The 72,089-nt window shown below is 37.6% G+C and overlaps 5 protein-coding genes across 7 annotated transcripts in view; 4 read left to right on the top strand and 1 right to left on the bottom strand.

Annotated features, from left to right (window-relative positions):
- Nucleotides 1-1,607, top strand: part of LOC111878732 (CBL-interacting serine/threonine-protein kinase 11) — a 1,755-nt gene extending 148 nt beyond the window's left edge. Inside the window, exon 1 of the mRNA XM_023875236.3 lies at nt 1-1,607. This exon is cut by the window's left edge and continues 148 nt beyond it. Coding sequence (XP_023731004.1) covers nt 46-1,344 — 1,299 coding nt within the window. The 5' untranslated portion in view covers nt 1-45 and the 3' untranslated portion in view covers nt 1,345-1,607.
- Nucleotides 1,608-32,049: 30,442 nt separating this feature from the next.
- LOC111878752 (uncharacterized) lies at nt 32,050-35,112 on the top strand. Of its 2 annotated transcripts, none has more exons than XM_052763737.1 (11): nt 32,050-32,263; nt 32,387-33,267; nt 33,352-33,476; nt 33,565-33,684; nt 33,752-33,839; nt 33,916-34,007; nt 34,090-34,194; nt 34,303-34,412; nt 34,504-34,591; nt 34,687-34,722; nt 34,861-35,112. In XM_052763737.1, the coding sequence occupies exons 2-11, from the start codon at nt 32,388-32,390 to the stop codon at nt 34,942-34,944; spliced, it is 1,728 nt and encodes a 575-aa protein (XP_052619697.1). In that variant the 5' UTR covers nt 32,050-32,263; nt 32,387; the 3' UTR covers nt 34,945-35,112. The 2 variants fall into 2 exon arrangements, with proteins under 2 accessions (XP_052619697.1, XP_052619696.1); XM_052763736.1 differs by having other exon boundaries at nt 32,051-32,263; nt 32,382-33,267.
- A 1,414-nt stretch (nt 35,113-36,526) lies between these two features.
- On the top strand, nt 36,527-37,751 carry LOC111878729 (uncharacterized). Its single transcript, XM_023875230.3, has 3 exons — nt 36,527-36,794; nt 36,895-37,008; nt 37,611-37,751. Exons 1-2 carry the CDS (start codon nt 36,609-36,611, stop codon nt 36,994-36,996), a joined length of 288 nt encoding a protein of 95 aa, XP_023730998.1. The 5' UTR covers nt 36,527-36,608; the 3' UTR covers nt 36,997-37,008; nt 37,611-37,751.
- Nucleotides 37,752-40,081: 2,330 nt separating this feature from the next.
- LOC111878750 (structure-specific endonuclease subunit SLX1) lies at nt 40,082-42,110 on the top strand. The gene is made up of 4 exons (XM_023875254.3): nt 40,082-40,422; nt 40,808-40,946; nt 41,032-41,165; nt 41,258-42,110. The coding sequence occupies exons 1-4, from the start codon at nt 40,238-40,240 to the stop codon at nt 41,916-41,918; spliced, it is 1,119 nt and encodes a 372-aa protein (XP_023731022.1). The 5' UTR covers nt 40,082-40,237; the 3' UTR covers nt 41,919-42,110.
- A 1,313-nt stretch (nt 42,111-43,423) lies between these two features.
- Nucleotides 43,424-46,035, bottom strand: LOC111878765 (CBL-interacting protein kinase 18). 2 transcript variants are annotated; one of them, XM_023875269.3, is made up of 3 exons: nt 45,815-46,035; nt 44,040-45,449; nt 43,424-43,730 (listed from the first exon to the last, which is right to left on the bottom strand). In XM_023875269.3, the coding sequence occupies exons 2-3, from the start codon at nt 45,327-45,329 to the stop codon at nt 43,725-43,727; spliced, it is 1,296 nt and encodes a 431-aa protein (XP_023731037.1). In that variant the 5' UTR covers nt 45,330-45,449; nt 45,815-46,035; the 3' UTR covers nt 43,424-43,724. The 2 variants fall into 2 exon arrangements, with proteins under 2 accessions (XP_023731037.1, XP_023731036.1); XM_023875268.3 differs by lacking the exon at nt 43,424-43,730 and having other exon boundaries at nt 43,856-45,449; nt 45,815-46,031.
- Nucleotides 46,036-72,089: the final 26,054 nt, after the last annotated feature.

The raw sequence follows: 72,089 nt of genomic DNA, 5'->3' as shown, positions 1-72,089 counted from the left end.
CGCTGGGTTGATACACCAGAGGTCGACGCAAATATTGTGCCCGGCATGGCCTCTTCGGCGGCCAATTCCTTATTCGGGAAGTATGATGTCGGAAAACTCCTCGGCTGCGGCGCTTTCGCTAAGGTGTACCATGCTAGGGACATCAAAAATGGTCACAGCGTTGCTATTAAGGTAATCAATAAGCATAAGATCGCTCATAACGCTCATCTTGTGTCGAACGTGAAGCGCGAGATCGATATTATGCGGCGGCTCCGGCATCCGAACATTGTTGAATTGTATGAAGTTATGGCGACGAAGACGAAGATCTATTTCGTGATGGAGTTTGTGAAAGGCGGTGAGTTGTTCGCCAAGGTTGCGAAAGGTCGTTTATCTGAATCGCATAGCCGGAAGTACTTTCAACAATTGATCTCTGCCATCGGATATTGTCATTCTCGTGGAGTTTTTCATAGAGATCTGAAACCTGAAAATCTCCTCATCGACGAGAACGGAGATCTGAAGGTTACGGATTTTGGGTTGAGTGCTGTTACAGGTCAGATCCGAGCCGATGGATTGTTACATACACTGTGTGGCACGCCATCGTACGTCGCACCGGAAATTCTCACGAAGAGAGGGTATGACGGAGCGAAGGCGGATATCTGGTCATGCGGTGTCATCCTGTTCGTGTTGAACGCTGCTTTCCTGCCGTTCAATGACGCAAACCTCATGATGATGTATAAGAAGATCTACAAAGGCGAATACAAGTGCCCTAAATGGATGTCACATGATCTCAAGCGGTTTTTATCTCGTCTTCTTGACACAAAACCAGAGACGAGGATCACCGTCGATGAGATCAAAACAGATCCGTGGTTCAGGAAAGGATACAAAGAATTAAAGCTAGAAGACGACGTACAAATCGTCGGCAGACCAGAAGAAGACGATAAATCAACGTCGTTGAACGCCTTCGATATAATATCATTTTCCTCCGGTTTAAACCTCTCTCCTTTGTTTGACGGCACAAGTAGCTCGCCGGGAAAAGGTGAAAGACTGGTGGTGGCCGAGTCGCCGGAGAAAATCATCGAGAAAGTTGAGGAGATTGTAAAGGAGGCAAACGTGAGGATCCAGAAACGAAAGGAATGGGGTGTCGATTTGGTAAACCGGAGTGGTAAGTACGCAATCGGATTGGAGGTTTTCCGGTTGACGGAAAATTTAGTGGTGGTGGAGGTTCAAAGTAGCGGTGGAGGTACAGATTTCTACGATGAGTTGTGGAATAACAAAATTAGATCGGAGTTGCTTGATCGGCGGCATGTACAGGTACCGACAACTAGTGGCTCGCCGGCGGGGTACGTGTCGGAAGTATGTACCTGATCCTTCATATACATATATATTTACTCACATCTTTGTTTTTTTTCAAATAATTTTTTTGTACCCTTGTAGGAAAAAAAAACATAGCTTTTGTTAGTTTGTTGATGGAGAAAACTGTAATTTATGATTTTGTACATTACGTGACACTTGCCACATAAATATTTGGGGGCAATTGTAAGTTTGGTTTTGTGTTGTAAAACAGATGTTGTATGGGCTTGTGATGCTACAACAAGAAATAAAGAAGCTGATTTTTTGTTTCCATTAAAGATTTTTACTAATTTACCGATTAGAGAAGAGTGGATGAGTGAAGTAGTTATATATGGATGAATCCCAATTGTCCAAACTATAAACAATTAAACAAGTCCATGATTAAGGACCTAACCAATTGTTTTCGTGACCACATTTTCAACCACAAGATATTCGGTGTGACCACATTCGGCCTCGACGCCAAGTTGTCGATGAGATGACCAAGAGACAAGATTATATCCAAAGAAGACGCAATAACCAACTGTAGATTAGCATGTGTTCAGGTATCTGCCCTCGGTCAACACTATGAGTTTGATGGTGAATAATGAATACGTAGTTAATGGTGCCTTTGAGAGATTGTATGATTTGCTTAAGAAACACGCATGAAAAGGTAGACTTGTTGAACAACATAAATAACATCCGAGTTTATAAAAGTAAAGTACTTAAATGCTTTGATGAGGCTATGGTAGAATGTAACATTGACAACGCATAAATAACATCCGAGTTTATAAAAGTAAAGTACTTAAATGCTTTTACGACGCTATGGTAGAATGTAACATTGGCAACAAGAGTATCTATCATGGCACAAAATGTTATGAACATGTCAACCAAGTTTGTGGTGGGATTGCATAATGCATTAATGTCTAATGAATCATAATGTATGGTTTTATTTGGCTTAGTGTATTTTACAAAGGAAAATGTCATTTTCACGAGTGGTCGGGATATCAAGAAATGATGTAGAGGACCAAGATTAATTATATAGCAAACTCTTATGATAATGCTACAATAATGTGATGTAAGATGTGGTTGTTGCAACGATAAGCACAAAATCATCATATAAGAAAGGGCAAGGTCGTATCTGTGCCATGATGATAAATGAAGAGCAAATTATCACAAATGTTGCTTTTAAAACCCCTTGTGATGTGATATTAACAACACATTTATTGTGCTTGTTTAACATTGTATAAAGATTTGCAAATTTATACATATGTTTGGTTTATTGTGTCAACAAATCGTGGAAGTTGGTGAATATAAAGTGTCCCGTAAAGGTTGTAATGTAGAAAATACATTTTTGACATCCAATTGATAAATATGCAGCGAATAAGAGATGAATTGAATAACACAAAAAGTTCTTCAAATTGTTCTTTCAAAAATGTATTTTCTACATTACAACCTTTACACTTCAACTACATTACAACCTTTACAGAACAAAAGTAAGCTAATATATGAAAAACAAAGAACATAAAGTAAATAACACAAAGAGTTCTTCAAATTGATTTTTCACCAACAAAGGGTTTTGTCTTCACTGAGAAAACGGGTTGTTACCAAGACGATTATGACACCAAGTCGTGTTAACATTAGGGTTTCACCATAATGTTCAATATATACTAATCTATACAAGTATATCCCTTGATTAAAGGGATTGTATCTTATCTATACTAAGAAGTGATCTTCATAACAAAGATATCGGATCTGCTATCTATTCTATATTTATCTATATCATTACCTAATATACAAAAGTTCACATATAATAACTATACTAAGCGTTGACGCTGATAGTCTTGATACGCTGACACTGTTGGTATAGACCCTGACGCTGATAGACAACATGTAGGAGAGTTTGACTCATCAGATCATAAGGTGTGACCTTACAATACCCCCTATCTGATGATGTCAAAACTAATCTTCATCTTCATAGTCATCAGAACAACCATTGTAAAACTTGTCAGCTTCTTTCAAGATTTCAGGCTTCACCCATTTAAGATTTTTAATTAATGGAGACAGTATATATTGAGTCGAAGCAAAGTATAGATATGTGATGAGCTAAGAATGTTGATGTTAGCCTGATTCCTTCTTAGATTTTTGACCCCCTAGATTGTTGACTCCCCCTTGGATTAATAACTTAGTAGTTTCTTCAGCTAGATTCCCCTCTTTTGACATCAGCAGTAAAGTGGAACAGTTGCAGCTTGTAGCTTAGTAAGATTGTGATGTCTCTTGATTGTGTGGGCTAAAACTATTATTCATCGACATAGTATTATGAGATCTCATCAGTGTGTGGTTTCATATGTTGACTCATAAATCACTTTTATTAGAAGAAAAAGGGAAAGAGTGGATAGGTGCGTGTATGTGACATCCCCAATTTCACGGCCAGAAAAGACCGATTTGTTTATGCTTTGTTTTTAAAATTAGAGTAATCTTTTAAAGAAAACGGTTGCGGAATTTTTTCCCAAAACAAGATATGATAATAACTTATCAAAACATTTCTCAAAGAGAATGTATTTTCATTTAATAATAAAACCCCGGGATGTCATGTTCCAATACATACATATAAGCATAAACAGAACTTACATTCAATTACACTAATGATTTATATCTCCTTTAAATCTCTCTATGAAATATGTCTTCGTATCGATACCTATGATACAAAGAAAACTGAGTGGGTCAGGCTTGGGAGTCTGGTGAGCATATAGGGTTTTCATCCCACAATGTTATATCATATATTTATAAATATAGAACATTCAAACTTGTACAATTTCACTATATAAAGGCAACTCTTATCCCACCCCATCGATCCTCATAACGACACGATCTAAACTCTCATATCTAAAATTTTCCTCTTTACCTGATCCCTACTCACGGATCTAAAACTAACCTTTTCACCCGATCCTTACTCACGGATCTAAAACTACCCAATCCATACTCACGGATCTAAAACTAACCTCCTGATCTGATCCATACTCCCAGATCAATAATTGTACCCAATCCTTACTCCCAAAATAGGGACAATTAACTATAACTTTATCCTGATATGATCCATACTCCCGGATCAATAATTGTGCCCAATCCATACTCCCGCACTAGGGACAATTAACTTAATCTTAATCCATACTCCTGGACTGATAACAAGTTTTATCTCTTTACCTGATCCATACTCCCGGATCTAAAACTAACCTCTTGGTCTAATCCATACTCACGGATCTAAAACTAGCATCTTGATCTGATCCCTACTCACGGATCTAAACTAACCTCTTGATCTGATCCATACTCATGGATCTCATCTACCCATGTACTACCCAACATATTTGTAGTTATAAAATACATATACAATTTAACTCATTAAAACCTATATAGTTCATCCATTCCACCAACATCTCAAATGTTTTAAAATGAATAAAAATACTTTTCTTCGGAAATGCTTTGATAATGTATTTATCATGTTTTACTGGGAACAATTTCCGCAACATTTTTATTAAAAGAGGTACTCTGATTTTTATAAAACATAAACAAAATCGGTCTTTTTTGGCCGTGAAAATGGGGATATCACAACAGGCTCAGTGTCAATTGGCAAGAAAGCAGTAACATGGTCTCAAGGACTGTAAGTAAGTTCATTAAGGATTGATGAGGGGTGATCAACTCGATCATGAATAAACGAGTCTTCATCGAAGGTGACATGGGTTTTTTCCTTAACAGTTTTCCTTGAAAGATTGAATACCCTAAAGGCCTTGGATACGCTAGAGTAACCTATAAATATTGTCACATCCCCAAACCAGAACGGCGGAAACATTCGGGGGCGGAGGACGTCATGTTCAGTATCATAACAGTTCATAGTAAGGAAAGTACACACCACCATACATATAAAGGTTTCAAAATGTTTACATAAATGTATTTGTTACATGTTCAAAAGATAATTACATAAACATCTTTCAAAAGAAGTAATTAACGTCGGAGCGTTAATCCCTAAAAGTTGGTTTCCAAACCTGCTTAGTGGTTCCCTGAGAATACAAGTTATTTCAAAAAAAAAGTGTCAACATTTAAGTTGGTGAGTCATAAGCGGTTTTGAGAAAAATGTAAGCCATTTCAAAGTTCGTACGTTTTCCAAGAAAATCCTTTATTTTCTTATAAAAGTATGAAATGCATATGGATGTTCGTGTTGTGAATTGTAAATAGTTGCACCAGGAAAATCCCTTATTTTCCTATTAATTGATTATTTTAGATACAGGAAAATCCCTTATTTTCCTTAAGTAGCAGGCAATCTCTAATGTCCAAGACCGAAAATCACAAGCAACTGACATACTTAAAAGGTTGAGGCATACTTTTATATAATAAAGCTATAAGAAGATCGCACTTGTTAGATGAAGAATAGTTTTAATAACTACTCAATCATAAAATCAGAATACCATAATATTTGTCCATCCGGTGAGTTTTATAACCATACTAAACATAATATGCCTGCGGCGACGGTCTTTAGGCGTCGAAACGTTTATGACAACCTGTCACTCAAAGGACTGTAGCTAACAGTCAGGGCGCGGGATCATGACTTCCCGTATAAATCTATACACATTTGACACGCTCTCCAAATGGGAGACTCTGGTTATAATAGATAGGACTTTAAGCTGTACCTTTTCGCAAAAAGGTACACATTTGACACGCTCTCCAAATGGGAGACTCTGGTTATAATAGACAGGACTTTAAGTTGTACCTTTTCGCAAAAAGGTAGCATTGAAGATGTAAATGTATCACGGATTCTCAACTAAGATTGTATTAAGGTGATAGTTTTGTATACAATGTTTATTCTCTTTAACAATGTTTGACTAAGCATAACTCTTAAGTTCTTTGAATGCATAAAATGGTTTAACAAGGATGACTACCCTGAATACTATGCATTTTGTATAAACCTAGTGCATGCAAGATATAACAAGAGTTTTCACGTTTTCACTCGGGATTAACCGGGTGTTTACTTGTATTCTCCCCCGAAATGTATTAAAAGTACATTATAAAGTATTTGAAGGTGTATAAAAGGGGTATGAACTCACTTTATTGAAGTGGTTTTTTTGAAGTAGTCGAGAGAAGAATCGAGCAGAACTTCGACTAGGGAGAGTTGAAATCTCGGGATCCTCGGAGATCTCGGGAGTGTAGAACTTCCTTCGGGACTCGAGTATGAAAACCGGGGCTTCGGGAAGGCTTATCGAGGTAAACACGTAGAGTAACAACACTTAGAAGTAAAGAAATGAGCACCAAACCCGACACCCTTAAGCTTCTATTTATAGGGGCTAATTTGGGGTCTCACGTCGTGAGTTTTGGATCCTCACGTCGTGAGGCTTAGTCAGCATGATCCTCTTCGACGATTTGACATGGCTGACACTCTGGAACCCATCAATCATGAGCTCACGTCGTGAGCATGGTCCCCTCACGTCGTGAGGCTGAGTCAGCCTCGGATTTTGTGTCCCGAACTTGTAAAATCCGCAACTTTTGCGTACGAGCTCTGATTTCAACGTTCTTTATATACACGCGTAGGTGTGAAGAGGCTCTATGACTCTCGTTTAGACTTCGTCGGTTAATTTTGACTTTATTTTTATTATATTATTTTTAACAGGCCAGACCTGGAAAAGTCTGTTTAAATCCCATAACTCCTTCATTTGATGTCCATTTTCGTCAGACTTTTGACTGTTGTACTCCTATTGTCGGGGTCTTCAACTTTCGTTTAGGTTGTGTCAGCTAAAGACCGCTCGATCTCTATTTCGAGTTTTTAGCTGTCTACTGCTAGGTCAGAAACTTCGAAAAATCATAACTTCCTCATATGAAGTCAGATTGGCGCGTTCTTTTTATGTATGCTCGTAGTTTAAAGATATTTACAACTTTCATTTAGATGCCTAAGGCTAAAAAGTATTTTATTGAGATTTCTCGATTTATGCTTAACATCGCTTTACCGGTAGTGTTACGAATCTTTGATTGGTCATAACTCCTTCGTTATAACTCGGATTTTAGCGTTCTTTATATTTTTGGAAACCTTATAACGATATCCACTACATAGTGTACCCAAACAGAGCTGTTTGAACCTTTCATTTTCGATGAAATTCTTATTACTTTACAAAGAGGTTACAAGACTCAACTTTTAGTCATTACATTGACCTGAAATAACGGGTTGTTACAAATATTCCTTCACCAACTTTAACTTCAAACTTTGAACGTTGATCTCTTTGATTCAAGATGTAGCAAACGCATCCAAATACATGAAAATAAGAGATATTTGGTTTCCTTCCTTTAAGTATTTCATAGGGAAGTTTTCCCATGACACTTAACAATAATAGACCAGTTTTGGGTATAACACACTGTGTTTACAGCTTCAACCCAAAATGACAAAGGAACACTAGCTTCAACAACCATAGTTCTTCCAACTTCGATGAGAGTTCTTTTTCTTCTCTCCGCAATACCATTTTGTTAGGGAGTTCTGACAACAGAGAAGTTTTGAGAAATTCCTGAAATTGTGCAAAAGTGTAACATCCCAAAAATACAAGCCAAAAATTTCATTTTTAAATACGTCATTATAAAACCAACAGTGTAATAAAGCATTTGTAATATCATGTCATGTCAAAACCAAAGTAGAAATAATCAAACATGTTATCATAAAACAATATCAGAGTGTAATCCCAAAGATCTCATGTGCGGAAAACCATAGTGGGATGCGCTGCGATCAAGCCGGCTCCTTTCCTTTAAACACGAAGTACCTGAAACCAAAACTGAAAACCGTAAGCACGAAGCTTAGTGAGTTCCCCCATCATACCACATAACATACATATATTGTCAGGCATATCTGGGTGCCCGACCTACCCCTTCGATCCCCTCGACCGGATACATACTAGTATATCTGGGAGCTGGCCTCCCCTTCGGTCCTCTCGATCGGATACTGACTAGCATATATGGGAGTTGGCCTCCCCTTCGGTCCTCTCGACCGGATACTGGGGACTATTTCACCCCTACTACTACCACATAACACATATATCACATAATCTATCTAGCATGGTTGGGCATGACCGCCCCTTCGGCCCTATCGACCGGTATTCTGGGGGACTATCTCCCCCTACTGTCACTAGCACATAGCATCATATCATACTAGCACAATAACATATCACATGTAGTAGCAACCCTAGATGAATATCACAGAGACAAACACCTATCATACAATTCCTACTGGTGGGCCGGCATTGTGGCCGTAGACCCACCGCTACTGGAAGGTAACTTACCTCACATTGCTGAAGTCCCGAAGACACAATCCCACACTTGCTGAAGTCCCGCAGACTCGACCCCAGCTGCAGGCTGACAGATTCCCGAACTGTCGACACCAAAATAACACCCAATTAATAATTGGGTCCCAATACATAACCATAAGTATATTCTTTGGGTAATTACTACATTACCCCTAACTTGGCTTATTCAAGCCCAAGGCCCAATCCATAGGCCCAAATTCAATTAGAAATCAAAGCCCAACACATGGCCCAATTTTCCAAATTGGGCCTAGGCCTAAACATGGTCTCATTCTAAGGCCCAACACCATATAATCATTAAGGCCCAAACTATGGCCCATCTATGGCCCAATTTTCCAAATTGGGCCCAAGCCCCTTACATGGGCCTTACCCCAGGCCCATTATATTATTCTAGTTCATTGGCTTGACTTTGGATGGCCCATTAATTACCCAACCCTCAAGGCCCAAAAGAAAGGCCCAACAATAAACCCAAGTGAAATTAGGGTTTCACAAAAAATGATGATTAGGGTTAAGTTTCCTACTTAACCCATTAAGGACTTAATCCATTAAGTCCATTATCGCTTAGATTAATCTTTGCCAAGGTTTATTATTTAATATCTCAAGTTATTAAATAATTCTTGTGTGTGTGCGACCCGATTAATTCTTAAAGTTAGGGTTTCATTGGCGTTAGGGTTTTCCAATCCAAATATTAGCCCATTTATCAATTTGTTGGTCTTTTATGTCAATTAGGGTTTTATTGGGCCTATTAAGCCCACTAAAATATTATTAAGCCCATTAGGGTTTTATTGGGTCCATTAGAGTCCATTAAGCTTCATTGGGCCCATTAGAGCTCCTTTGAGCCCATTAGGGTTTTAGTCCCTTATCCAAACATTCAAACCAAAACACAACATCAACGAGGCACACCGCCACCCGACACGGCGGCCTGTGGTGGCAGGAGGCGGCAGCCACCACCCTACGGTGGTGGTTTGAGATTTCTATTATTCCATTTTTACATTTTACAATGAACTCTCAAACTAAACACACACACTATACTAAATACATACACACCCACAACCACCCTTGTGGTGGCCGGCGGTGGCACGTGGCGGCAGCCACCACCTCACGGTGGTGGCGGTGGCTATCCTCGATTTTCCAGCTATGCATAACACACACGCACACATGCTTCATGCTATATTTCATTGTAAAATACACACCCACACACTGATGTATGCCCACTGCCACCCACACACGGTGGCCAAAGGTGGCAGAAAACAAATGGCAGCACCCACCATGGTTAGCTGCCATGGTGGCTCACTCTTAAATCTCCGACCAACAATCAAAACTCACACACAAACACGATGGAACGGTGATTCACACGCCATGATAGCATCCGAACCACACACACCCATATCTCTTGCTCGAAAAAGAATCCAACCACCCACCTGGTGGCTAAATGCGACGACATCGGTTTGAGAAGGCGGCACCAGCAATGGCTAACGGCGGCGAACGAAGGCGGCGAAGTCACGCCAGGAGCAAGGGCAGTTGAGGTGCCGGCGACCACCATGAACGAATACGAACGGGGACAAAACAGAAAGAGAAGAAGAAGGGTAGAGGTGTGGCGCCAACGGTCATCGACCTCTCTCCCTCGCCGGTAGCGGAACGGAGATAGCAGCGCTTCGACCGGTGGTTCCCGACTCCGACGACAATGGCAGCTGGACACGAGGTTGGCGGCTGGAAGATCACCCGATGGCTGCTCCTTAGGTTTAGGGTTTCAGCGTATAGCGGGTTTATATATCCCGCATCATCCAAACTCCCCTCCCATGTTTACACAAACAGTCCCTCTATCCCCATTTTCTTACAAAACAGACCCAAGATTTACCTTTTTAACCCCTGATTCCATAAATCTTCACAATATAAATCCAGAATTTACCTTTTATCCCTTGCTTCCATAATTCATTTCATATTGAGTCCTAAATGTTACCAAGCAGCCCCTGTCTTCAATATTACTTACAATTTAAGTCCAAAATTTACACTTTAATCCCCGCCTTCTAAAATTATGACAGTTAACTCCTCGAGACCATCACCTTGCTATATAATTATTTATTTTAGGGCTTCAATTCGTTCATTAATTTATTTATTTATTAATAAATAAATGGGGCTTTACAAAAAGTCTTCCAGATAAGAGTTTCTAAATTTAGTTCCATGATCACTACGTAATTGCCTTACTTTATGATCATTGAGAACTTCTCACTGCTTGATGAGAGCAATGATTTCATCAGCGAAATGACTCTTCTTTCTTTAAAAGACTACCCACATAAACCTTGAAAATTTATCCACAATGACGAGAGTGTATTTCTTCCTAGCTATTGACTTAACCAGAACTGGTCCAAAAAGATCAATGTGAAGAAGATGAAGAGGTTTGATAATGGAAGAGCAGGACTTTGGTTTGAAGGAAGACTTAGTTTTCTTTCCCTTTTCACATGCTGAGCACAAATAATCCTTGACAAAATGCATATTAGGAATTCCTCTTACAAGCTGATCTCCTAAGATCTTAGATATATTCTTGAAGTTCAAATGCGATATCCTCTTGTACCATAACCAATTTAGATGAGACCGAACACGAGAGAAAAAGCAACGATAAAGAGAGTTGTCAGCATAAAACATAAATGTCATTTTGTTGGTTTGCAGTCAGAGCTGTGACATTCTTTTGATCAACAACCTTTCCTTCTCTCTTGCTGAAGAGGACTTCATAACTAGCATCACACAGTTGGCTGATTGAGATGAAATTATGCTGAAGAGCATTTACATAAGAGACATTATTTAACAAAACATAATTGCACCTGATAGATCCATATCCCTTTGTAGATCCCTTGCTATTATCTCCATATGTAACAGTAGGACCATCCTTCTTTATGAAATCTTCTAGAAGAGACTTGAATCCGGTCATATGTCTTGAGCAACTGCTATCTAAATACCAAATGTGCTCTTTACCATGAAACTAAAATATAAAATAATCCTTGAAGTAAAATATACAAAAGTACAGACAATATACACTGACTCATTTTGAAATGGGTCACTAAAGAAAAAAATATTATAAAAAACATCACGGAGACAGTTCAACGACTTTCCCTTTTTGATCCACTTATCATTATGAGTCATGATGTTGTCAGCTCGAATGAAATTCTTTTCAAAAGTGCACTCGCTGACTTTGTGATAAACATCGCTACATCGATAACAAACTTTGATTCCAATATTCTTTCCTTTTACAATAGATTTTGATTTCTTTTCATCTGTTGAACCTAAGAAACTTCGACTATCTGATTTAAGAGTTCATGTTTTGAATCTGGATTAAGTAATGTCATCGATGGTATGCTCAGATGATACCTTGTCATGAGTCATTGAGTCATCAGAAAAAAGAGGACTTTGATTGATCTTCATGTTCAGAGTTGCTAACAGAGCACTGAGGAAAGATGCTAAGAATTTTGTTTACCGAATGAACTTCACCATTGCATATAGGAAATTTATGCAAAATATTAGTGGAGGGAAGCACATACTCACGGTGAGAAGGTTGATGAGAAGGATCAAGAGCAGACAATTTAGAAACACATTTGGTAATATTGTTAGAATCAGTGGAGCGGTGAGTATCAATTAAATTTTGATTTATAAAACACAAACTCACAAATTTGTACTTAAATTCTTCTTTTAAACAATCAACTTTATTGAAGGTTTGTTTAGTCTCAACCACTTTGGTTAAGAAAACAACACCTTCTATACCGCCTTTAAGAATTTTCTCACATTGATCTGGAATCTAAGCAGTAAAGTGAGAAGATGGCTGGTTTTTGTAATATTAAAGTGAGAAGATGCCCAATTTTTCAAAATAAGTTGAAAGCGTCTAACATGATCAACAAATTTTTCTTTTTAAGTGAGAAGAAAATCATTGGTCATCGAGATACATGTGTTTTCCTTTTTTAAAAAAGAAAGATATTTAAAAAAAAAGGAGAGTTTTTATTTTAGTTTCTTTAACTCGGATCTGAGAGAGGATCTGTCTTTATTTGAGACCAATAAATCAAAGCGTAAGTGATCAATCATGTCATCTTTTTCGATGTTTTCAACAGAAGAGTGGTTAACAAGATTTTTTACCTGATATGATGATGTAGCATCCCATTCTGTCTTAAGGTCTACAGCAGCTTGAGAAGGATCAACGTAAAGAGTCTCAATGCTGTCAATAGAAGTGTCAGTGTGAGATTCATCGATATGGGACACGAGACACTTGCCTTCATCATCTGAGGAGTTTTCTTTTTTAAAAGTTGATGATAGTGTAATCATCATCTCTTGAGCGGTTGAACAGTTTTGAACCAGACGAAAGAAAAAATAAGGGAATGAGTTTCTAATAGCAATTCTCGCCTTTACATCAAGATTCTTCACCCTTTTCTCTTCCTTGTTATATCCAGGAACAAATTTTCCTTTCAGCTTACTACCGGATGCACAATCATTGGATGACTAATGCATAACGGCGACAGGACCTTTGTTGATGATGTCGAGCATATCAAACTCCATGAACTCAAGAGCTTCCATGGACTTTGATTTCCAAGTAGAGAAGTTGTGTTTTTCAAAAGGAGGGATCTTGTTGCAGACAGTTGATTTTGGATTGAAAGACGTCGACATGATTACTTAAGTGTATCAAAAACCTGCTCTGATACCAATTGAAGGTTTTGTATCGATCAGATACACTTCAAGTATAAAGAACTAAAGTAAACTAATCTACAAAAAACAAAGAAGATAAGGTAAATAACACAAAGAGTTCTTCAAATTGTTCTTTCGCCAAGAAAGGGTATTGTCTTCACCAAGAAGACGGGTTGTCACCAAGACGATTATGACACCAAGCCATGTTAACATTAGGGTTTCACCCTAATGTTCAATATATACTAATCTATACAAGTATATCCCTTGATTGAAGGAATTGTATCTTATCCATACTAAGAACTGATCTTCATAACAAATATGTCGGATCTGTTCTCTATTCTATACATATCTATATCAAGGTTGTGAAGATCGGGATCCTATCTATGATCGTTTTGGGTTTGCAAGATCGAGATCGGGATCCTAAGATCCCACAAAATAAAATATAATTTTAATTTATAATTTTTAATCATGAAAAATATTTCAAACATTGAATTTTTCGTTCAAAAGTTATAAAAACTTCAAAATATTAGTCACAAGTCACAATACAAATTGATAAATGGTAAAAGACATAAAGTGGTAAAAAAAATCATTTGCAAAAAACAAATCAAAGGAATGTAGGATTGGATCGGATCTCGATCCTGCGATCCTACCTACGATCTTACGATCCTACTTGCGATCCTTCACCAAATACGATCCGGATCGTTTTTCATACCTAGGATCGTACAATCCTACGACCGGGATCACGATTTTGACAACAATGATCTATATTATTACCTAATATACAAAATATCACAAAAAATAACTACACTAAGTGATGAAGCTGATAGTCTTGATACACTGATGTTATTGGTATATACGCTGAAGCTGATAGACATCCTGTAGGAGAATTTGACTCATCAGATCATAAGGTGTGACCTTACACCGTCACATGTTACTACCAGATCTGTTCCGGGCGGGCACATTGTATGAATGGTATGTGTTTGCGGTTTTTGTGAATCCTGTTGTATGCTTGTGTGTATGTGTGTTATATGTATGTGGGGTGAAATAGACCTGATACATCCTTGAGATGGAAAATATGTATGATATGTGGTATTTTGGGGAACTCACTCAGCTTTGTGCTTACGGTTTCATATTTATGGTTTCACGTACTCCGGTTTGAAAGGGAAGGGCCCGACATGACTGCACCACATCCCCCATAGTTTTTCGCATTGGGAAAATATGATTTTTACTATGATGTTTAAATAATATACTCACTTTATTAAGTTTTGGAACAAATCTTTTGTATGGTTTACATTTTTAAAATGAAAATTTTACTATGAATTTTTAGGACGTTATAAGTTGGTATTAGAGCCTTGGTTTGAGAGATTCCAGCACACTTCTGGGTGTGTTTGAACTCAAACTGAGGAATTGGTAATCTTTTTTTTGAAAGAAAATGAATTTCTAAAAAAAAGATTTTAAAGAAAAAAGTGGGGTGATGTGTTCATTCAGACGAGCTCAAATAAGTGATTCCCAGAATACCCGTACATGTTTGTTATGTTATATGTTATGAGAATTGCATGCTATATTAGGGCTAAGGGTATGATCATGATTTCATGCTATGAGAGATGCCTTTATATACCTAATTGTTTGATCTTTTAGAATTGCATACTAGTATGGATTTCGGATGATTGGATAGATTGGCCTGTTATGTGATGCCTTGTAGCCTAAGAGGAATTGGATGTTGTGTTAGATTTGAAATCTTTATTGGTAGCAAGTGAGCTTGAGATATCCTATGTTTGGTTTGTGGCTTGGAGTGTCACTACACGAATGTTGCTTGTTTTGTGCTTTGTGGGACTCTTGATGATATGAATTAACTATTAAGTGAATGTGTTAAGTTACTTGCTGGATAAGTTAAATAATCTCAGAGTAATTGATTTGAACATATTACGTAGATCTCGTCTGAGTCTAATCGTTGTAGGGTTGAGACTTTTACTCGAAGGGTTATATAAGCTTTGTTGTATGTGATTGTATTCATGAAGTAGTTAACTGACATTGTTGGGGGTTCTTCAGCAGCTGATGGCAGGGTGAGGTCAAAACCTAGAAGAACATAAGAGGTGTTTTAGTGGGTTAATTATGTTGTTTAGCGAGTACTTGGAGTACCAGTTTAAGAAGGTGACATGGAGGATTCAGGATAATTCTTGAGGAAAGTATAGACATGTGTGGAAGGTAGTATTGGGCCCATACTATTGAAAGCACATAATCCATACTCGATTCGAGGAGAGTCACAAAGAATCTAGGAAGCCTATGGATTAAGGATTCTTAAGGATGTTCTAGTAATTTGTATGACTACCTCTCATAATGGTGAATAGCATGCGTGGAGGAGGTTCATATTTTTGTTCGGGCTTAGGTGCAGGTGCTGTCGTGTTGAGCCGATTGATGAGCAGATGTGGGAGTTCATCTCGTTGGAGATCACCCACGGTATTTTGGAGCAGAATCCTGTGATATTCGGAATGATCAAGGGGGTATTATGGAGATTCTGGATGAGCGTATGGGCGCATTTTTCACTGAGATTATGGCTATTGTGGGAGCTCGCACTCTTTCCTTCCGCGAGTTTCGTGCTTGTGGATGATGGGTTTTGGCCGTATGAACATTCCTATGTGCACATGCAAACCCTAATGCTTGGATCTAGGTTTCTCTAATTAAACATGCTTTGAATCCACGACTTCTAATGACTAATTAGTTATAAGAACTATACAAAATCAGATCTAGAAGTTTACCTTTGAATCTGTTGTCTGGTCTTGTTGTATTGGAGCTCTAGAGTCACAATTGTCACTCCTCTAATGGCTTACAAACACCAACTAGCAAGGAGGATGATTTGAGAGAGAGGAGAGGGATTAGAAATCGGCCAGGGTTTCTTTGCTTTAGCAGAGGTGCCGATTTCCCTTGCCCTAGGGGTCTATTTATACTTGTAAGGCTCCTAGGGTTTCACCCTTAAACCCTAGTTGGATAATATTTCCTTAAAGCAATCCAAATCCTTTACAAAGATAAGCCTTGGACGAATTTGAGGCTATCCCAAGCCCTAGAATTCGTCCAACCTCTATCCAAGAAGGATTTACAGCCCAAAGTGTAACTATCAAACAATTGACAGTTTATACCCTCTTATTTAATTAATCTCTTTAAGTCACCAAATTAATACTAATTAATTCATGACTTATATTAATCAAATAACAATATTATTATTCATTATATTATTCTCATAATATATCAATAATATTTATTCTCTCATAATAAATCATCCTGTTAAGTTGCTATGGTGAAGGCAACCCAAAAGGACCATGCATAATCGGGTCAAATACTTGCCTAATATAGTTGCAGTCTTAGACATCATTCCAACAGTCTCCCACTTGGATAAGTCTAGTAACTATATGCACAAGTACAATCCGATTCGCAATCATAGCTCTCAAAGACGTTGTCAAACTTTGATCTAATCAATCTTGTCCTTTAGATAAGGGATCGTACAGTCCTCTGTTAGATATCATGCAGACAATTCTATGGAATATTTAATCTAGCATTTTGGTTTCTCGATCTCCGATTTATTCGACATAGAACTTAATCGAACACATCAATTCAGTTCTGACCGGGCCCGGCACATAAGTCAAATCAAATCATCGAGCGTCCGAGATATCGCTTTTACCTTCTTAGGATAAAATTTACAGATAAACTTCGACTTATATGCATTTACTTATTCATTAACCAACTATACACAACAATGCATTTTACAACATTGAGTTACCAATGCGTTTTCACATTATCAATGTACAATCAATTAACAAATAACAAACCATATATCTAGGTTTTAAGACTATATGATATTATCGTCTTGCGATCACCTTTTTTTTTGTCGTATTCCATAAGGTGATTCCAGCAAGCACGGGTTTGTTCCAATGCTCAAAACCAGTTCATAAGCACTCATGAATGTTGCAGCAACCCTTTGCTATGTCTAAAACCATTTAGACAATCTACACACCGATTCATGACAATTTTCATTCATATCTACTTCCAACATATGAACGATTGTGGACAATTTGAATAATTCGATTATTCTTAATAAACTCAATTATTCTAGAAGTCAAAACATGCAAAGAGAAACAATAGTTAAACAATTAACATAAGACAGTAACATTACTCATAAATAAAACTCCTTTATTTAATAATCAAATGTTAATTACATTTATCTATTACACGTTTCTAATACTATCTAATCTATGCTAATATCATCCTTCAGCCCAATGCTCCTAGCATGCTGCAAGTGCTTAACCCTACTCAGTCCCTTCGTAAGCGGATCTGCTGGGTTATCTTCTGATGATATCCTCTTCACTACGAGTTGTCCTTCTTTTACATAATGTCTAATAAAGTGGTATTTTCTGTCGATGTGTCGTGATCTACCATGATCTCTCGGTTCCTTGGTCAAGGCAACCGCTCCTTCGTTATCACAGAAAATCTCCATGGGCTCTTTTATGGCGGGTACAACTCCAAGATCACCGATGAAGTTCTTCAACCATATTGCCTCCTTTGACGCTTCGCTCGTTGCAATGTACTCTGATTCGCACGTTGAATCAGCTACGGTTTCCTGTTTGGAACTTTTCCAAGTCACTGCTCCTCCATTCGGGGTAAAGACCCAGCCCGACCGCGAACGGTAGTTATCCCTGTCGGTCTGAAAGCTGGCGTCACTATACCCTCGCACCTTCAAGTCATCACTCCCTCCGAGGACTAAGAACCATTCCTTCGTCCTCCGAAGGTACTTAAGGATGTTCTTCACTGCAATCCAATGAGCTCTGCCAGGGTTCCCTTGATATCTACTAACCATGCTCAAAGCAAAGGCTACATCAGGGCGAATACAAGTCATAGCGTACATGATTGAGCCAACTGCGGAAGCATATGGTACTCGGCTCATTTCTGCTATTTTAGCTTTGGTACTCGTACTTTGAGTCTTACTCAACTTGGCATTACTTTGTATCGGTAATTCTCCCTTCTTCGAGTTTTCCATACTAAAACGTTTTAGTACCTCCTCTAAGTAAGTGTTCTGACTAAGTCCTATTAGTCTCTTACTTCTCTCTCTTACTATCCTTATTCCCAAAATATAGGAAGCCTCTCCGAGGTCCTTCATAGCGAAGCACTTCCCGAGCCAGGACTTAACCTCCTGCAGAGTCGGGATGTCGTTTCCTATGAGTAATATGTCATCGACATATAGAACGAGGAAGCTTACTATACTCCCACTGGCTTTGACATATACACACGATTCATCTTCGCTTCGTACAAATCCAAACTCTTTGACTTTCTCATCGAATCAAAGATTCCATTTGCGAGACGCTTGCGTAAGTCCATAAATGGACTTCTCAAGCTTACACACTCTATTCGGATGCTTCGGATCCACAAACCCCTCTGGCTGAGCCATGTAAACATCCTCAGCCAACTTTTCGTTAAGGAAAGCAGTCTTGACATCCATTTGCCAAATCACATAATCATGAAATGCAGCAATCGCTAGCATCACTCTAGTAGATTTTATCTTCGCAAATGGTGAGAAGGTCTCGTCATAGTCAACTTCGGGAGTTTGAGTAAAGCCCTTCACGACCAATCACACTTTATATGTGTGTACGTTTCCATCCACGTCGGTCTTCTTGGCTTGAGGCTGGGGAAAAGCAGTTTATGGGACCGGAGTTGGTTCATCAAACTGCTGAAAAGTTGAAAATAATTAGGGAAAGAATGTTAGCTGCTCAGGATCGTCAAAAGAGCTATGCTGACAAGAAGCGGAGACCGATAACTTTTGAGGTTAGGGATTCGGTTTTGCTTAAAGTCTCGCCGTGGAAGGGACTTATAAGGTTTGGTAAAAGGGGAAAGTTGAGTCCAAGGTTTATTGGACCGTTTAAAGTTCTTCAGAGGATTGGGAACCAAGCTTACAAGCTCGAATTACCCGAAGAACTGAATGGAATTCATAACACTTTTCATATGTGTTATTTGAGGAAGTTCACGGGAGAAGTTCCCGATATAATTCCAATTTCTGAATTGAGGATTGATGAGAACAAAAGGTTGATTGAAGAACCAGAGGCAATTGTTGACCGAAAGACTAAGAAATTGCGACGCAAGATGGTTGGGTTAGTGCTTGTCCGATGGAAACACACGAATGGGCCGAATCTCACCTGGGAGACGGAGAGTGACATGTTGAATCGCTATCCGCATTTGTTTGTTGATGTGTGATTCCGGGGACGGAATCATTCTAAGGTGGAGAGAATTGTAACACCTGTGTTTCCGGGCTTGCCATATTTAGCAATATAATAGTCTAGGTTAACCTTTGTAACCCGTTTTGAAATAATAAGAATGTATTATTTGAGTATTATGCGTTTTGTGCTTAATTGCTTAATTATGTTGTCTGATTAATTAAGAATAAAAATAAGCGTCAAAATTTAAGTGTAAAATAAACTTAATATCTTTGGTTAATGTTGTAGTAGTCGAAACGAGGTTTCCGAATATATATAGAACGCCCAAATCTGACTTCGTATGAGGAAGTTATGATTTATCGAAGTTCCGGCTTAGCGGTATACAGCCTGAAATACTCGAATTGAGATCGAGCGGTTGTTAGCCGAAGCAATCTGAATGAGAATCGAAGATCTCGTTGTTGGTATCGAAGCGATAAAAAGTTAGGCGAGAACGGACGTCAAACGAAGAAGTTATGAATTTATAACGAAAGTTTCTGTCCCGGCCTATTAAAAATAATTAATAAAAATAAAGTCAAAATTAGCCGACGGAGTCTAAACGAAAGTCGTAGAGCATGGTCTCACCCTTCCGTGGATATAAAGAACGTCGAAAACGGAGTTCGTATGAAGAAGTTATGAATTTCCGAAGTTTATTAATCATTTTGTATTTAAATTTAAATCAAAATTCGGAAGCATTATCCGAAGGAGTCACCGATCTGATCCGAGGTACGCCCCGCGTACTCCGAGGGATGTCGACACTCGCACTCGAGCACTTCGGATACGTAAGCAATGACGTTTTGGGCAGTACGCCCCGCGTACTCCGAGGCTCCAGCCTCTATAAAAGGGGATCCGAAGGCAGCCATAATTCTTGTTCATTTTCTTCTCTTCTCTCTAGTCTTTTGCATCGTTTTTCGTGCCGAAGCTACCCCGAAGCCCCGGTATCATACTCTAGCCCCGAGGCAAGTCCCGAGATCCCGAAGATCCCGAGAAGCGCGGTTCCCGAGTCGAAGCTCTGCCCGCGAGAAGTTTGATTTTCGAGGAGATCTTCTAGATCTGCTGTGGATTACTACTTCTATAAGCCGTAGTGCTGTCAGATCGTCTTCTGATCAAGTGAGTGTGTAGTTATTTCTTCTAATACAATAATACGAAGTATTTTATATAAAAATACGTGCTATGTGTATATATTTGGTTGTGTTATGTGTGAATGAGTATTCACTGTCTTCTATCTTATAGATCTGCTTATTTCTTTATGAGATATGTGTTATGTGTGTGTGTGCCTCATCTGTTATGTGATATATGTGTTGATTAAAGCATGCTATACAGGTTTTCTTTAAACTACGTATGAAAATATATATTTTATCTACTAATATGTTGGGTAGAACATGGGTAGATAGTTGGTGTGTAATAAACAGATGAGAGGCCTCGTTGTTGTTGTTGTTGTTGATCTAGTTATTCAGCGGAATATGGATAACGACCACGGACTCTTTCTAGACAGTCCAGTGGAACGCTAGCAGGTTCATAACCTGTAGGTGTTGTGAACGATGTGTTCACCGGTGTACTCTATCCCCCTCATGGTTGCCTTTAGGATATCTATTGTTGAGGAAACCCCTTCACAGTGATGTCCGTCCCGATGAAAATCCTAGATTAGGTCCCTTGAGATAGTTGTTTTAGGGACGTAAAGTGAGGATAACGGGAATGGGTAATCGGGATAGTGATTGGTTGGTGAAATTAAATATAACTTATTTATTGTGGGTTGAAAACCCTATATGCTCACCAGGCTCCCAAGCCTGACCCACTCAGTTTTATTTGTATTACAGGAAGTGGCAAAAGGGCGTAAGATGGATGGATCATCTTGTTGTTTTGTTTACAAGTCTGTATATGTATATATTTGTTGAATGACTTGTAATGTTTTTTGTTTATGCTTTATGGTCTGTATCGGAACATGACATCCCGAGTTTTGATTATATAATGAAATGCATCTCTTGATGAAATGCTTTGATAAATATTATTTTATCATGTTTTGTTTTGGGAACAAATTCCGCAACTCTTTCAAATCAAAAGGATTTACTCTGAAAATATTTAAAAGCATAAATGAAAATCGGTCTTTTCTGGCCGAGATTTTGGGGATGTCACACTCCTCTAATGGCTTACAAACACAAACTAGCAAGGAGGATGATTTTAGAGAGAGGAGAGGGATTAAAAATCGGCCAGGGTTTCTTTGCTTTAGCAGAGGTGCTGATTTCCCTTGCCCTAGGGGTCTATTTATACTTGTAAGGCTCCTAGAGTTTCACCCTTAAACCCTAGTTAGATAATCTTGTTTGATTAGTGTCTAAGTCCATAACTATTTTGGTATGTACTTGACCCAATGGTGCATGGTCCTTTTGGGTTGCCTTCACCAAAGCAACTTGATAGGATGAATTATGGAGAGAAAGGATTAAATATGATTTATTAATATATTATGGGAATGATATATTAAAGGAGAAATAATATTGTTTAATTAATATTAGTCAATAATTAATTGGTAATTAGTTTTGTGACTAAAAGAGATTAATTAAACTTAAGGGACTGGAATTATAATTATAAGATAATTGCAATTTGAGCCATGGATTGTCTTAAATCAAGAGGTGGACGAATTCTTATGGGAAGCCCATAAGGAAATCGTCCAATGGCTTGATTAAAGGAGTCTATGGGTTGCTTAGGGCTTAAGCATCCAAATTAGGGTTTCCTTGTTAGATAACCCTAATAGCCTCACTATATATAGATCCCTTAAGGACCAAAAACATGGCTAAGACTTATCCTAGGGTTTCACACGTTTTTGGGCAGCCTCCATCCTCTCTCCTCTTCATCTTCTTGCTTATGGTGTTTGTTAGCCATTAGAGGAGTGACACTTGTGACTCTAAGCCTTCCAAAGTCAATTCAAGGAGGAATTGGGATTGATATTGCTACATAACAGTCAAGGTAATATCATAAACCTAATTATATGTTAATATTGATTTCCATATGCTAGAATTAGGGTTTATAGTCTTGGATTCAAAGCATGTACAATAGAGAAACCTAGATCCAAGCATTAGGGTTTGTATGAGCACACAGGATGTCTTATGACCAAAACCCATCAGTGGTATCAGAGCCTAGCTTGGTTTTAATTGTATTGATGCATTGCAAATCTGGAAAATTCGTTTTTTGGGTTTCTGGAGGCTGGACTCGCCGAGTCCATAGCTGAACTCGCCGAGTCCAAGGTGACTCGACGAGTCCAGGCTTGACTCGACGAGTCAACTCGTCAGATGAAGGTTATCTCGGGATTTCTTGCTGTTTTTGCATTGGGATAGTTACCTTATCATGTTAGATTAATATTAATCCGATTATATGATATATTTGACTATAATTTTGATCTAATTGAAGATATTTATCAATTAATAAGATAATTGATTAATTATTTTGACTAAATTGATAAATTGTTTTGCAAGAAATCATTAAACAAATCAAATATGGATAATTATGTGATGGAATGTTAATTTAAATTATTTGTTATTTGATCCTTATGGTATGAAATGTTTCATATTTTCCCTTAGGTTTTATAGTTTAAATTTGAACCCAAAAGTTTTGTTGTTTTGAAATTTAAATAGTTAAAACCCTAATGTTTTGAAAAAAGGTTTCAAAACTTGCCCTCAAGTTTTGGAATTTAAATTTTGATTAAATGGTTTAATTTTGATGTGTATTTAAATTCTAAACTCTAATGTTTGAAATGTTTCAAAACTTGCCCTCAAGTTTTGGAATTTAAAAGTTGATTAAAAGTTTAATTAGGAATGTTAAATTCTAAAACCCTAGTATTGTTTTGAAAAAGTTCAAATCACACCCTTATGGTTTTATTAATTAATTAAGGTGTATAATTAAAAAAGGTTTAATAAATCCATAAAAGTTTTGGTTTACAATTTAATTGAATTAAAGGTATAATTGTTAAATTTGACCACCTAATATTTTAAAAGTATAAAATACACCCTATACTATATATAACATTAAAAGTCTAACATTATATATATATATATATATATATATATATATATATATATATATATATATATGTATGAGTAAAAGTTAGTCTTACTGTTAGTAGGCCTCATTCACGAAGCTGGTCTATGAGGGGTGTTTAAGGAAATTGCCTATAAAATGGCGATTGAATGGGTATCCACTCTTACCCACCGCACTCTTGACTAGTGGAGGATCGTTAGCCGAACGGGTAGGATAGGACGAAACCTTCCATTATAAGTATAATGAATTACTAAAGTAACTAAATGTTTTTCAAATTCCCAATCTTAGTTACTTAGGCAAAGTGAATTGATGCAATTCCATGATATTACACTTTATGCCCTTGCGAAGACGTTAGTGGAGCGTGTGTGGTTTACCGGCACACTAAATGGTTCTAAGCAAAGGTAGCAAAGGGTGACTCAATGTTTGTCATAGTTCGGTGGAGCGTGTGTGGTTTACCGGCACATCGAATAGGTGACTGTAACATGTGAGGGCACCATGTAAGTTTGCATGGTTATTCACACCCGCTTTGTGATCCTCGGCATCCCAGTCACAAACAAGAGGGGCATATCGAGATTTAAACATGCCATTGAAAGTTCAATGAATCTCAAGGGTCTAGGAGTTTTCATAGATTTAAAACTTAAATTCTTTTTTGTTTTTCGTGGTGGAAATTAGTGAATCGTCATTCACTTACCTTCAAATATTCTGCAATTAAGGTTACGGCATCCCTCTCCTGAGTTGTAGAATATTGTGTTGGGTCCTAGCCTTAGCATCTCATTTGGGTGATTTACTAAGGACTCAATCTATCAACTAACTTGAATTCGGTTTTCTCCCGTATTGTAGATGTCAAAGTTTGACAACTATGGTCTTCCCAAATCCCATGGAACAAGCAGTCCACATGAAGATGATATTCCACGATTCGATTGAGGAACAAGAGATCATGCTTCACTTCCTCCTCCTCCTCCAATTATTCTCCCTAACCCACAAGTTCAAAGGCTTGAAAATTTCAAGATCACTCAAGCCCTTTTGGAAAGTAAACATAAAGAAGGAAAGCCGGTGTGTGCACACGTCCTAGGGATGAAGTCACACATTGATAGGTTAAGAATGTTGGGATCCGTTGTCTGTGAGGAAATGGCTGTTGATTGGGTTCTTCAGTCACTTCCTAGCTCATATGGTGAGTTCGTAAGAGAGTACTATATGATGAACCGCGACGTGGCCCTTATAGATCTCACCTATATGCTTATTGCTGCTGAATCAGCAATGGTTTGGCGCAATAGAAAAGCAAAGTTGATTGGTGAATCTGCCTTCAAGACCTCTATGGAGATAGACAATGGCAACGAAAGACATTCCATGATCAAAAGTGTGATCATAAGAGAAAGGCAATGTCTAAAGTAGTTCCATGTCATGCTCCAAAAGAGTCAATTTGCCTTTATTGCCAAGAGAAAAGGACATTGGAGACGAAGCTGCCCCATTTACCTAAGAGATCTAAGAGATGGGAGAGTCGAAACGTATGGCTCTAATATATGTAAAAATCCACTAACTAACTCTTTTAAGCTTCTATTCTAGATTCTTAATACATAATGTGATAAGATTACAATTGATGTTTTGTAGAATCGAAGAAAAGAAAGGGAGCTTAAAGGAAGAAGTGAGCAGAATCTAACCGTGAAGGAATGGATTTCGATCGCATTTCTCGAAGATTAGATTCTTAAGCTACTACTTAGAGTTAGAATTAGATTGCTAAGAAAGATGTATTAGCATAAGTTTTTCAATGAGTTGCATTGTAAGGACAAATTTTCCGCATAAAATAAATTTTGATTTTTATATTATCCTTGCAATGGCGTGTATGAAAAATTGATGTTAAAAGTTTCTATTATTAGCAATAATGGATTTGGTTCTTATTATGTTATTTATGGAAAGTCGAGAATTTACCAAATAGGGTGAGTTTCTCATCGCCCAAGTTTCAATTGGACGGAAACTTGGAATCATGCAACTTGGTTGCACGATGAATGAGAAATTTCATATTTGTAAATAAGACTAATTTATTGACAAAGTGTCAAGTGAAGGACTAGGAGATCGAGCACACAAAGTTGCGTGTTGGTGAAAGTCCACCATAAGAGTAACAAAGATATTCGTCATGATTTGCTAAAGGTTTAGTGAATATGATTATACTTATAAGATTAAGTGTAATTCGGAATTGATTAAAAAGGTTTAAATCAATAGTAGAACGAATAAGAAGAATCAAGTAGGCAGAAAGATAAAAGTTTCTCCATTCTAAGAAGAAGGGAGAGTACCTTTTATGCTTTATGATAGGTCTTAATGATTAAGAACCATATGTCAATTGATCCTCTAAGTGAGTCTTAGTACAATTGTATGTATAAGAAGAGCAATCAAGAATTGAAGAAATGGTTAAATCAAGAAGTCTATCATACTTCGTTCCAATGACAAGTCTTAAAGTTAAGATTGTGACAATGAGTGAAAAGTATTAAAGATTTATAAAATTCATCAAATGTGGAAAGTTGTGATGTCTTGGATAAGACAAAGACCAACTAGAACCAATTTATGAAGAGTCTTGATAAAAGCTACACTAACTCTTGAATATTTGTTTGTCAAGAAATGTTTATTGACAAAAGAATCTTATATGTCAAGGAGTCAGTGGGAGTCTTAATGGTCTTGAAAGGTTTCAAGAACAAATCAAATAAACCTAATTAATCATCACTAGCACACGAGTTGAGGTTTACAACCTATCGTGTTGACATTATTTTGTTTCTGTGCCGTTCCAATCGAGTTAATTATGCATGTGATTCCTATGAGTTCTTATTTGAATGCATAAAAGGCAAGGACCTTGATCAATGAAAAGTACATTGATAAGAAAAGGTGAGTTGCTTAACTACTTGGAAGACATGGTGGGCAGTTGTGCTACCATAAGGCAAGAAATCAAGATTAAGAAAGTTCAGTCCATATGAGTTTGAATTTGTCTTAAACTTTGGTTTTAACAAATTCACATGGATAGGAACACATACACCATTTAAATCTAAGTGTCATAAGATTTCCTCATTCATGAAAATGATTGTGAGGAAATGCTTTCACTAAGAGAGATTTTAAGAAGATAGTAATTGTAAAATTGCATTCTCAAATTCGATTATGGTTACGGTATCCCTTTCCATAATTTGAATTGTGAGGTTTGGCAATTAGTCTTAAGTGTTTAGACACACATATGAACTATCTAAGGCAAAGGTGTATAAGTTCAAGAAGACTTGATAAAAGATTATCAAAGCATTAAGTATTAGAAACATGGACTTAAGAAATTCAATAGGTATTGGTTTTCTGAAAGTTAAGATGTTTATGAATACATGTCGAAGCTAGTGGGAGCATAAGTGTTATGTTTTATAATAATCATCATGATAGTGGGAGCATAAAAGTTATGATTGTATGATTATTAAGGAAAGTATTGCAAGGTTAGCAATATTAATTATAGAAAACAAGAGTCATACTTTGCAAAGTCGCAATAGTTGAAGAGTTGTTTTGCTATAATTAAGGGAGAAAATATTATGCTTCATTTCAAATCTAAAGGTTTAGGTTGAGAAATGTTAATAAATTTAGTCAAAGGTACATAGTGTGTTCTTAAAATTTCGATTATGATTACGACATTCCTCTTCACAATTCGAATTTTGAGAACATAGCAAATAAAACATTGTGCGTCGTGTCCCATACGCTTCAGGTATAGGATCGATTGCAAATGATTTAATATTTGACCATTCTAAAATGTTCCAAATGTCTAGCGCATTTAGAGGGAAAAAGGACTAGAATTGGTTTTGACTAAAATAATTAAACAACTATCAAAGGACAATCCAAAGTTCGACGAGGATTGGTTGCTTTTGAGTAGTTGGAAGCATGGTATTGAATGGACCATATGGACATTATTATTATGAATAGAAAAGATTCTATTAAGTATGAGTTGTCATATGGAAAATGTGGAAATGTTTCCATATTGGATGGACCATATCGACATCATTACGAATAGGTGAGATTCTATTAAGAATAAGTTGTCATATGGAAAATATGGAAATGTATCCATATTGGGAATTGAATATTGAAAAATCTATGTCTAAGATTAGAAACCTTTATGCAAAAGGATGTTCAAAGGAATGTACTTTGAGTGAGAGACATCATATCTAAGGAATTGTCTTGTAACAATCTCCGATAGAGGACTTTGTAATATCATTGGCAATAGTCTTTATGACTTTGGTGCAGTGACATTACGAAAGGATAGTTGCATAGAATGTTAGAATCTAGCATATTCTATAAGTAGCAAGAATTTGATATTCTTTCACTTATGGAAAAGGATTTGGAGTTGTGAAATGAGAATGATTGGAAATGTGTTCAATATGATCTATTTCACAAAGTAAGAACCATAGGTAAACATTGTGTGCATGCTAGGAGCATGGGACAAGTGTTGTAATTCAAGTAAGAAGTTGATTAACCGAAACGACAAATAATGAGTAATCAATATGGTGATAAATAAAAGGTGTTTTATTTATTCTCAAAGGGTTGAGGCCATATGGGATTAACATTATTCTTGTGTTTCACATTTGCATGTTTTGACTTCCAGAATAATTGAATTTATTAAGAATAATCGAATTATTCAAACGGGCCACAGTCGTTCATATGTTGGAAGTAGATATGAATGAAGACTGTCGTGAATTGGTGTGTGGATTGTCTAAAGAGCATTAGACATAAGCAAATGTTTGCTGCAACGTTCATGAGTGCTTATGAATATGAATTTGAGCATTGGATTAAACCCACGATCACTTGGATCACTCCATGAATTGTATCACGAGTGATTGGTGAGACCATAACATCTTATATTCTTGAAACCTAGATGTGTGAGTTGTATCTTGCAAATCGGTTGCACATTGATAATATGTAAATGCACTAGTAACTTGGTGTTATAAAACATATTGTTGTGTGTGATTCGGTGAGTGAGTGCAAGAAAGCATTGTATCAAAGTTTATCCGTTCCTTTTATCCAAAGTAGGATAAAAGCGATATCTTTGGGGCCCTCGATGGTTTAGTGACGACAAACGTAAATGCTCGGTCGGGCTAGGGCTCGTTTGATTTGTTCAATTAGTCAGTTGTCATAAATCGGGAATCGAGATATAGTACAAAGAGAATGATTTGAAATCATATCTCATATGATATCTAGAATGGAGGAATATATGATCCCTTATCTAAGGACACGCGTATCTGATAAGATCAGAGTTGATAGCGGCTTTGGAAAGCTACGATTGCAGATCAGGATCTGAAGTCATACGCATAATAGTTATTAGACTTATCCAAGTGGGAGACTGTTGGATTAGTGTCTAAGTCCATAACTATTTTGGTATGTACTTGACCCGATGGTGCATGGTCCTTTTGGGTTGCCTTCACCAAAGCAACTTGATGGGATGAATTATGGAGAGAAAGGATTAAATATGATTTATTAATATATTATGGGAATGATATATTAAAGGAGAAATCATATTGTTTAATTAATATTAGTCAATAATTAATTGGTAATTAGTTTTGTGACTAAAAGAGATTAATTAAACTTAAGGGACTGGAATTATAATTATAAGATAATTGCAATTTGGGCCATGGGTTGTCTTAAATCAAGAGGTGGACGAATTCTTATGGGAAGCCCATAAGGAAATCGTCCAAGGGCTTGATTAAAGGAGTCTATGGGTTGCTTAGGGCTTAAGCATCCAAATTAGGGTTTCCTTGTTAGATAACCCTAATAGCCTCACTATATATAGATCCCTTAAGGACCAAAAACGTGGCTAAGACTTATCCTAGGGTTTCACACGTTTTTGGGCAGCCTCCATCCTCTCTCCTCTTCATCGTCTTGCTTATGGTGTTTGTTAGCCATTAGAGGAGTGACACTTGTGACTCTAAGCCTTCTAAAGTCAATTCAAGGAGGAATTGGGATTGATATTGCTACATAACAATCAAGGTAATATCATAAACCTAATTATATGTTAATATTGATTTCCATATGCTAGAATTAGGGTTTATAGTCTTGGATTCAAAGCATGTACAATAGAGAAACCTAGATCCAAGCATTAGGGTTTGTATGAGCACATAGGATGTCTTATGACCAAAACCCATCAAATCTTTCCTTAAAGCAATCCAAATCCTTTCCAAATATAAGCCTTGGATGAATTTGAGGCTATCACAAGCCCTAGAATTCATCCAACCTCTATCCAAGAAGAATTTACCGCCCAAAGCGTAACTATCAAACAATTGACAGTTTATACCCTCTTATTTAATTAATCTCTTTAAGTCACCAAATTAATACTAATTAATTCATGACTTATATTAATCAAATAACAATATTATTATTCATTATATTACTCTCATAATATATCAATAATATTTATTCTCTCATAATAAATCATCCTGTCAAGTTAGTATGGTGAAGGTAACCCAAAAGGACCATGCATAATCGGATCAAATACTTGCCTAATATAGTTGCAACCTTAGACACCATTCCAATAGTGGAGCTCCCGAGTTCTTTGGGGAGAAGAACCCAATTGCTAGTAGGAGGTGGTTAGCGGATATGGTGAACGCTTTTCGGATGAGTTTCTGCCTCGAGAGGTTGAAAGTCAGATTTGCTTCCTGTCTTCTGAAAGACAGAGCTCAAGATTTGTAGGACAAAGTAGATTTCACTTTGGGAGGCGAAGCCATTAAGACGATGAATCGGGGAGAGTTTGTTACCCAGTTTAGGGAAAATTTTACACCAAATATTGAGGTGTAACAGTTGAAGAGGGAGTTTTAGGACCTTCGCCAGACGACTGAGACTGTGGCGGAGATCACTGCCAAGTTTCAGGAGAGGGCTTTGTTGGTTCCGTAGTATGCGACAGACAAGGAGATGAGTAAGGTGAGGTATCATGATATCCTTAGGTATGACATCATGGATTTTGTGAGCTTATTAGGGTGCAAGACCCTAAATGATATGATTGCTAGAGCCCGAGAGCGGGAGATTGATTTGGAGCACCTGGAGAGGGGGGAAGCCAAAGAAGGTGCATGCAGCTGGGGGTCCTGCAAAGAGACCCAAGAATTATGATCATCGATTGAGAGGCCAGCAAGGTCGAGGTCAGTACAACACGTGCGGGAAGCAACACAATGGGTTTTTCCGATCTAGGGGTATAGGGTGCTACAAGTGTGGCAGGGTTGGTCATGTTTGCAGAGATTGTCTCTAGGGGACGAGTCTGTTATATTTTCCTTGCAACCAAGTGGGCCACAAGCAGGACGATTGTCCGAAGTTGATGAGGGCACCTGCTCCATCCACTTTTAGGATCACTGACGGTCGGGAGGGCTGGACGGAAACCCCAATTGTAAGGAGCCGAGCTTTACAGTTCCAAAAAAGGGATGCTAGAGTTTCATCAGATGCTATTGCGAGTATGTTATCTTTCGTTTTCCTCATGCCTTATCATTTGTATATTTGTGCCTTTGAATCATGTACTTAAATGTGTAAGGCATGTCTTTGGTTTAGTTCTATGTAATTGCCTGGTTAATTTTATCAATGGCCGTTATATGCCATTTTGCATGCCGAGAGTTATGAGTGGGGCACATCTTGTTGAACTGGATTTAGATTGCCAGGTAGTTGTTGTGGATCATTGGTGGAAGTTGGTTGTCCCCATTTGGGACAACGAAGTCAGAATTCAGGAGCGCTTGTGTCGCTCAAGAGGGATGTCAGCTGATTAATTGACAGACTTTGAACCGATTGCTACCGTTGGTAGGGCAAGAGCAGTAGTGAACCATCACTCTAGAGTGTGGGTGATGAAGCGATCACACATGTTTATTCAGATTTTGGAGTGTCAAGGGGATTTAAATGGACTTTGTTGGAGATACTTTGAGTGCATTAATTTTCTTCGGTAAGTGGGTAGTTGCATCATGGGAAGTACTTGGGCTTATTAAGCTCGTTGAAATTTCAGGAAGTATTCATCTGGTTTGGAATGTGTGTGATCGTTAAGATAGGCTATAATGAAATGCTATATAAATTGAATAATACACCCTCTGTCCTATATTTATGCACCTCTAATGAATAATATTCCTTCCGCCCTATATTTATTCTCCACTTTTGACTTTTGAAGTATTTATTCTTCAATTTTGATTTTAAATCTTTTTGTTTTTAATATATAATACTAGATGCAAAATATATGAATGAATTGTGTTTTAAATATCTTTTCATTATTATAAGTTTTATCAAGTAATATATAACATAAATAAAAATATTTAAGATCAAAATTGAAGAATAAACATTTAAAAAATAAAAAATAGACAATAGTTATGAAAGAGAACTATATAAATTGCAAAACACAAATTGCTTTCCTGGGTTCAAGTGTCAACCAACAAATAAGTTGGTTATTTCGTAACCTCGAAGCCCAAATAAAAACCAAGCCTTTCATTCTTGGGTTAAAAGTGGATCCGGGCCCAATAAATAACACGAAACTGTAAGGTGTAAAGCACTCGTCGACTCATACAGAGAAAAGAGAAGGGCACACAGATGAACAGTTTACAGTTTTGCTTAAGAGAGCCGAGGAAACTCTTTGATTTGGCGGCAACGCAAACAATATTGCGAAAAGGGCTGTGAGTTTAAACTTCGGTAAGCAGGAATCACAAGAGAGACGAAAAGAAAGCTGATGAACTTTTGAAATTCAATGTTCTGAAACTGTCATAGGTTTGTAGTCTCTCTTCAATCTTCATTTCCACACACATCCCTTCTTTTACATTTGAATGATTTAATTATACTGAAACATCGTCGATTCTTTTTCTTTGGTAATTGTTTTATGAAATAGTGAAGAATGCATCAAGAAACGAGCTCGAAGTATAGTCATCTTAAGAAAAGAGCAAAGTTCGCATCAGGGAAATCTGACAGTTCGTCCAGGGAAAACGCTAAAACCCTAGATTTTAAGGAAAAGGGGTTTCGGGGGGATGATAGGAGAGGTCAAAGTAGAAGAGTTAAAACTGATAGCGTGGGCTCCAATGTTGAAGATGAGAGATATAAGAGAAGAAATGATAGCGAGAGGAATGGTAGTATGAAATCAAAGAATGATGATTATCGAAGTAAAAGAGTTGAGCGTGATGGTGGATTCTCTTTTGTCGATAAATCACGTAACACAGATAGTAGGGGAAGAGGCTTGAAATCAAATTACAGAGGTCGAAAAGAAGGGGGAGTTCAGAGGAATGAAACTAATGGTTTTTCAGGAAGAGATTTTGACAGGAAGAAGAAGAGGGTTTATACTAATAAGTTCACTAATGGTGAAACCAAGTTTCATGACATCGTGAAGGCTCCTGGTAATAAAAGGGAATCACAGGAGGAAAGAGGTGATAGAAGAAATAATACTGAACATGGTGAGAACAAAAATAGAATGTTTAATAAAAGAGAATCACAGGATGAAAGAGGTGATAGAAGAAAAAATGATGAACATGGTGAGAACAGGAATGGTTTCTTGAGGAAAAATAGAGAAGCAAAATCCGAAACTAGCAAGCAGTTACACTCAAAGCAGACAAGTTTTACAGAGGATCATGAATATGGAAAGAAGAAACTTCAAAACAAGAAGAACATGGCTGATGATTCAATGGCAATGTTTGATCGACCAAAAAGGAAGATGCGATTATTCCGTATAGAATATCCAAATGACACTGCAAATAAGCGGTTTGACAATACTCCACCTACAATTGGTCAGTTTTGACTTCATGAATTAGATATTTGACCAATAATCAAATAAATAAACTTCATATACTCTGTTTTTTTTTGTGTCTCAGATAATACCACAACAGAGCAAAAGGAAGATCCAGAAGACACTGAAGAAAATGCTGAGATGTCCAAAAATGCACAGTTTCGTGCCATACAACTAAGCCCTTCTATCATAACATTTGTGAATGAAAATGTAAATATTTATTGGTTAAATGTTCATAGTATGTTTAAGTTTTGACTTTTGATATCTATTTATTATTCTTGGCTATTTATGATTGTAGTTATTGGGGCGTAGGCGTGAACTTGAGTTCAAGAAAGCAGGATACGATATTGAACTTCCTTCCCCTTTAGATAATATTCCCTTCTCTACAAACACAGAAAGAGAGAGAATTGAAGAATCAGTAAGCCTGCACTCATTTATATTTTTTTAAGCTGAACAAATTACATATGGTTTCAAATATTTTGCAGGTTTTCAGAAACAAACTTGAATTCTTTGCTGCTGCAAAAGTTTCTTCATCTTTCCCATCTCCTGATCTTCCAGAAATTGCATTTGCAGGTATAAAAATTTATTTACATTATCACATTAAGTTACATTTTATATTTTGTGGGTTTAAATTTTGATTTTTTATTAGGTAGGTCAAATGTTGGGAAATCATCTTTGCTAAATTCACTTACAAGACAATGGGGTGTTGCAAGAACATCAGACAAACCTGGCCTCACTCAGGTGCCACATCATCATCGTCATCTTTCTTGCTCAAAGTTTGTGTAATTTAAGGAAACATTAATGCTCATGAAACCTTTTGCAGACTATAAATTTTTTCAACCTTGGATCAAAGCTCTGTTTAGTTGATCTGCCTGGATATGGTTTTGCTTATGCAAAAGAAGAAGTCAAGGAATCATGGGAAGAACTTGTAAGTGTGATATACTTTTTTTTTTTTTGGGAAAATGATGGCATTAAAATTAATGAATATTATTATACTTGGTTAATATTGTGAGTTTTTCTATAATGTAATTTGTAGGTGAAAGAGTATGTAACTACTCGTGAAGGCCTAAAAAGAGTATGCCTTTTAATCGATACAAAATGGGGTATGAAGGCAAGGGATCATGAACTTGTTGAATTGATGGAAAGGTAATTCTTGTTTTTATAAATTCACGTAAAAAAATTAGAATTTTTATCACAAATTTATATGGGATTGTTTCTTATTGTTTTGAATTCTCAGGTCCAAAACGAAATACCAAATAGTATTGACAAAAACAGATTTAGCATTTCCTGTTGATGTGGCTAGACGCGCTACACAAATTGAGGAGGTTATTTATGTCTTTTTATATTTTTAAAGTTTTGAATTCTTTCTTTTGAAAATGTTTAGCTAATATGCGTATGTATGATTAATCTGATTTTTCAGAGTCTTAAAACTAAGAAATCTGCTCTTCAGCCCTTGGTAAGAAATGCTGATTCATAATTTATTAAGATGTTATATACTTAGTTTCAAAAAAAAGACACAAAAATCCAGTATTTATAGTTAAATGGTCTTTGATATTTGTTTCACCTTATTTTGGTCTTTTGTTTAATTGCACAGATGATGGTTAGCTCAAAAACCGGAGCTGGGATTAGAAGTTTAAGAACAGTGCTTTCTAATATATCTCGATTCGCAAGATTCTAGCATTATTTATTAAATGTATTTGTTTTTATTTGTCAAAGTATTGCTACAATTCATAAAATATTTGATAGTTGCATTCAAATTTGTTACAAATACTACAAGTAATGGGGTGTTAGATTTATGATAAGATTAACACCATTAAAATCTTGAATTTTGATGGCTTTAAGTGTTTGATCTTGTGTAGTTTGTTTTTTGGTTGGTGAAAGCCTCAAAACTACTCCTTCATTGGTGTTGGACATCTTGGTGGATCTTTTGACTTTGGTACTGACTTTTGATTATATTCAATGGTTGTGATGGTGGAATTATGACTCTATTGACATATTAGTGAAGTGGTTATAACCAATCACGATTTTTTAATCTCTCATGTTGGCGAATGGGCCCTATTGTCAAAAAAATTGTCATTTCTCTAAGTTAGAAAAGTTAGAATGATTTGATCAAACTCTTATAATAACTAATTGTCATATTTTTATCAAGGGTTTGACCTCATTATTATTGGAAATAAAATATGGGGAAATGACCTAATTTTTAAACCACCATGTCCGAAATGGTTATTTCTGATTATATCAATTTTGTTTTGAATTACTTTTATATAATAATATCATGTATATCTTTAACAAAAAGCTACATATCTTGTTCAGATTTCGTACTAAATATTTTGGAATGTACTAAATTTTTTTGAGAACATGTCTAAAATCGGAAGAATAAAACCAAAATTTTGAGAAAGTGTTTTGTTTTAGTTTTTATTTTTATTATTATTTTAATTTTGGAACGGTGACACTTTGTTTTTATTTATTTAAATCTAACAAAAGTAATGATATGAAAAGAGTAAAGTATTATTATGTTTTATTTGGCATATAATGGTATCATATGAGTTAAATCTAGCTCTTATCTATAAAAATTAAATTCAACAATAAAATATTTATATATTAACTATTTCACATCGGATTATTAGATTTCACAATATAAAAAAAATAAAAAAATAAAACCCGGCATGTTTTGCAGTTATTCGAATAATATTAACTATATCACATTGCATTATTAGATTTCATAATGTCAAAATTCAAAAAAACACCATGCTTTGAAAATATTAATTAATTAAAATTAATAGTTGTGACATGAGATCCGTGTATTACACGGTTGATTAAAATAAAAAATTATATATGAAGTGTAAACATTAAATATTTTTAATGTGAAAATTTTAAATTTAAATGAAAGTAAGTCAATTATTATATTCTTATAACTGAAATCTATTTTTTACATCAAGAAAAAAAAGTTCATTTGACTTATAAATACTATATGAAATTAATAAAATAGTATATGAAATTAGTAAAATAATAAAAGAATGTAAAATAATACTATATGAAATTAATAAAATAGTATATGAAATTAGTAAAATAGTAAAAGAATGTAAAATAACGATGTGAAAAAAATTTAATTGAAAATAATTATGGAACCAAATCTATAACAGGGTAACACAAAAAGAATTTATAAAAATAGATTATTATAACTATAATCATTATTAATATAATGTTTAATATTTAATTGCAAAAAGAAAACGAAGGATCAACTACCATGACTTGTGGCCTGAATCTCATTTATGATTTAACCAAATCCCCGGGACTTACTTTCTCTCTCTAAAAGCAATATCTTGTAGAGAGAGAAATAGAATGTGCCCTTTACGAATTATTCTCATATTTCTGTCGGCGACTCTCGCCGGATTCTTCGTTCTCCGGAACATCAAATCTCAATCTGATACTTCTTCGGACACCGACGCTGCTACTGCTGCTGCCGACGATTCCACATCATTCTGCAAATCATCCCCGTCTGCCTCCGTCGGACGATCATCCTCTAAGGTGCTTTCTTTGATTTCTAGGGTTTTCCTTCTTATTTTGTAGAATTCTGGATGAATAATTTCGAATTTAAACAAATGTAATGTCGATGTGTTAATTACAGATTTACGGTGCTTTTGTGAACGGATTTTGGACTTGCGTTGATATGGCGAGTGGACGGTATTTGTGGAGAAACCTAGTTTCTGCTTCCAAACAATCGGATTAATCTTCTGATTCTGTGAGTGTCGTTTTAGTCAATTCGTTTTCTGTTAAATGTATTTAGTTATAATTACTGTTAAATTAGGCGAAAAGTGCATCTATGTAACTTGATGTAGTTGTTACTCACTTGGTGCTACTAGTTTCTAATCTACACGGCACAAAAAAATATCACCTTACTTATAAGATAAGCATTCAAGAACTCTCAATGCATGGATGATACAACTACCTAATCATGTTCTGATGTTGGCACAATATTATCTTGATGCTTCAACTCTTTTCAAATTTCTTCTACTGTTAGGATACATGTTCTTTAGGAAGAACAAAGGCCTATAGTAGTGCTGTTGTTGTAAATTGTAATGTTCTTACAAATGAAATATAATCTTAAAGAGTAGATTAAAAAGACCCTTGTATCCTTCTTTATGAAGGTGTCATGAATATGATGAATGTTCTTACTTTTATCTGATTACAGGATGGGGGTGGACTTATAACAACCTCTGGATTCCATTCTTTTGACAGATTCTATTCCATTTCCATCCAAAAACATTTATACAAACCAACTGCCACATTCAGTCTTTCTTTCAGAATTGTTAATTTTATGATCCAAATATTTCAAATTTGCAGGTTGAAACTTTGTGTGGATGTGGGCTTCCTTTTCTATGTACAGTTTGGAACCGGATTGGATATGAATTTGTGTTTTGATCATTCTGTATGTTGTGTTTTTGGCTTATTTAGGTCAATCTGTCATAAGTCTCAAAGCTGTAGATACAAAACCTACTGTTTGGATGCTTGGATTCCATATTATATCTTTTATAAATTCTAGCATATGATGTTTATAATAATATACAAAGAAGTTTACACATGTTTTGTGCTACCATATTCACATGTAGCACATTATTCTGGCAGCAAGAAAATAACAAAAAGTTTACAAGTATGGCAGTTATTTTCACATCGTGTGATCTCCAAATGTTTATTTGTAAATATAGAGAGCAAAATAAACTACAATGTGTAAACTACTTATCCTATGTATCCTATTTATATGTGGTGAAAATTATAATCTTTTCAGTATTGGTAGAAATGGTCAGTAGACTTGTTATTTAATGCTATATTCTTCACATTCTCCACCTTGGCATTACATACCAAGTACACCCGCTATTTTTAATGCAAATATCGCATCTATACGTGAAAGTGTAACCTCTTTGCCATACTCGAACCCTACATAGACCCGCAATATCGACCAATGCGATCCTCCATCCGATGAATAAAAACTCCTCTGGTTGAGCCCTTTTGTTTCCTTCATTGAGATAACCATGAAGAAATTAGGGGCGACAATGGTGTCGTGTTCGGATCCGTGGGTCATAAACTACAACCGATACTTAACCTTTATAATTAAACGGGCCATATGGTTCAACACTGACCCATATATGGCAAACACGAACATGACTCGTCTAACCCGTTTAATTATACGTGTACGCCCGTTCATGGGTCATAATTGTGTTCACGGGTCACCGTTATATAAGAACATGTATACATCACCTTCATTTATTTTTAATATATTTCATACTATTTATAAAGTTAGTTGCCTTTATCTCTATAAAGCTTATACTCATAAGAGAAGTTATTGATAGAATATTTATATTATAGAAAATAATCAGACACAATTTCTATTAGAATTGAATTAATATATACTCTTAGGTTGTGTTTGGCGAGCCACAATGAGGTTTTATTTTTATTTTTATTTTTTATTTTTTTTGAATTATCATATTTGACAAATTAAAAAGTAACTTATAAATTAGTTTTTTAAAAAGTTGCTTAGACTAACTTTTCAGAAGTTTTTTATTTTTTTTACTAAATATACCCCTTAATTAATTATAAAAAACACATTATTTTAAATTTCTTTTTATGTCATTTTATATCTTTTAGTTAGCTTATCACCTAGTTTTATTAAACATCGTTTTCTGTCAACTAGTTTTCATATAGCATCTAGCTTTCTAGTTAACTTGCCAATTAGTCTCTTACAAAAATAAACGGATTGACGGGTTGATTCGTGAACCAGCCTACCAACCCCGAACATAACCCGTTTATTATACGGTTACACAGTTTGTCATGTGAGTCTGCTTACCAACTCGAACACGACCCGTTTGTTATACAGGTTACACGGGTTAACCTAAAAATGACTTGAACCCGTTTAAGATCAACCTAAACCCGTTTATTTGTGTGTCGGTTTTGTGTCGTGTCGAGAATTATCACGCCTAGAAGAAACTTCCTATCCCATACTACATGTGAAACCATTTCTTGTGTCGATACCAACCATTTGGCTAAACACATAAGGTACAAATCGTATTGTGACATAAGCCTTGAACCGCACCTCCGATCCGCCTTTCTTTCCAAACATCACCTTTTCAACGTAAACGCCTCCCAACAATTAGCCGGTTCACCTAAACAACCAAAAGTATTTTTAGAATGACTTTTTTTATAAACGACTTTTTGGACTTTTGGCTTTTCCAAAAAGCTAAAAGTCTAAAAATATGTTTGGCAATTCCAAAAGTATTTTTAGAATGACTTTTTGGTAAGAAAAAAAATAAGTTGTTTCAAAAGTCATGAATTAATGATTTTTTGCGACTTTTACCTTTTTAGCCTTTACCATTCCAAAAGATAATACAAATACATTTTAAAATCATCTTTTGGAAAAAACTCTAAATGAAAAAGTCATTTGTTCAAATGAACTTTTTACACTAAAAAACAATCCCAAACACCCCCTTATACTCTATAAGCTCCCATGTCCTCGACGACGAAGTGAAGTGGAGTGGCAAAGGAGTTCGACATCCTACATGGCAAGGGCATGTCTTAAGGCACATCGAACCTCACCTGTGGAAAGCACAATAAAGGTGTCACCCCTCTTCTTGACTTCTTCTAAACCAAGATGAAATTTAGGTTGAGCTTAGGTTGCCATAACAAACATGACTCTCCCTTATTCCTTATACCAAGAATAGATTGGCAAAATGGTAATTTTGGGTTTTATTTACAAAAAAATACGTTTTTTGTTTTTCTTTTAATTTTCTAATTTCTAACGGTAGGAAGATGGTGGTGACCGGTGAGGTTAACCCGGCTTGATATCAATATTACCGACTTATTTCGAACTGATTCCATACCTTCCTGTTTTCACAAACAGAAGTCAAAAGTCTAAATTCGTAACGGTCGGATTTTATAAGACTGACGTTGGGTGGGTGAAGTGAACGTTAGTGAAGATAATGGGGAAAAGAAAGGGGCGTCAATCTGAGAACACAGAAACCCTAAATACTTCTAGTAAGGGAGGAGATGATGAATCCAGAAATGGACGATCAGATGATTTAGAAGAAGGCGAGAAATCAGGCTTCTTCGCTTGCTATTTGTTGACGTCACTCTGCCCTAGATACAAAGGACACACCTACATCGGGTAATTTTTTGCTTTCCTTTCGATCTCCATTTTCTGTCTAGTAATTGTCACAAGTTACGGTTTCTAATGACCATCGATGTATGATTCTTTGATAATTAGCGATCCAGATGCTATTTCGGGTGTATTTGCGTTACTGATTTCTGAAACTCGCTCAATCCCCTTTGATCGATAAATTAAAGTTGTTATACTTCAAATGTTATGTTTTCTTTTCGATGATTTAAAGCTTTTAATAATCGTAGCCATATGATTCTTCGATAATTAGCAATCCAGGCGACGTTTATAGTTTATCTGTGTTACTGATTCCTCTATAGCCTACAAATTTTTTATTCTGAATTGATTTTACATCGGTTTATGATGGGTGTTTCGTTGTTATATCATTTTCTAGGTTCACTGTGAACCCACGGCGGCGTATTAGGCAACATAATGGTGAATTATGCAGCGGTGCATTTAGAACCAAGAAAAAACGCCCTTGGGAAATGGTACTCTGCATCTATGGTTTCCCAACTAATGTTGCTGCTCTTCAGGTATGCTCAATAATCTATCAACTCAAAACGCCAAATCAAAATGTTAATAATTAAATGTTGAAGATTTCTTTAAATTGTTACTCAGTTTGAGTGGGCTTGGCAACACCCTGTGGAATCACTAGCAGTAAGAAAGGCGGCAGTTGGTTTTAAATCACTGGGCGGACTTGCAAACAAGATAAAATTGGCATACACAATGCTCACTCTACCAACCTGGAACAAGTATGTACACTGTTTTTGACTTTTTTCAATTCAAATTATCTCTGTGTGTTTGTTCATACTTACTAACATTTTATCTGTATGATTTGATGAAGCTTGAACCTCAATGTAAACTTCTTTTCAACAAAATACACAAAGCATTATGCAGGGTGCCCTACCTTGCCCAGCCACATGAGGGTCCATGTTCGCTCCATGGATGAACTTCCGTGTTACACAGAAGAATATAAAGAAAGTGAAGAAGACGATATGTTTGGATTTGGAAACGGTTTTAGGGATGATGATGAAGAACCGGTTTTTGTTTCTTCAAATCATCATAACAACAAAGAAGAAGAAGAAGAAGAAGAAGAAGAAGAAGAAGAAGCAACTTCTGTTTCAGATACTAAAATTCATGAACAAGACGTAGAACCAGTTTTTGTTTCTTCACATCATGAAATCATTGAAGAAGAAGAAGAAGCAACTTCTGTTTCGGATACTCAAAATCTTGATGATTCTACGGTGTGGGTGATCAGTGATACACCAGAGAAATCGTTTGTGTGTCCGGTGATTGAAGATGGAAATGTTAAAGTGAAGGGGGATATGGGTGAGGATGGAATTGGAATTGGAATTGAGATTCCTGTTTCTGGTGGTGGGGTTGAGGTGATAGATGTTTTCAGTCCATCACCGGAGTACAGGGCGAGTTCAAGAAGGAAGAAAAGGGCGGTTTTTGTTGACTGCCCTGAGATTATTGACTTGACTCAGTCTCCCATATGTGTGTAAGTGTATGTTGTTTACAGCGACCAGCTTTCACTATCTAAGTGAAAGAAGCCAAACTTGGTTACTAAAACGGGTGTATGGTGAAAGTTGAGGGACTCAATTGTAATTCATGTTATTTGTTTTATTATTACATAAAGAGTGGAATGATCATTCTATCATGATTCGTGTAATATAAAATCTTTGTTTGTTTTTTTATTATTAGTTTTCTATTTATGACAAGTGGTAGTTAAATTGGACACTTGCACTTTTCCCTTGGGTTAATTTGTATAGAAACTAACTAGTAACAACATGAAAGTTTGGCCAATCTCCTTTTTAACTAATTTCTAAACGAATTTCCCATTTGAACATTCGAAAATAAAATATAAACAAAGGTGACCCATTTTTATATATACGAGTTGAAAGTGCCCCCTTTAGTTACGAGATATATGTTCCTATATTTGCAAATATTAAATATGTTTTGTTTTGTTTTGTTCATAACATGATTATACTCTATAGATGCCTTTTGTTTACCATCACGTGATCGCGTGACTTAGCATCATGCATAACGAAGCAAGGTTATAGCTTTCTAACATCATCATTCAAAGATATCAACCAAAAAGTAGGCACACTTTTTCGAAGTCACGATTACAAAATGTGAAAGAGAAGTTATCCACCGCATTGACATGTGTTGCAAGCAATACCATAAACTTTTCATGATACCAAAAAAAAGAGACCTTATCATCATATGTGTTACAGAAAACACCACAAACTTTTTCACAATACTGAAAAGAACCGTTTTGATTTAACACATAAAAAACGACTTAACAGATAAAGTAAGTCGAAATAATATTTCCCCGTTAACTCTTATCCTTTTATAAATTTGATATCATTTATTTTTTTCCTTCCATTTTGCCTAAGTAATGCCCATAATTTTCACATATATATTTTTTAATTGAGATGATTTTCTATTTGAAAATTTGATTCATCCACATAGAATATATATACTTCACTCACTTTTACGATAACTGCAAATATGTTGTATCTTATATTTTGGTCGAAAATTGTTCAAGTAATTTAGTAAGTATGGTTTGATGTTTTAGATAAAATGTTGAGTTGTGAAGCGCTTAAAATCTTGAAATATGCTTAAGATCTTGGACGTGCCTAAGATATTGAGAATAAAGTAGTGATGTTAAAAGTAAATTTCAAACTATAAAAGAGTAACAATTGAATTCAAGATACGAATGTATATGTATTTAGAAGTTTGGATAAAAATAATATTAAAGTTGTAAACTTGTTGGATAAAATGATAAACCTTAAGATATTCAAAAAAGGGATAAAGATATTATAGAGTATCTTGATGTTATAGTTACGTAAATGTTTGCGTATAAGTAAATAAATGATCAAATAAACGTGTGTGAATATTGTGATTGATCGAATAACCATAAGTAAATAAAATAAATGCAAGAACACAAAGATGTATGATGAAAACCTTCAATCATTTAGGATTTTCAGCATAAAACCTCGGGAGATAACGTCACATTGTTTTAGAACTTTGATTAAGTAGAAAATAGGTTACAGGTGCTAACTAACTGATCGCATGATGAGTGTAGTTGTGCTAAAGAGTGTTCAAAGCGAAAGTGAGAGTGAGAGGCGATGTGTCTTTGTGCTATGATCAGCTAGCCTATTATACATGGATAAGGTGATAAAGTTTTCTATAATCTAGGTATATTTTTTATATCAGCCTAATCAGGCTTTCCACATAGATACAACATTTCTTCCTTGTCGACTACATGCCTATTGACTTGGTCCATGCTTTTTTAATCAAACCTTCTAACCCTGCATATAATATCACAATAAATACAATGATAATCCCAAGATATTGACTAATCTAAAATCTTGGGATACCCATGATGTTGTTAGCGTAAGTTCAAGATTTTGATAATAATAAGTAAAGATGAAAATTCCATAACACTTTATATATTGGAGAATCAATCTTAAGTGAAAGAATCGCATCCTGTTTTTCAAATATCATCCCATTTTTTTAAATATCATTTATTATTTATTGACAACAAAGGCAACCATAAGTATGGATATGAACAATTAGAATGTAGATCACGAATCATGATCCTGCTGCTGTAGTAGTACCTCATGCTGCTCTGGTTGTACTTGTTGATCCTGTTGCCAATCCCAAATTACATCTTCAAGTCCAGGTCTTAAACCTTCATTTAGTACTTTCTGATATTCCAACGTATCTCCATTACATTTCTTCACTTCCACCATATGAAACGACGGCGTAAGCTCAAATATCTCAGCATCAATTGACAAAATTCCCTTTCTACCCTCCTTCATTCCCTCCAATTTCAACAACCCCGCTTCTCTTTTACTCACTTTCATCCCCAAAACTTTACCAACTTCTTCCATTTTAGAAATAATAACAGAAGCCGGCCGCCAAATAGTAAATCTCGCCTCCTTTTTATGTCGGGATTCCTCAAACAACGTTGTCAAATCGAACCCTGGAGACAGGGAGATTATATGAAACGCATTCATACTCGACGGCTTCATTGAATCTTGACTTTTTATAACCGTTGACGACGACGACGACCCTGAAGCTCCATTATTTTCGATCTTTCCCTTTTTAAACCAAGAATTTTCTTTTATTTTCGAAATTGTGATTCTTTTAACGGGATTCGGATCCAAGATTCTCAAGATCAATCTTCGTGCTTCTAATGGAAACCAATTTGGAAACCTAAATTCCGATTTACCAATCTTTCTATACATTTCGAGTATATTTGAATCATGAAATGGAAGATAACCAGCTAAAAGAACATATAAAATCACCCCACAAGACCAAACGTCGGCTTTATCACCATCGTAGCCTCTCCTATTGATCACTTCGGGTGCCACGTAAGCAGGGGTCCCACACGTCGTATGCAGGAGGCCATCTTCACGCTTCGATTCAGCAAGAGCACTTAACCCAAAATCAGAGACTTTAAGATTTTCATTCTCATCTAATAACAAGTTTTCGGGTTTCAAATCACGATGATAAACCCCTCTACTGTGACAAAAATCAACGGCACTGATTAACTGTTGGAAATATTTACGAGCTATATGTTCTTTTAGCCTTCCTTTTGCTACCTTATTGAAAAGCTCACCTCCTTTAGCGTATTCTAAGGCAAAATAGATCTTGGTTTTGGTTGCCATGACTTCATATAGTTGTAAGATGTTAGGGTGTTTTACAAGTCTCATAATTGATATTTCTCTCTTGATTTGATTAATAAGCCCAATTCTTGAAACTTTCTCTTTGTCTATTACCTTAATTGCTACACTTGATCCTGTTCTCAAATTGCGAGCATAGTATACCTTCGCAAATGTGCCTTGACCTAGTAATCTACCCAACTCATATCTTCCCATCAAGATATTCTCTTTAATGTCCATATTTGTTGTATACAAAATCTTGATATATACTTATGTAACATAACAAGCTACCCTGATCTTCTTTCTAAAGGAACGATGAAAGAATGCAGACAATAGATAAAGAAACTGTAAGCAGCAAACCTGAACATCAAAAATCAGAAAACCATGTTTATGATTCTGAATACAAGAGATATCATGTCAAAAATGATCATATGGAAGTTGAAGGCTACAAGACCATTGTGAACTTATTAGTTGAAAATTTAAAGTGAAGCTCTTACGCAGTATTCTACGTGTTTTCAAATAATCCATAAACCAATCACCAAGCAAAACCTAAACCTAAACCTAAACGAAAACTACTGGACTCAACCATAGATATGTTGATTGTTGAATTCAAAGGGCTGATCATGATCACGAACAAGAACAAATTCGATTCGATTGAGAATCATTCCGAGTGCTATAAGTGAAATGAAGTATAAAAGGGAGAAGAAGAATCGATATCTGTTTACCTGTTTGGTTCTTGGAGCACGACCTGTGCATCAATGGAGAAAAAAATATTGATTGATGCAAACAATTTTTTTGTTAAAATTGCGTGGTTTCTACAGAGACACAGTCAGTTGAAATGGCTTTTAACACATGCAATTGTGGTGGTGATCATCCCAGTTACGGAAGGTTTGGTGGGATGTTTTTATATGCCTCGTTGGAAAGTGGAATTTGGATCTCCAATAAACCCGGTTTAAAGTTTGGCGTAGATACGTTTTGGGTCCCTCTACTTTGATTTGTCTTTTTCTTATTTTTGGAATGATAATAAAAACAGTTTGATGTTAACTTTTTTTGAAGCTATTCAAATTCAAAATTGATTCTAGTCGACTCAATTAAAATTTTAAAAAGGAGTTCAAAATATATAACGAATCAAACTTAACCTTATAAGGATTCAACATAATATCTTATGGAGTTTTTCTGGCCCTAAATTAGCAAGATATCGAATACAATTTCAGCATAAATTTCTTACCTATTCGAGTTCTAATGAGGTTGAATTTAACTCGATTCAAGTTCGAGTCTTCAGCAAAATTACTTACAAAACTGTCAGATTAAGTATGGATTTAGTCTATCAATGTTTATGACAAATCAATGATTATTTTTGTGTTGGATTAGATGTCTAAGCACATAACTATAATTGATATGTACTTGATTTGATTTTATATGTAGCATAGTCTTTTTGGGTTGCCTTCACTTATGCAACTTGACATGATGACTAATGGAGAGAGAAAGAGAATATAATTTATTATGTGAAATGATAAATTGGTATTCAAAATGATTTTATTAATATATTATAAGATTAATATATTATTTGGAAATCGTATTATTAATTAGTAATTAATCAGAAATTAATTTTAGGATTAAAGGATCTGATTAATAATTGAAGTGGCTGTTTTGCAAATCATTGATAATTGCAGAACTTGGCTATTGGACTCCTTAATTAGGAGTGGACGAAATCCTATAGGGAGGCCCTATAGATTTCGTCCGAAGCCTCATAAGGGGTAGTCTATGGGCTGCTTAAGCCTTAAGCAGGAATTTGGGTTTCTCCAGAAACCCTAGCAGCCCACAATTATATAAACCCTTTCATACACTAGGAATTTCGGCCCTATGCTTCTTTGAAGAACCCTAGCCGATTTATAAGTGTCTCTCATCTCATCCTTTGCATTGGGTGTTTGTGACTCCATTAGAGGTGCAACACTTGGGACACTAAGCTTTCAAAGGCCAACATCAATCCATGAATTCTTGTTATTACAATATAACAAGTGAGGTAATCTTCTAACCCTAATTATACATGAATTTCGAAAATTGTATGCTAGTTTTAGGGTTATTGCTTTGGTATTCAATTTGCATGTTCAATAAAGAAATACTTAGATCCAAAGCAATTAGGGTTGCATGATCACATGTGAATGTAGATATGCTCAAAACCCATCAGTTTGACTGTTTACTTTGACTCATTTTCGTATTATCGTTTTACATGCATTGAAGGTCATCTATGTGATATAATCATTCTTTTCTTTATGTAAGCATTTCTGTCAACGTTTATCTCCCCATATAAAATTCTAACAGGATTCTTGATGTCTGTTGCTGTTGTTGTTCCATACAAAATTCTAATAGGATTCCTGATGTCTGTTGTTGTTGTTGTTGTTGTTGTTGTTGTTGTTGTTGTTCTATAAATGAATTTTTAACGGACCAATCCTGTCCCGGTCTGTTAATAATATAACTTTTAAAATAAGGTCAAAATTAGCCGATAAAGTCTAAACGAAAGTTGTAGAGTACGTTCCCGCCTACGCGTGGATATAAAGAACGTCGAAAACGGAGCTCGTACGAGGAAGATATGAATTTTAGAAGTTAAGGGGGCAATTTGCGAAGCTGATGCATGGATTGATGATGTGGCCTAAGTCCCAGCTGTCCGATGAGCTCGCTCTGGATTGTGACACGCCACCCCTCGCATTACATCCAGCATTCGAGATCTCGTACGCGCATCGTACAGCTAGTCAGCCTGGTCTCCTTGGCCCAGAAGCAAACATGTCGGACCATCGAGCCTTCGCCACCTGTCGTCCCTATGCGAAGTTACGCCCCACGTAACCTGCTGAATGCCCAACGTTCTGAAGCTGCTCCAGCCTATAAATAGGTTGCGAATTCTCTCGGATTTTCACACCTTTGTCACTTCTCTCTCTCTCTCTCTCTCTCTCTCTCTCTCTCTCTCTCTTTCTAATCCATTCCAACCCCCCTAAACCCTAGGGAACCCTCTAGCACCCGAAGGAAGCCCCGAGGTTCCCAGAGTCTCGAAGAAAAGGGTCTTTCGGTTCGGAAACGCTGCTCCAAGCGAAACCCGATTTTCTTTAAAACCCGTTATAAGTGAGCTATGCCTACGCTATTTTTAATATAACTTTTAAATAATTATAGTAATGTTATTAGGTCCTTAGAATAACTATTTGGGCTATTATTATGAGTTATATAAGTATCATATAATATCTTTTTAACCACTCGCGGTACGGGGGTTCCGGTTTGGAGGGCCGCTTGGGTTGCTGGATTCAGAAGTGATTATATGCCAAAATGATCTGCCCACCGGTATTCCATGTCTGGCCTCGTCTGTATATAGTGGGTGAAAAGTATTGTGTTCACGCTTATATAATAGTAATAATAGCTAGACCACTAATTAGTCTCGTCAAGAGTTAGTGTAACGTCCCAAAATTCAAGACTAAAAATCTCTTTTAATAAAATATTAATTAACGTAAAATCATCATTTCAAAACATAAACAGAGTATTAGTTTTCAAAACGCATGTTCGTTATCAGAGTAAAACATTCCCAGGCTGACTAATCTATGGTGTGTGCCATGCGATCATCCCGAGCTCCATCATCCGCTACCGGAAGTACCTAAAACCAAAACTAAAAACCATAAGCACGAAGCTTAGTGAGTTCCCCATATACCACATACCATACAAACCATTCATAGCCAAGAACCATACATAACTGACTTATCCATAATCAAGTAAGGTGCTATGTGCCAAACATAGTCTTGCCATTATGCCACGGGCCGCGCGTGGTCTTCCTGGTAAAGCCTGGGCCGCTCCCTGGGTCTTACAGACAAGTGCCAAGGGCCACCCCCTGGTCTTACAGACATGTGCCAAGGGCCACCCCCTGGTCTTTTATGCAAGTATCACAAAGACAAACGTACATACTACTCTACTTAGCTAAACAACATATAGTGTGCCAGAAGCCACCTCCTGGTCTTTCATATATAATAGCATACAATGCGCCAGGAGCCAGCTCCTGGTCTTTCATACATATTGCCTAGGGCTAACCCCCGGGTCTTCCTGTCATCCATAATAACATACTGTGTGCCAGGAGCCACCCCCTGGTCTTTCATGCATATTGCCTAGGGCTAACCCCCGGGTCTTCCTATCATCCATAATAACATATTGTGTGCCAGGAGCCACCCCCTGGTCTTTCATGCATATTCTAAATGGGCCGACATTGGTGCCTTAGACCCATACAAACAGTGAGGAGACTCACCTCGCACTGCTGAACTCTGCTGATAATCCTCTGGCTGTTGACCGACAACTCTCTGAACCCCTGCTCCACTCGCTCCCCGAGCTACCAATGTCAAGGCAACACTGAGTCTAACTGACCCCCGAAAGACAACCAAGTCAACTCTGGTCAAAGACAAAGTCCTGGTCAAAGTCAACCTTCCAGGTCAAACCTACTCGCCGAGTCACCCTATTGACTCGCCGAGTTCATATGTTTAGAGTCCTTCTCTTAGCGACTCGACTCGCCGAGTCAGTCCATGACTCGCCGAGTCTACCGATTACTGAGTCCTGACCCGTCCAACTCACCGAGTCTCCATTCGACTCACTGATTCGAGTCTCAACTCGAAGGGTTTGGGGTTTCGCGAACTGACTCTCCAAGTCCAAGAACAGACTCGCCGAGTCCAGGATAACCTTCAACAGACTCGCCGAGTTGTTCATCCAACTCTCCGAGTTCCTACCCAACATCATCTGACTCGACGAGCTGTTCATTCCACTCGTTGAGTTCCTCCTCGTCTTCATGCTACTCGCCGAGTCCACTCAAAGGACTCGCCGAGTCCATTTCGATCTACATACATGCAGAGGACTTTTGAGTCATGCATGGACTCCAAACTGCAGATCCACCCTTCCCATGCCTATTCCTCACGTAAAGTTGCAAACTTTACATGTAGAGATGGAGATCTAGGCAAAATACACCATAAACTAGGGTTTAAGGCCAAGGGGCTTCAAAATTGACTCAAGGGCTGATACTTTATGCTTCTCTAGTCCATAACACACGTGGATCTGAAGTAGCAACTCCAGATCCGGCTTCTAACTCAAATGGGTGACAAACCATGGCTTAAAAGCCCCAAATCTCACAACCATGGAAGATCTAAAGGAGAGAAACGACTTATTACCTTCAATATCTCAGAAAGGCTCCACAAACTCCAGATCTGAAGCCAATCCTCGAAACTTCACTGATTCCCCTCTTTCTTCTTCCTTCAAATCACCCAAAAATGGCTTGGAAGCTTGAATGCACAATAATGGAGGCTTAGGGTTCGCTTTCTGAATGAGGGAGGCTCTAAGGAACCCTAATGGAGAGAATAAGGAGCTTAAATAGCACCCAAAGTCCTAGATTTAGGGTTTTCCTCGCACAGACCAGACTCGCCGAGTCCATTTGGCCGACTCGCCGAGTTGGTCACTTACACCTCGACCCGGATCCCGCTCGGACTCGCCGAGTTCCTCCTTGGACTCGCCGAGTCGCCCCTAAAAATTAGGGTTTTCTTTCCTTTCTTGGCCTCCAAAACTTTGGGTGTTACAGTTAGACTAAACTCTAGTGGTAATGATACTAGGTTTTGTCCGAAGGAAATTGTGTTGAGAGTAACGAAGTGTTGTTCGAGTGGCGATTCACCACCTTATCAGGTGAGTGCATGGTCCCTTTCATCTGACACATAGATATGAAGTATTTTATATAAACTACGTGCTATGTGTGCATATTATCTGTATACTTGCTATCTATGCTAGATGATCAATTTTATACAAGTTTGATATGATTTAAACTGTATATGTATTTATATCCACATAATATGTTGGGTAAAACATGGGTAGATGAAATATGAGTTGGATGATGAGTTGAGAGGTGATATAGACCATGAGGTAAGGGTGAGAGGTGGACGATGTGAGAAGCCTTGTTCCCAAATGTTGGCCCCGTCATCTAGCAGAGCATGTATGACAACAACGGACTATTCTAGACGGCCCAATGGAACATTAGCAGGCTCGCAACCTGTAGGTGTTGTGAATGATGTGTTCACCGGTGTACTGTAAAAACCCATTGACCTGTATTTTGAGTGGACTCTCGAAAACGATATTGTCAATAAGCGAGATAACCCTGGCAGATGCGCTTAAAGGACTCTACCGGCAGAAGCGCTTAATAAAGAACCTCATAACCCCGACAGATGCGCTTAAAGAACTAAATCGGCAGATACGCACCATAAAGGATGTCATAATTCTGGCGGTTGCGCCTAAGTGATAATATTAGCAGTTGTGCTTGACATATGTGTCATTAGCAATGATGGATTTTGTGCCTATTCCTTAGGATAATCCTTAGGAATGAATGAATGAGGAATAGCTGATTCTTTGGGTAGATCCTTAAGAATAAATAAGATAATGGGGATGGGTAATTGGGTTGATTGATTGTTTGATGATTAAACATAATGATTATATTATTGTGGGTTGAAAACCCTATGTACTCACCAGGTTTCCCAACCTGACCCACTCAAGCTTATTTGAATCACAGGTGCCGATGCGAAGTTACATTACATTGAGAGATTAAAAGGTGTAGATCACTAGTGTAAATACATGTAAGTTCTGTTTATGCTTATGTTTCTGTATTGACAATGACATCCCAAATGTTTTAAAATGAATAAAAATACATATCTTCGGAAATGCTTTGATAACGTATTTATCATGTTTTACTGGGAACAAATTCCGCAACATTTTTATTAAAAGAGGTACTCTGATTTTTATAAAGCATAAACAAAATCGGTCTTTTCTGGCCGTGAAAATGGGGATGTCACAATGTGTGTGTGGTATTTTGGGAAACTCACTAAGCATTGTGCTTACGATTTGTGGTATACATGTTTCAGGCTTTCTTATATTAAAGGAGGGGCACGTATCGATTGTATCGCATCAGTGAGGGACTTGTGTACTTGATAGCTTTTAATGATACTCCGATAAATGTTTTAAGATCTTGAAGTTGTGAATTAAATAAATACTTAAATTTTTAATCCAAAAATTTGGGTTGAAATTTGGGGCGTTACAAGTTGGTATCAAAGCCTTGGTTCGAGGGATTCAAACATACTCTCGAGTGTGCTTGAACTCAAACTGAGGATTTGTTAAATTTTTCTAAATAAAACATTTGGGATTGATGTGATTATATGAGTATTTCCTAAAATACCCATGCATGATATATGATTGATGATTGATGTGAGTATATGAGGATTGCATGCTAGATTAGGGCTAATGGTCAACTCGATGTTGCATGGTTGGATGTCTGATTAGGAAAGATGCCTTTATGCATGTTGTGTGAGCTGGTAGTGATGCATGCTAGTGATTAGAGATCTTCATGAGCATCTGAGGTAGGACTGCCTGTTTATGTGATGCTTTTGATGCTAGATGATCGAATATTGCTTCCTTGTGCTTTTTAGGACTCATATTGATGTAAGTTGGATATCACATGGATATGTTAAGTTACATGCAGTGAGGGTTAAATAATTTTAGAGTGGTTGACTTGGCCTTATTGTGCATCTCTTGTTTGAGTCTAACCGTTATAGGGTTGAGTCTCTTACTCGAAGAATTATCGAAGCTTTGTTGCATGTAAATGTATTCGTGAAGTAGTTAACTGACATTAGTAGAGGTCCTTCAACAGCTGATGGCTGGGTGAGGTAGTAATCCTAGGAGAGCCTAGGAAGCGATTTAGTGCAAGTGATGCACTGTTTAGCAGATTTTGGGAGGATATCATTATGAGGAAGTGACTTAGAGGATTCAAGATGATTATGAGGAAAGTATGGATAGGTGTGGAAGGTAGTATTGGACCCGTACTATTGGAAGCACATGATCCATACTCGAATCAAGGAAAGTCTTGATAATTATAAGGAGCAATTTGAGAGCAGGAACATGGTTTGGCACTATGAATCTGTTGCAACATTTTGGGTATTATCAGCCTTCCGGTTATGGCTGTCTGGGAAGAAGACTAGTCGGGTGATTATTTGGGCCTTAGTGGCCATTTCAGTTGGGTTTGAATGATGTAGACCTAGCTGAGTAGTTGATTTCGGGTCTTTAGGGCCCTACTTGAGGTAGTGTTAGTCTGAGTCGTGGAACTCAATGAGGGAGCGGTTGGGATGAGCAGCTTGAGGATTGTAGTATTGAGATTGAGTGATCGGCCGATGACTTATGATGTCATTTTCTTTGGCGAGGATTCCGTTTTCAAATTTTCCATGTGTGGAAAGAGAGTCATTTTTGTGGAGACTATACAATACGAGTGTGACAACCCGATATTTCGAGACAATGTAATGTAAAACCAATCAAATTTAGGTCAAAATATAACTTTCCTAAAATCTTATTTGGGTTAAATAAAGTAGTAGGAATCGTATTAAGGTTTTCGTACATAGAGTTATAACGAAGAAGTTATGACCAACCGAAGATTCTCGGCAAAACCGGCAACACTGATTAAACGAAAAACGCGAAGTTTCAATACAATAGTTTTTAGCCTTAAGCATCTAAATGAAAGTTATAGATAACCTCAAACCGTGAGCGTACATAAAAAGAACGTCCAAATCTGACTTCGGATGAGGAAGTTATGATTTTTCCAAGATTCGGGTATAACAGTAGACAGCTAAAACCTCGAAATAGAGCTCGAGATACTTTTGACCGAAACAACCTAAATGAGAATCTAAGGTCTCAACATTAGTAGCGCAACGGTGAAAAGTCTGTCGAAAACGGACACCGGATGAAGAAGTTATGGATTTTTAACGGACTTTTCGTGTCCCGACCCGTTAAAAACAAAATAATTAAAAATAAAGTCAAAATTTGCCGATGAAGTCTAAACAAGAGTTGTAGATAACATTTTCAGCTACGCGTGCATATAAAGAACGTTGAAAACGGAGCTCGTATGCGAAAGTTACGGATTTTACAAGTTCGGGGTCCAAAATCCGAGGCTGTCAGGCCCCCACGACGTGGCACAGCTTGGCCGCGACCCGGCAAGTGACTGAGGGCGTCCAATCAACGGAAGGGGATAAGGCTTTCTCCCCACGACGTGGCCAACCTTAGCCACGACGTGGCACACCAGAAATGCCCCTATAAATAGAACTCTTGGGGTGCCGGGTTTAGGTGCTCCATTCTTCCATCTCTCGTGCTGAAACTCTGCGGTTAAGCTCCCGAAGCCCTCCCGAAGCCCCGTTTTTCACCTTAAAGTCTCGAAGGAAGGTTTTGTGTTCCCGAGATTCCCGAGATTCCCGAGAATCCCAAGATTTTTCCCCCGCTTTCAACTCTTCCTGTCGAAGTTCTACTTGATTCTTCTCTAGACTATTTCAAATCAACCACTTCAATCAAGTGAGTTCATACCCCTTAAATCAACCTTTGAAATGATTTTAAATGTTTAAATACTTTATGGGGGGGGGGAATACAAGTTAAATACATATAGTTATTGCTTCAATCACATGTGATTGCATTAATCACATGTGATTAATAACTAGGAAACCAATGATTTTATCACTGTTCAAACTGTTTTACTTCAAAATGTTTTACAAACTCTTTTACTTTTCAAACTTATTTACAACTGTGATTCAAACAAATGTTCCTTATACTTGAACTGTTTCATCAAACTTATGCCTTCAAATTGTTTTATAGATTGACATCAAGTCGATCTTTTCTTGAATTAATATTTATGTTTCAAATGTCTTATAAAAAACTTATTTATGCTTTTATATTATAAATTGCATGCCCATATATGTATAGATGTATAAATAATGTTTAAAGGGCTTAGGAAGGCCATCCGCCCTATTTCCTTTTTCTCGATTTGGATGTGGTCTGGTGGGATTTCGGGTGACCATCCGAAGGTCGTTTCAATATTAATTATATATCAAATATACCTATATAGACATAAAAGTACTTCCATATTCATACGTACTAGACACATCATTAGTGAGTTACCATCGGGGTAACACATGATCATACTATTACAACTGTTAGATCAATGAGTCAGTTCATTCATGAGTCTATACATTACATTACTATGAGAACATATACAACTATACTATGAGAACATATACAACTATACTATGAGAACATATACAACTATACTAGGAAGAGAACATATACAACTATACTAGGAGGAGAACATATACAACTATACTAGAACGAGAAACATTACATTACACATACTAGAATACTTAAATTACTGTGATTTAAATCAGAGCATGACTTAAATTTCATGACTCGAGTTGTGGCCAGAGTCTCTTGGAGGGGGAGCGTGAGTTTGCGTATAGATCTATGCTGGATTGACAATCCTACACCTTGCTGCTAGCTACAGCCGGACCTGCAGGTCTACGGGTGTCAAACGTCATTTCGTTATTACGACCATTCATTATGTCGTTGTTACTAGTCGATAGTATGGTGCAATTTATCACATAATCCCTTAATATAAAATCCGGTTTAAGGTAGTTAGTACAGCAGTAGTTCCTATAATACAAAACTACAGTACTACAATGATTTACCCATTACATATTTTTAGTGATAACCACACTTAAACATTAATGTACAAACTATATTTTGTTAAATGATAGTTACACTTGGGAAATTACACACTTTTACAACAAACGAGGATACAAATCAGTTAAGCCTTGGTAGAAGGCTACTTTAATAGAAAATATAGGTTTTTCTGAGAGATTCAAACTTTTACAAACACTTACATACATTTTACAACTTATACTTGCGACAGGTTCAAACGTTTTGATAACAAACCCGACACTAAAATACTTATGAACTCACCAGCTTAATGCTGATAAACTCTTTCAAAATAACTTGTATTCTCAGGTCATCAGTAGACAGGTACCGAGGCCATCTTTTGAGAAGATGGAGCGCATCCAAGACTCATCTCATATTATTTTGTTTTACATTATTTTGGTGTCTATAACTGTATAGAACACGCTTGTATTAAAATTATATATTTAATGCAATGGATGATGTTGTTTGCTTATTTACATTTACTGTGTTGTGATACTTTACATGACGTCCTCTGCCTCAGAACGTTTCCGCCGTTCTTGGTTTTGGGGTGTGACAGATTGGTATCAGAGCATTGTTTATAGTGAATCAAGTATATCAACCCATAAAAGATATACTAAACTATAAACCTAAAAGGGATTAAAGCACTCTGACCCAGAGTCTATACTTTAAATAATAAAATATTTAATTAAGTATACTATTCTGCATTCATACTAAAATCAGTGTCACAATGACAAGAACAAAAGTATTACGATTGTTAAATATCACAAGTGAGCTCGGGGATGTATGGTCAGTCCTGGGAATGGCATAGCCTGATCAACTATGCTGGTCCTAGGAGTGATTAGCATATGCCCTAGAATGGTTGTGATATGTTAACAAGTCTAAAAACTTACCAACAATACCACAAGAAGAACAGTAGAACTTAAACTTAAAATACTATAGGTGTATTTTGTACTACTAGTTACACGTATACTATATTCTTATACCTCTCTTCTCGCGTAGATTTAAATGGCTGGATTCCATCACGGTGACCCGTACTTTCCAAATGAAGGCAATGCCGGGTGGATCGATGAAGAGCCCGAAGATGAGCATCCAATCCCTTTGGATGATCACCTCGCAGAAGGCTTTTCTGATGGATTCGACTCTGAGCCTGAAGTCAACAACCTACCGCTAGTAGGTCAAGCCCCGAACAACAACCCTCGACCAGCTTTTCCAGGTCCTACTCCCTTGTGGGCAAACAACTTGAATCGCTGGAGTGATGAACAGGGTCAACCCTTACCATACTTTGGGGACTGAAGCTTTTACAACGTCAGCGATGGTGGCTCTGCTGACCGAGCTCTGTCTGTCATTATCCGTAGAATAGCTCGTAATGTCGAGCAAGGTCGAGCAGCCATCGACCGGGTCATGGAGATTGATGCCAACTCAGGTGTTAACACAGTCCGCATCCGCCGTCTTGAAGAAGACATGGAATGGACCCGGAGAACCAATGAAACCCTGCAGCAGCAGCTGGCTGCCTCACGAGCTGAAATCTTGGAACTTCGAGCTCGTCAGAGGGCTCAGGATCGACACCTTCAAGAGGTGTTTCGTCAAGTGTCCGACCTCAAGGCTCGCCCGGGGAATTCCCATCGCCGTTAGATGATGTCTAGTACATCTCTGTCTTTTGGTTAAAGAATAGCCTTTAACATCTGTGCTCTAAGTAGCACTTGTCTGTAAAATATTCCTAACTTTCAGTACTCTAATTAGGAATCTAAGAACTGTCAAACTTATCTGTTTGGTATGATGTAAGACCTACTGATAGGTCGATTTTCCCTGGACTTATTACATCAGTAATACCAGTATTATTGAAATCTATCTAATCTGTGGGAAAAATCTGTACACTTGTGCTTTCCTACTAATATTTCTTATTGTGATTTCAAACACTCATTCAACTGTTGGGCTATGGTTAGTTAGTACATGTGTTACTCTCACGTTGCTTACAAATTGATTCTTATCATTTTTCTTATCTTTATAAACTTATAGCTGAAAGATGCCTTGATATGTGCATATTTAGTGTGTATTTAGTATAGTTTTTTATTCATATATTAGCTAAATTATCGCATATTATGGATAAAAGGTACTTAAAAGTGTTAAATTATGTTTTTCAGTCCAAAGATGAAGCTCGGAAGCAAAAGGAAGCAAGAGAAGCGGATAGAAGATTGAGAGTGGAATGAAGAAGGAAAACACTGAAAAAGAAGCTTCTACTCGTCGAGTCATATATCTACTCGACGAGTCCGGTCGAGGAATCAGAAGGATAATGACTCGGGATCCCAGATAGTTATCGCAATACGTAGAATGTGAGAGGGACTCGACGAGTCACCACTTGACTCGAAGAGTCGGACCGCTTATTTAAAGATAATTCCACAGATCGAGAGGGGGAAGTTCGGGGACGATTCAGAAGTGCTTAGCTGCGAATAAGAAGCCAGAAGAACCCTAGAAGTCGACCAAGGAAGCTAGAATCCAATTCCGGGAGTAATTAAGGCATAATTCCACCATTCTACTTATTTCTTTTGTTTTGTCAACATGATTAAGCAACTTGAACTTATTTGTTTGCTGTTATTTACCTTAGTTATGAACTAAATTCTTTAAACTTCTATTTGGGGATACGAAATTGGTAATATGGTTTGATTCTTGGTAGGATTAATTCTATGTTGGTTAATTTAGTTATTTTAGCTTGCTAAAGAACCTTGTGTATGAATGATAATTGATTTTCTGTTAATAGGGAGATAATTAATTAGCATGAACATCTATTAGTTATCAATCTCATATGCTTAGTGAACACTTTTTGTCATATGTCTAGTGTAATGAACATGAAACTAGGATTAATAAGAAAATCAAGTAAATTTATGTGCAAGCTTGTAAGATGACCATTAAACAAGAAGTTAATTAAAAGATAAATTAATTAACTATTGCAAGTCTAACTTAACCCGAATATTATATCTAGTAAATTTAATTGAAATAGACAACTGGCTATTGTTTAAATTGATTTATTTACTAAGGATTAATGAAGTGAATACGGAACTAATCAATTGAATCGGTAACTAGCAAAAGAATTAATCCATTGCACTTTTACCTTGAAATCAACCATAGGATCAATTAAGTTGAACTAAATAGAAGTACTTCCCCGTTATTGAATCTAGTCAAAGTCGTTATTTTCTAGCTTAAATTAGTAATAATTAGTAAGTTTCTAGTCTTGTAAAACTAGAGAAAACCACTACTTATTAGTTGAATTAGATAAATTAGTTTTTAGTATTTAATTTGCCGTTCCCTGTGTTCGATACCCTACTTGCTTGAAGTATACCACAATTGATAGGTTCACTGCCTTTTGTGTGTTATTTGATAATTAAAAGTAGGTTTAAAACTAGTGGGTTTTACACACATCATGCCTCCTCGCAAATCTCCTAGGAATAACCCTGCACCACCACCTCCTCCGCCTCCGGTCATCGATACTGTAGCCCTGAATGCTGCCGTAGCTGCAGCAGTGGCGACTGCCATGGCTCAGTATCACTCAACTGATGCCAGCAGAGGTGGAACCCCTGTGGAATCAACCCCGGTTGAAACCCCTGTGCGCTCGAGAGAGTGCTCCTATAAGGATTTCACCAATTGCAAGCCGAAGCCTTTTTACGGCACCGGCGGAGTCATTGCCCTCTCGCAATGGCTTGAGAAGACTGAATCAGTCTTCGAAATCTGTTCATGCCCTGCGGCGAGTAAAGTCAAGTACGCCGCATGCACCTTTGAAGGAAAGGCCCTGACATGGTGGAACGGCCATGTCAAGGCACTAACTCTCGTCGTAGCCAACGACATAGGCTGGAAAACAATGAAAGACCTCATGACTGAGGAATACTGCCCAAGGGGCGAAATCCAGAAACTGGAGCAGGAACTTTGGAACCTGACGATGAAGGTAACCAATGTGATCGCTTACACTGCCCGATTCAGCGAGCTGGTGGCCCTCTGCCCCAATATGGTTCCCACCGAGGGGAAGAAGATCGAGAGGTACATATGGGGGCTAGTGCCTCCGTATTAGGGGAATGTTCTAGCATCAAACCCCGCTACCTTCGACAGTGCCAAGCGATTGGCACAACGACTCATTGACCATGGAGTCAAAACCCCTGCAACCACAACCACCCTAGCCATTCCAGAACCCTCCAAACCCGCTGACACTAAGCAGAAATTCTGGGATGAGAAGAAGAAACAGCGAGCTGCCAAATGACAGCAAATCGTGGCAGTACATGCCGCGGTAACCCCTGCTGCTGTTACTGTTCCGATGAAGCAGTATGCTGGAAGTTTGCCGAAGTGCAACAAATGCAGCTTCCACCACAACGGCTCCTACCGTGAAATGCAGTGCTCAAACTGCAACAGAAAAGGACACACCGTCCATTTCTGTAAGTTCCCGGCACAACCTATCAACCAAGTCCCTAGCTCTGGCGCGAGCCCAACCTGCTATGGATGTGGCGAAGCAGGCCACTTTAAGAGGGACTGCCCCAAAGCGAGAAATGCTGGAGGAGCAGGGAGGGTACTAGCTATAGGCCACGGGGAAGCAGTTACTGACCCGACCGTGGTGACTGGTACGTTTCTCCTTGATAACTCCTATGCATGCATTCTGTTCGATAGTGGAGCGGAGCGAAGCTTCGTAAACCATAAATTTGCTCGCATGCTTAATCAACCACCGCACGCACTCAAAGAACTATTCACAGTAGAAATGGCTAATGGAAAAACTGAAAGTACGAGTAGCATATACTTAGGTTGTACCCTAACTCTAGATAACCATTCATTCCCAATCGACCTCATGCCAGTCTCAATAAAAAGTTTCGACGTTATCATTGGCATGGATTGGTTAAGCCTTCATCGCGCCGACATCATGTGCTACAAGAAAGCAGTCCGTCTAAACCTTCCGTCTAACGAAACCCTTATAGTCTACGACGACAAACCCGGTTCAAGTCTTCGTATTATATCAAGTATTCAAGCACAGAAGTATCTGCGTAAGGAATACCATGCATTCCTTGCTCACGTCGTCGACACGAGCCTCGAAACGAAAGAACTAAAGAACATCCCAGTAGTGAGCGACTTCCCCGACATTTTCCCAGAAGAACTACCCGGGTTACCTCCGCAACGACAGGTCGAGTTCAGAATCGAATTAGTCCCAGGAGCTACCCCAGTAGCCAAGTCGCCCTACCGTTTAGCACCAGCTGAGATGCAGGAACTCTCTGGTCAACTTAACGAACTGCTCAGCAAGGGCTTTATAAGACCAAGTTTCTCACCTTGGGGAGCACCGGTCTTGTTCGTTAAGAAGAAAGACGGATCATTCCGTATGTGTATTAACTACAGAGAACTCAACAAACTGACGGTCAAGAATCGTTACCCTCTGCCTCGCATAGATGATCTATTCGACCAACTGCAAGGGGCGAACTATTTTTCTAAGATTGATCTGAGATCCGGATATCACCAGTTACGAGTGCTAGAGGAGGATGTGCCGAAGACAGCCTTCCGAACTCGTTACGGACATTACGAGTTCGTGGTGATGCCATTCGGATTGACCAATGCGCCCGCAGTCTTCATGGATCTGATGAATAGAGTATGCCGACCTTACTTGGATCAGTTCGTCATCGTTTTCATTGACGACATCCTGATCTACTCCCGAAGTAAGAAAGAGCATGGCGATCACCTGCGACAAGTTCTAGAGACATTACGAAAAGAGAAGCTTTATGCGAAGTTCTCGAAATGTGAATTTTGGATCTGGAGAGTCGAATTCTTAGGACACGTGGTAAGCGAAGAGGGAATCCACGTGGACCCATCCAAAATTAAAGCCATTGAGAACTGGTTAGCACCTAAGACGCCTACAGAAATTCGTCAATTTCTAGGTCTCGCTGGCTACTACCGCAGATTCATTCAGAACTTCTCTCGAATAGCGAAACCTCTTACAACCCTAACCTAGAAAGGCATGGCCTTTGACTGGGAAGAGAAACAAGAGAGAGCATTCCAAACGCTCAAGAGAGCCTTGTGCACTGCGCCAATACTATCCCTTCCCGAAGGAATAGAAGACTTCGTAGTCTATTGCGATGCATCAAATCAAGGGCTCGGATGTGTTCTGATGCAGCGAGGTAAGGTCATCGCCTACGCCTCGAGGCAGTTGAAGACACACGAGGTTAACTACACGACCCACGATCTTGAACTAGGAGCAGTAGTGTTTGCTCTGAAGATCTGGAGACATTACTTGTATGGAACGAAGAGCACTATCTTTACCGACCACAAGAGTTTACAACACATTTTCGATCAAAAGGAGCTCAACATGAGACAACGACGGTGGGTCGAGCTACTCAGTGATTACGAATGCGATATTCGTTATCATCCGGGTAAAGCCAACGTAGTAGTAGACGCCCTAAGTCGGAAGGAATATTCTGGTCGCAAAGTCAAGTCATTGTCAATAACCATCCATTCACACTTGTCTAAACAAATTCAGGGGGATCAACTTAAAGCCATGAAACCTGAAAATGTGACGAATGAATCCCTTAGAGGAATGGACAAGAATTTAGAAACCAAGGGTGACGGAGCCTTATATTTCATGAACCGGATCTGGACACCGAAACACGGTGGTTTCCAAGACTTGGTCATGACCGAGGCGCACAACACTCGGTATTCCGTTCACCCAGGTTCATATAAGATGTATCTGGATCTTAAAAAGCTATACTGGTGGCCTAATATGAAAGCAGAGATTGCTACCTTCGTAAGTAAATGCCTTACTTGCGCAAAGGTTAAGGTCGAGTACCAGAAGCCCTTTGGTTTATTGCAACAACCAGAGATCCCGGAATGGAAGTGGGAGCGGATCACTATGGATTTCATAACCAAGTTGCCCAAGACAACGGGTAGACTTGACACCATATGGGTCATCGTTGATAGATTGACCAAGTCTGCACACTTCCTGCCTATCAAAGAAACCGACAAGATGGAGAAACTTACGAGAACATACATTAGGGAAATCGTACGGCTACATGGTGTACCTATGTCCATTATCTCCGATAGAGATAGTAGGTTCACCTCAAGATTTTGGCAATCACTACAACATTCCCTAGGAACAAGGCTGGACATGAGCACAACCTACCATCCTCAGACCGACGGACAGAGTGAGAGGACCATCCAAACACTGGAAGATATGTTGCGAGCCTGCGTGATTGACTTTGGGAAGGCATGGGATACTCATTTACCCCTTGTCGAGTTTTCCTATAATAACAGTTATCACACGAGCATCAAGGCTGCTCCATTTGAAGCTCTCTACGGCCGAAAGTGCAGATCCCCTCTGTGCTGGGCTGAGATGGGTGATACCCAATTAGTCAGGGGGCAAGCTTCCGACAGTACTCTCAACGGTCCGGAGATCATTCGGGAAACGACAGAGAAAATCGTTCAGATCCGTGAACGATTGAAAGCCTCTAGAGACCGACAGAAGAGCTACGCTGATAAACGAAGAAAACCTTTGGAATTTCAGGTGGGAGACCGAGTCCTTCTCAAAGTCTCACCCTGGAAGGGCTTGATACGCTTCGACAAGCGTGGGAAGCTTAATCCAAGGTACATAGGGCCTTTCGAGATTCTTGCAAGAGTCGGCCCCGTAGCTTACAAACTCGACCTACCAGACGCACTTCGTAACGTACATTCTACATTCCACGTATGTAACTTGAAAAAGTGTCTATCCGACGAGACTCTTGTAATCCCACTCGACGATATCGAGATCAACGAGAGCCTCAACTTCGTGGAAGAACCTGTAGAGATCATGGACCGTGAGGTCAAGCAGACAAAGCAAAGCCGTATCCCTATCGTGAAGGTTCGCTGGAACGCCAAGCGAGGACCGGAATTCACTTGGGAACGTGAGGATCAGATGAAACTGAAATACCCTCACCTTTATGCTTAGTTTTTTGTAATTTCTTACTTGCTTAAATTCTAATTTCGGGACGAAATTCCTTCTAACGGGGGGATGATGTGACAACCCGATATTTCGAGACAATGTAATGTAAAACCAATCAAATTTAGGTCAAAATATAACTTTCCTAAAATCTTATTTGGGTTAAATAAAGTAGTAGGAATCGTATCAAGGTTTTCGTACATATAAAGAACCCTAAAATCCAAGTTATAACGAAGAAGTTATGACCAACCGAAGATTCTCGGCAAAACCGGCAACACCGATTAAACGAAAAACGCGAAGTTTCAATACAATAGTTTTTAGCCTTAAGTATCTAAATGAAAGTTATAGATAACCTCAAACCGTGAGCGTACATAAAAAGAACGTCCAAATCTGACTTCGGATGAGGAAGTTATGATTTTTCCAAGATTCGGGTATAGCAGTAGACAGCTAAAAACTCGAAATAGAGCTCGAGATACTTTTGACCGAAACAACCTAAATGAGAATCTAAGGTCTCAACATTAGTAGCGCAACGGCGAAAAGTCTGTCGAAAACGGACACCGGATGAAGAAGTTATGGATTTTTAACGGACTTTTCATGTCCCGGCCCGTTAAAAATAATTAATTAAAAATAAAGTCAAAATTTGCCAATGAAGTCTAAACGAGAGTTGTAGATAACATTTTCAGCTACGCGTGCATATAAAGAACGTCGAAAACAGAGCTCGTATGCGAAAGTTACGGATTTTACAAGTTCGGGGTCCAAAATCCGAGGCTATCAGGCCCCCACGACGTGGCAGAGCTTGGCCGCGACCCAGCAAGTGACTGAGGGCGTCCAATCAACGGAAGGGGATAAGGCTTGCTCCCCACGACATGGCCAACCTTAGCCACGACGTGGCACACCAGAAATGCCCCTATAAATAGAACTCTTGGGGTGCCGGGTTTAGGTGCTCCATTCTTCCATCTCTTGTGCTGAAACTCTGCGGTTAAGCTCCCGAAGCCCCGTTTTTCACCTTCAAGTCCCGAAGGAAGGTTTTGTGTTCCCGAGATTCCCGAGAATCCCGAGATTTTCCCCCCGCTTTCAACTCTTCCTGTCGAAGTTCTGCTCGATTCTTCTCTAGACTATTTCAAATCAACCACTTCAATCAAGTGAGTTCATACCCCTTAAATCAACCTTTGAAATGATTTTAAATGTTTAAATACTTTATGGGGGGGGGGATACAAGTTAAATACATATAGTTATTGCTTCAATCACATGTGATTGCATTAATCACATGTGATTAATAACTAGGAAACCAATGATTTTATCACTGTTCAAACTGTTTTACTTCAAAATGTTTTACAAACTCTTTTACTTTTCAAACTTATTTACAACTGTGATTCAAACAAATGTTCCTTATACTTGAACTGTTTCATCAAACTTATGCCTTCAAATTGTTTTATAGATTGACATCAAGTCGATCTTTTCTTGAATTAATATTTATGTTTCAAATGTCTTATAAAAAACTTATTTATGCTTTTATATTATAAATTGCATGCCCATATATGTATAGATGTATAAATAATGTTTAAAGGGCTTAGGAAGGCCATCCGCCCTATTTCCTTTTTCTCGATTTGGATGTGGTCTGGTGGGATTTCGGGTGATCATCCGAAGGTCGTTTCAATATTAATTATATATCAAATATACCTATATAGACATAAAAGTACTTCCATATTCATACGTACTAGACACATCATTAGTGAGTTACCATCGGGGTAACACAGGATCATACTATTACAACTGTTAGATCAATGAGATAGTTCATTCATGAGTCTATACATTACATTACTATGAGAACATATACAACTATACTATGAGAACATATACAACTATACTATGAGAACATATACAACTATACTAGGAAGAGAACATATACAACTATACTAGGAGGAGAACATATACAACTATACTAGAACGAGAAACATTACATTACACATACTAGAATACTTAAATTACTGTGATTTAAATCGGAGCATGACTTAAATGTCATGACTCGAGTTGTGGCTAGAGTCTCTTGGAGGGGGAGCGTGAGTTTGCGTATAGATCTATGCTGGATTGACAATCCTACACCTTGCTGCTAGCTACAGCCGGACCTGCAGGTCTGCGGGTGCCAAACGTCATTTCGTTATTACGACCATTCATTATGTCGTTGTTACTAGTCGATAGTATGGTGCAATTTATCACATAATGCCTTAATATAAAATCCGGTTTAAGGTAGTTAGTACAGCAGTAGTTCCTATAATACAAAACTACAGTACTACAATGATTTACCCATTACATATTTTTAGTGATAACCTCACTTAAACATTAATGTACAAACTATATTTTGTTAAATGATAGTTACACTTGGGAAATTACACACTTTTACAACAAACGAGCATACAAATCAGTTAAGCCTTGGTAGAAGGCTACTTTAATAGAAAATATAGGTTTTTCTGAGAGATTCAAACTTTTACAAACACTTACATACATTTTACAACTTATACTTGCGACAGGTTCAAACGTTTTGATAACAAACCCGACACTAAAATACTTATGAACTCACCAGCTTAATGCTGATAAACTCTTTCAAAATAACTTGTATTCTCAGGTCATCAGTAGACAGGTACCGAGGCCAGCTTTTGAGAAGATGGAGCGCATCCAAGACTCATCTCATATTATTTTGTTTTACATTATTTTGGTGTCTATAACTGTACAGAACACGCTTGTATTAAAATTATATATTTAATGCAATGGATGATGTTGTTTGCTTATTTACATTTACTGTGTTGTGATACTTTACATGACGTCCTCCGCCCTAGAACGTTTCCGCCGTTCTTGGTTTTGGGGTGTGACAACGAGGACCAGGGATATGCTTTCGTTGAGTTCAGTTAGAGCGTGTTCTGGTAGGTTCTACCAGATGATCAAGAAAAGTGAATCGGGAACGACAACTTTTGTCGTGTCTCGACTGTGAGGATGATTACTCATGTTGCATGATTGTGTCTTGCAATAGAGTGAATGTCAAGGAATTAGAGGTGAAGTTCGTGGTAATCCAATTGTTCTCAGATAGAGAATCGATTCTATGAATGGGCTATTAGAGTTATTGCTTGTGCATTTTCATGGGATTCTTGATGATAGAGGAAATTAGGTCTGGGAAGTTTCCGAGGTCTCCATCTGATTAGCACCAAATTACATTTTTCCTAAGTAACTAAGATCGGGAATTCATAAAACATTTAGTTACTTTGCATTTTCATTATACTTGTTAATGAGAGTTTGTGTCGTATCCTACCTGTTCGGCTAATGACCCTCCACTAGTCAAGGGTGCGGTGGGTAAGAGTGGATACCTAATGACGGTCATTTTACAAGCCGCTTCCTTAAACACCCCTTATAGACCAACTTTGTGAATGAGGCCTACTAATGGTAATAATGACTTTTTTACTTATACATACATAATATATTAGACTTTTAATTTTACATAGTATAAGGGTGTATTTTAAATCTTTTAGAATACTAAGTGGTTTAATCCTTTAATAAATTAGACTTTTAATTTAATTAAATTTTAAACCATATTATTATGGATTAATTAATTCTCTCTTTTAATTAATCACTTAATTGATTTAATAAAATCCATGATGGTGCATTTTAAACCTTTCAAAAATACTAGAGTTTTAGAATTTAATATTTCAAAATTAAAACCTTTTAATCAATTTTTAAATTCCAAAACTTGAGGGAAAATTTTGAAACTTTTCAAAACCTTCTAGATCAAATTTAAAGAAATTTAAATTAATCATATAATTTTATAATTATCATAAATTTGACGTAATCCAATTTATTTGGTAAGAAAATTCAAATCAAATCTTACAAATAATTAATTTATCACATAATCTTGTAATTATCTTAAAATTTGATAATTATCCTTTAATTAGATGAGGATATCCATTACCATATTACAAAAATCGAATTTAATCAGTAAAATCAAATTATGGTAATTATCCAAATCTAATTTAGGCCAAAAAATCCGAAAATCTTCCAACAAACCCGATGGCACGTCATGAAGTCCAACACGTCATGTTCAATTATGAAAACATCGTGTTCATCAGGCAGAAAACAGAATCAATTTTTTTTTTCAGCTTTGAAAACATTACAATTGAATCATATAACAGAAAACCACCCTAGGCTCTGATACTACTGATGGGTTTTGAGTATTACAACATTCATATGGTGTACATGCAACCCTAATGTTTTGGATCTAGGTTTTTCACAATTTATACATGCAAATGATAATCCAAAGCATAAACCCTAAAACTAGCATGTTATTTTTGAAATCCATAACATAAATAAGATTAGAACAATACCTTTCACTTGTAGCTAGTTGATCTTGACCTTCAAGATCTTAATGCCTCAATTGTTGAACCTCCAATGAGTCACAAACACCAAGTAGCAATGGAAGAATATGAGAGAGAGGTGAGAGGCTCTAAAATCAGCTAGGGTTCTCTATGAATTCATAGGTGCCGATTTTTGGAGCCATGGGGTTCCTTTTATAGTTAAGGCTTCTAGGGTTTTCAACTTGGAAACCCTAATTCCCTTGCTTAAGCCCTAAACAACATATGGACCTCAAGATGAAAGGTTTTGGATGAAATCTTCATGGACACTCATAGAATTTTCGTCTACCACTTATCTCTAATAGCCTAAACTACAACTATCACTGATTTACACAATCAGTCCCCGTTATTTTAATCAGTCTCTTTTGATCACTAAATTAGTTCCAAATTAATTCTTGATCAATACTAATTAAATAATATGATTTCTCAATTAATATATTATTCTTATAATATATTAATAAATCATAATCAACCTCTTTCTCCATAATTCATCCTATCAAATTTGCTATGGTGAAGGCAACCCAAAAGGACCATGCTACTATCAGGTCAAGTACATACCAATTATAGTTATGGGCTTAGACACCTAATCCAACATCTTTATCTAGGAGATTATCCTGCGTTGTGTTATACATTCCAAGAGTCAGAGATGGTATGTATCTGGCTGAGATGGTTTGAGTGGGGTTTGTCTGCAACGTTAGTTGGTGATAGTTCGAACCCAAGTGGGGGAGAACTGGGAATGCTATTTGAAAGATCTTCGATTTGTTTGAGTTCGCGGTTTCATAATAATGGGTTATAGGTATTTACGGTTCGAATATGCGAGGCTTTGGTTCAAGATGTGGTCAAGACGGGGTGTAAAGCAACTTATCCTTTGTTGTAAGAGCTCAGAAGTACACGAGTCATTTTTGCAGTAGGAAGTTGTTGGCCAGGGAGATTGTTGTAGTCATTGGTTCTTTCGGGTTCACTGATGTTTAGGTCATGAACCATTTTGGTCACTCGGGTTAAATATTGGTGCTTGAAGGATTCGTCAGCAGGATATAGATTGCTACCTATGGTCTAAGATAAGCAATGGTTGATATGTCAATCAACTTTAGGGTTGGGTATATGTAGTTCTGCATGAGTTTAGTTCAGTAGAAAACTTCAGATTATCGGGTTGTTGTCAGTGCATTTTCGATCATTGGTTGTTCTCGTTCACCGTCAATAGGTGGGGATGCTTTGAAGGTTTTGAGTTGTATGATTGAAGGTCAACGATTGTGACAATAAATCGTCATGTTCTATGATGGTATATCATGGATTCTGGGTACGTTTCCCTGAATTTATGGATTGTGGAATTATGGTCTATAGCAGACTCAGGTTTGTTTTGGTAGTAGGAAGAACATTGAAGTAATTATCTATATATTCCAGTTGTGGCTCTTTTAGGTTCTTTTTCATCAGTTGGGATTGTAGAAGGATGTGGAATTGTATAAAGGGAAGGTACTTTGGGATATGACACTCTTGGTTGAGAGTAGTAAAGTGCTTCATTTGGTTTGGGGTGTGAGCACCCAATATCGTTTGATCATGGGATCTTAATCCAATAAGTTCAGTGTGGTAGTGTTTAGGTAGGAAAATTGTGAAATGGCTAGGTAATCCAATGATTATGAAGGTATCAGATGGTAGATGAATCCAAGTGAGGGAATTCACTTGGGGCTGTCGGGAATAGTTCCAAGTGCGAGCCACTTTAGAATTTGTTCATTTGTTAGAGTTTTGGATCGATATATCTGGATGGAGTGCCAACATTCCTCGAGATTGGGAATAATCCAAGATAGGTCGAGATTGTGAGCGTGGATCAGGCTACCATTTGGCCAGCGGGGCCTTGAATGGATAATCAGCTGGTACATGTAAGATATTGTTTGATTAAGGATTAACTAGGAAGTCCAGTAAACTAGAGAGTCAGTTCGGGTTGTGAGAGGGTTCAGAGTTAGGAAAGGAATAGTGTTCTTTGGTCGGTGATGGGCATCAAAGCAAATGATATGGATTCATGGCTAGGTTCAGGTCAAGGCTTGTGTTAGTACCTATCTGCATATTATCGCCTGATAAAGGATTTGGGGTTTGAAGCACGATCTGAACACTTGATAGAGTCTGGTAGAGCGGGGTTTTGACTCACAGTGTTTTTGGTTAGTGTGTGGTTGTGGAAGTGATGTAAGACTACAGAGTAGCTGTAGCATTCACTAGGTTAGTGTGTGGTTGATGTAAGACTACGAAGCAGTTGTAGCATTAACTAGGATAGGATGTGGTCGTCGGAGTTTTATAAGACTGCAAAGCAGCTGTAGCATTCACTTGGTTGGTAGGCGGTGGTAATAGTGATGGAAGTCTATGACTTGGCTCGTGGCATTCTCTAGGATGATTTAGATCATCACATGGTTGGGTGAAGGGTTGTGAGTGGGTATTGACATTTGTAATACTTGGGAAATCGTAGGTTGGGTTGGGGCCAAATGTGATGCGAGAACTCGGTTTGGTTTGTAGCGATCACTAGGGTTAAGCGGACTTGGTGATTGTTCAATCATTGGTTGAGTTGTCCTTAATTGGGAGTGAAGGACTGATAGAGTCGTGTTGGCAGATAGACCAGGCCCACCTGTACCTGCTCAGGTTTTGAGTATGGAGTTGATTTTGTTTTCGATGAGGATTTTTCGGTACCGGTAAGTGGTCGGGGCGTATATGTTTCGGGTATCTATAAATTTGTTCAAAACGAGTAGGTTTGTGCAGTTCAGGATATGAAGTTGATTCATTATGGAAATGGATTGGAGTGGTTTTGCCTTCCTGGGAGTTAGACATCGAGCAGGGTTTTCAGTTTCAGGCGTAGCGGTTGGACACTCGTGGGCATAGAGCAAAGTTGAGGTTCGTTCTTCGTTAGGGCTTGTGATTTTCGCTATTTTGGGTTTCACAGTAGTAAGGGTTGATGGTTATCGGAGTGAGGTGACTTTACCAGTCATATTCATGATTCATGGAGTTCAATCAGGATATTTGGTCGGCAGAAGATATAGTAAGGAATGATTTCGAGGATGAAATCTAATTTAAGTAGGGGAGAGTTGTAACACCCTATTTCAGGTCATTTCACAATTCGGGGTCGTGGCCCAAAGATCAAGTATCATAAGGCTTTGGGATTTGGTATCGAGAGGTTTAGACCCATTTGGATGTGGGTAGTGTAGATTGTGTGATCCAAGAGTTCAGTTTGTGTGTTGGAGTAACGGGTAAATTAGAAAGTAGTTTTTCAGACTTCTTTTATGAATTATGGATTTTAGTTCGATGTGTTTTAATTCAAAAGTAATTATATAGGGTTGTAGATCTCCTCAATACCTTATCGTGGATATAAAGATCGTCGCAATTAGAGTTGAAACGAAGAAGTTATGATCGTTTGAAGTTTGGTCAGTTTTGGGTTATGCGGAGTATGCTGGGCGTATAGAGGGGAGTACCTTGGGCGTACTAACGCATCCTGAGTATGCTAGGTGTACACGACCAGTTCCCAAACCCTATTTTCGTGTTTTGAGCCCTATTTAAGCTCCTAAACTCCCCCCCCCCCCCCCAAAAGCATTCCATTTTCATCCTCATCCTCTACAACACCCCTTCCATAACACCCTATCCCTAGTTGACCCTTGTGAGCTAAAAGAAGATGTTTTTTTGATGCTTTGGAGTATGCATAGTGCATCTTGGAGAATAAGGAACTTCTTGTAGAAGTGTTGGTTGCATTGGAGCGTGTAGATCTGGACTTTGTTCACCTTAATCTATCTTTTAGAGGTATAAAGTTTGAATCTTGATGATGCATTTGTTAGATCTAGCTAGTTTAGGATGTTATGAGCTTTTGGTCATTTTAGTGCATAAAGTTTAGATATTGAAAGTTTTTGACCTTATTATGGATAAATTTGGCAACTTTATCTGTAACACCCAATGTCAGGAAAGCCAAGAAAGGAAAGGAAACCCTAAGTTTAAGGGACGACTCGTCGAGTCCAAGGAGGAACTCGGCGAGTCCGAGTGGGATCCGGGTCAAGGGGTAAGTGACCGACTCGGCGAGTCGGCCAAGGAGACTCGGCGAGTCTCGTCTGGACGAGGAAAACCCTAAATCCGGGACATGGAGCCTATTTAAGCGCCTCATTCTCTTCCCTAGGGTTC

The sequence above is a fragment of the Lactuca sativa genome, chromosome 5, assembly GCF_002870075.4.
Source record: "Lactuca sativa cultivar Salinas chromosome 5, Lsat_Salinas_v11, whole genome shotgun sequence".
In the NCBI taxonomy this organism is placed as follows: Eukaryota; Viridiplantae; Streptophyta; class Magnoliopsida; order Asterales; family Asteraceae; genus Lactuca; species Lactuca sativa.
The sequence above is the reverse complement of the archived record's forward strand: the minus strand, read 5'-3'. Positions and strand labels throughout refer to the sequence as shown.

Excerpts from the sequence above, each read along its gene's own strand:
- LOC111878752 (XM_052763737.1), top strand. The coding sequence starts at position 32,388 with ATGCATCAAGAAACGAGCTCGAAGTATAGTCATCTTAAGAAAAGAGCA. Across the intron at positions 34,413-34,503 it reads CTTGTTGAATTGATGGAAAG|GTCCAAAACGAAATACCAAA; the intron begins GTAATTCTTGTT and ends TTGAATTCTCAG. Across the intron at positions 34,592-34,686 it reads GCGCTACACAAATTGAGGAG|AGTCTTAAAACTAAGAAATC; the intron begins GTTATTTATGTC and ends CTGATTTTTCAG.
- LOC111878729 (XM_023875230.3), top strand. The coding sequence starts at position 36,609 with ATGTGCCCTTTACGAATTATTCTCATATTTCTGTCGGCGACTCTCGCC. Across the intron at positions 36,795-36,894 it reads TCGGACGATCATCCTCTAAG|ATTTACGGTGCTTTTGTGAA; the intron begins GTGCTTTCTTTG and ends TGTTAATTACAG.
- LOC111878750 (XM_023875254.3), top strand. The coding sequence starts at position 40,238 with ATGGGGAAAAGAAAGGGGCGTCAATCTGAGAACACAGAAACCCTAAAT. Across the intron at positions 40,947-41,031 it reads CTAATGTTGCTGCTCTTCAG|TTTGAGTGGGCTTGGCAACA; the intron begins GTATGCTCAATA and ends ATTGTTACTCAG. Across the intron at positions 41,166-41,257 it reads ACTCTACCAACCTGGAACAA|CTTGAACCTCAATGTAAACT; the intron begins GTATGTACACTG and ends GATTTGATGAAG.
- LOC111878765 (XM_023875268.3), bottom strand. The coding sequence starts at position 45,329 with ATGGACATTAAAGAGAATATCTTGATGGGAAGATATGAGTTGGGTAGA.